The 71,007-nt window shown below is 43.4% G+C and overlaps 3 protein-coding genes across 3 annotated transcripts; 1 reads left to right on the plus strand and 2 right to left on the minus strand.

Moving 5' to 3' along the window:
- The first annotated feature begins 3,987 nt into the window (after window positions 1–3,987).
- Window positions 3,988–29,065, plus strand: ECI1 (enoyl-CoA delta isomerase 1). The gene is made up of 7 exons (XM_044657183.1): window positions 3,988–4,073; window positions 4,701–4,826; window positions 18,361–18,488; window positions 25,815–25,961; window positions 26,614–26,735; window positions 27,047–27,225; window positions 28,289–29,065. The coding sequence occupies exons 1-7, from the start codon at window positions 4,004–4,006 to the stop codon at window positions 28,453–28,455; spliced, it is 939 nt and encodes a 312-aa protein (XP_044513118.1). The 5' UTR covers window positions 3,988–4,003; the 3' UTR covers window positions 28,456–29,065.
- Window positions 29,066–33,371: 4,306 nt separating this feature from the next.
- DNASE1L2 (deoxyribonuclease 1 like 2) lies at window positions 33,372–37,646 on the minus strand. Its single transcript, XM_044657081.1, has 9 exons — window positions 37,624–37,646; window positions 37,224–37,422; window positions 36,990–37,078; window positions 36,345–36,428; window positions 35,578–35,678; window positions 35,379–35,491; window positions 34,527–34,681; window positions 34,267–34,363; window positions 33,372–33,425 (listed from the first exon to the last, which is right to left on the minus strand). The coding sequence occupies exons 1-9, from the start codon at window positions 37,644–37,646 to the stop codon at window positions 33,372–33,374; spliced, it is 915 nt and encodes a 304-aa protein (XP_044513016.1).
- Window positions 37,647–38,460: 814 nt separating this feature from the next.
- On the minus strand, window positions 38,461–58,431 carry E4F1 (E4F transcription factor 1). Its single transcript, XM_044657082.1, has 14 exons — window positions 58,275–58,431; window positions 52,591–52,736; window positions 52,090–52,189; window positions 44,164–44,372; window positions 43,779–43,899; window positions 43,327–43,479; window positions 42,667–42,833; window positions 41,295–41,510; window positions 41,083–41,188; window positions 40,560–40,777; window positions 40,041–40,239; window positions 39,740–39,876; window positions 39,485–39,547; window positions 38,461–39,251 (listed from the first exon to the last, which is right to left on the minus strand). Exons 1-14 carry the CDS (start codon window positions 58,429–58,431, stop codon window positions 38,895–38,897), a joined length of 2,349 nt encoding a protein of 782 aa, XP_044513017.1. The 3' UTR covers window positions 38,461–38,894.
- Window positions 58,432–71,007: the final 12,576 nt, after the last annotated feature.

Consider the following 71,007-nt stretch of genomic DNA (forward strand, 5'->3'; position numbering starts at 1 on the left):
AAGGCCATGTGAGTAGATTCTCCTGTCACTCACCTCACACCACTTCCACCAAACGGGATCACGGGAAGAGAAGGTGAGAGGCGGGGCTACACAAAATTTATATCCTGTCTACCTCAGCATGTAACAGGAGAAGGAGAGTGGGGTGCTGGGAATTGTAGTTCTGGAGTTCAGATTTCAATTACACAGTTTCAACATCAGTCAAGCATGAATTGCAGATTGATCAATCACCCATTCTGTGTACTAGATTTGTAATAATCTATACTGGGCATCAGCTTTGTGCCCAATCTGTTTTAATACTCTTAGAACTAAAAGATATGGTTAATTACCTATAGTGATCCTCCAGTGTACTGCAGCACCCACCATGTTCTCATTCTAGAAGGGCAGCAAGACCTCTTCTACAGCAAGACAAATGATGACAAGATAGACAATGGGGGAACATGGAACCTGTGCAATGGGGACTCTGGCATTCCAGAAGAATCTTCCAAACCTAACCAAGCTGCTCTTTATTCCCAATGGTCACAAACCCCAAAACATACCTCCACCTGAATTTGGAATGGGAGACTCCAATAAATATGCCAACCCTGATCCACAGAGTGTGGAAGTTGCCACTCTACACAGAGCTGCTACTTCATACCATTAGGCTCAGAGAGGCTACTCTACTAGTACCTGGGCTTATTCCTGACCAACCTCCCAGACTATTATATTACCATAAACTACTTCTTAAAATAAAATTATTTTCTTCTGGATTGAATGGAATTTGTCTCCCATTTTGGGGGTGAGACACTGCTACAAATGTGGGTGTGCTTCTCCCACATCATCTTCAAAACCACATGAAGTGGTAGTAGAGGGATCAGTGTCCTTGGTTTTACAAGCTAGGAAACTAAGGCACAAAGAAATGAAATAGCTTGCCCATGAACATAGTTAAATATGGCCAACTAGTTTAGGGACAGAATAGTCTAAGGCAGTGATAGGCAAACTACAGCCTGTGGGCCAGATTGGGGGGGGGGGGGGAAGGGCCTGAAATGTTCTATCCTGCCAGGCAACATTATTCCTAATCTGACAAATACAATGAGTAGGATACTATACAATGAAACTTTGAAAGAGTTGCCTTAGAAACAGACTGACAGATGAGCATTTCTTCTCCTTTGGCCCCCTTTTTAAAAAGTTTGCCCATCACTAGTCTAAGGTGATGATAAAGGTATAATGATGCTCTATAAAGTAACACTGGGCACTAGTACTTATTAGAGAACTAAGCTTTATGGTCTGATACCAATAAAACTGCCCTAAGCTTTAGTTTAGATAAGTCTGTTTTCAGTCTTTAGAATTTTCCCTCCTTCTTTCCCCAACTATCTCTCACCTCCTTAAAGATGTCTAAAGCTGGTCTTTTCAGGAGCTCCTAAAATCACAAAGGAGCAGCTGACTACCCTGCAAAGATGGTCTGGCAAAAAGGATATGCCATAGCGCTGGCCCAAGCAGCTACTTGGAGGGAAATTTAGACAAGCTAAGCTACTTTCAGGAGGAGCTAACAAGAAAGTGTTGCAGAAATATTTCTGGATTCAGTCCGGCAAACATTTATTTAATGAGTAATATTACAACCCTAGGGCAGCTAGATGGAGCAGAGGATGGAGCGGTGAGCCTGGAATCAAGAAGACTCATCTTCCTGAGCTCAAATCCAGCCTCAAACACTTACTGTGTGATCCTGGACAAGTCACTTAGCCCTGTTTGCCTCAATTTCCTCATCTGTAAAAAAAGCTGGAGAAGGAAATGGCAAACTACTTGAGAATCTTTATTAAGAAAACCTGAAATGGGCCGTGTAGGGTCGAACCCAATTGAACAATACATAAATTTCTTGACTGAATTTTTATTTCTATAAAGTGAGAAAGGCAGCAAGGTAGCTCAATGAATAAAGTACTGAATTTAAAGTCAGGAAGGTATGAATTCAATTCTTCCCTGAAAGCTGTGAGACTAGACAAATCACTTAAATTTCTCTTGACCTCACTTTCCTCATTTGTAAAATGAGGGAGACAGATTTAATGGCCTCTAAAGTCCCTTCCTATGATCTTATGAACAGAATGCATTTTATGATTGACACCATAGTCATATATAACATATATGTTATATATAACATATAGTAACAACATTTTATAATTTTACAAAAACACTTTACATGTTAAGTTATATGATCCTCAAACTGTAAGATAAGTGCTATATATCATTAGTCCTGACAACCTGGTTTTCTAAAACCCCAAATAGTCCCTTATCCCTAATAACCTGTCTTCAAGAAACCCCTAGACTGTCCCTTGTCCCAGACTGAAACCTTAAGCATGTCTTGGCCACCCTAGCAGGATTAGCAGATGCAATCAGACTTTCAGTACCTTTTGGTTTACTTAGTTTCTCCTGTTGTATGCAGGCTATTCCCAGGTACACTAGCCTCTGGCTAGATCTTCAGTTTTAAGATTGAGACAGTAGCTAATTCCTTCTTTCTCAAGCTTCAATAAACTCACATTTTTCCTCAGTCTCCTTAAAAGTATATTTAGGACCCTGAGTTTTATGGTTCACTTGAAATTCCCAGTAATGGCATCTTTCCTGGGACAGTGGTAGTTCCAGGGTGATCTCCCCGAATGGGGTCTTGGATTATTTGTCTTCAGCTCAGGTCTTCCCTGTTCCAGGCCCCAGGATCTGCTTACCTTGCTGCCTCACTGGCTAATGAAACAATACATTATCACAATTAAATGTTTAAACAGCCAAACACAAATACAGGCAAACATAGTTGAAGGAAACCTCAAGCTCCCCTGATCACCCTAGATAAGATGAGTAGGTTTTGTCCTAGATGGAACAATAAACATGAAGTGGCATCTATCACCTTCCTGTCTTCTAGATTTGAGAAACCTGTTGTATCCGGGCCTCTCCCAGGGATTCTAGCCTCTAGCTAGAATCCTCTTTCCCCAGCCAATCAGTTGTCCTTCCTTTCATGTGCTCCCAGAGTGCTGCCGTTCCGTGAAAAGTCGCATTCTTGGTGCTTGTCCCGGAGACTGTGTTCCCTGTGTGGCGGCGGGCCATCAGATCTCTGTCTCCGTGGTGCTGATGTTCTTTTGTAACTGCTTGGGTAGTTGTGTTTTTTTAATTTGACAATACATTTAGAGGGAAAGCTAACCAGATCACAGAAAGCCCACCGGAAGGCAAATGCCAGAGCAACAAGTTTAGACAGACCCTGGCCTGGGGAGGCTTACATTCTACTTGGACTTGGTGATAACTACAAAATTTGGAGAGCGCAATTTACACGTGTTAAGTCATCTGAAAGCCTGAAAACTAACCTATGTACATTGGGTGTTCCTAAGCCCCGCCGGCGCTCGCGCGGAGCTTGGGCACGAGAAGCCAGCCCGGGGCAGGCAGCCCCCTTCCACCCGGAGGAGTCGGCCGGCTATAAGGGAGACGCCAGCACGGCCACCGCTGTGTCCGGCCTAGGTGCAGACCGAGTGCGGACGAGACCATCTCTCTGAAGCGTTGGATGAAAGGGCTTCCCGCCGAAATGAGGCTTGCGATCCGGGAGAAAGGTGGCACGTGGTGGCCTGCCAGGCGGATCGGGAGGGAGACGGGACTGGCAGCGGCAAGCGCGCGGAGAAAGTGCCTGGGAAAGGGTTGGCTAAGGCCCTGAACGCCTGCGACGGACGCGAGACTCTAGCTGGAGGTCGGAAGGGAGCAACTGGACCGTCCCTCTCGGTTCGTGGCACAGGGAGGTTTCCCCCAGACAGAAAGTGGCCCTACGACCTACAGGACAGCGGGGAAAGAAAAAGCCCCTCGCGGTCAGCCGTTGGCCTGGGGATGCAGGGACTAACGGGGAGGGGGCGTGTCGGCAGCCGTTAGACCCGCCCCTCGCCTGCAGGGAGGTTCTGCGGCGGGGCAGGGGGTTGTCCCGGCCTGGGACAACCCCCGTCCTGCCTCCTCCCTCCCGCGTCCTGCCCTTCACCCGAGACTGGGGCTCTGCCCCCCATTCTGACCAAAGATGGCGCTGAGAGTTGTGTCCGTGCTGAAGCGAAGGCTCGGCGGCCCTGGCCAGGAGCTCCTTCGCTCAGGTCAGACTCTCCCCGCCCCCAGTCTCCTTTGGGGGCACCGCGCGGAGCTGGGGAAGCAGAGGGCTGGGGGCCCGGACGGACCGGAATGAACCATTCTTCGGCAGGGAGCACAGCTGGCCCCGGCCCGCTTGAGCCAGCCTGGAGCCCTGCTCCAGAGCCAGGCCGTACTATCGCTGATCCCTGGGGCAGGCTCGGGGGGCGGCATGGTAGGGTCTAGTTAGTATTGCGGGAACAAATGTCTGAGACAGATCTTGGCTTAGAGGGCCCCACCCTTGCCAGGTGTTCCCCTCCCCCTACCTCGGTCCCGTGGCGGGGTGCTCTTCCTCCCACATATACATACACCCAGGATTCTCCTTTCCCACCGAAAGTCCAATGAGGCGGTGTCAATCATTCTAATAGGACAAGAGGAAATAGAATTTTGTTTGTCCTATAAACAATTGGTTGTCATTTTTTCCCTTAAGTGCTATGGACCGTTGAAAAAGTCATAAAAGTGCAGGATGGGAGGGACCAAGACCTTTAGGGAGAGAGAATCTTAGCTTTCCCTGGCTGGATAGCAAGCTCTTCTCTTAGATGAGCTAACCAACCCTGCAGAAAGATAATGGGGAAAATGTGTTTCTGTATTTACAGGAAGCTTTCTTCTTTCTGCTACTCAACACCGATTGGAAAAAATGCCATGTTCTGTAGGCTGCCCAGTAACATCAAGAAGATCATTTAGTAAATCTGCACTTATTGTGGATGTGGATCATAACCTTGGTAATGCCATTAGGAACTGTGTTCTCCTAAATTAACTCTTTGTAGAGGTTTCAGTTTGTTCCCTTTTTTATTATTTTCCCCTTAGGCTTTCTTTTAGTCTTTTTTTTTTTTTCACCTTACCTAATTCAATCTGAAAGTCAACATTCAAAGAAAGATTTAATGTCAGGAAAACAGAATACCACTTTCTCATCCAGTAGTCTTCTACTGTTAAAAGTTGGAAAGGAGCTTAGTGAACTAGTCCAATGCTGTGTGACTCTGGGAAAGTCACTTAACTCCCATTGCCTAGCCCTAACTGCTCTTCTGCCTTAGAACCAATACACAGTATTGATTCTAAGATGGAAGGTAAGGGTTTAAAAAAAAAAAATAGAACTTGTTATATGCCAGGAGATACAAGTTCAGTGAATGAAACAAATACTACTCATAAAAGCTTACACTCTAAGGAGGGATGTACATGCAAAAATATATATAATATAAATGTAAAATGAATCAATGTACATTTATATGCCAGGTGGTTTGAGAGGATGGGCACTAGCAGCAAGGGAGATCTAGAAAGAGCCTTATGGGTACAGATTCACTCCTTGAGTAGTGTTTCAGAGGAAGAAGAGGGAGCTTCATGCCAGGTGAACATGTTGTCATCATCCTCTGAATACAAGCTCTTTTGTCCTATTCTTTTTTTTTTTTTTTAAACCCTTGTACTTCGGTGTATTGTCTCATAGGTGGAAGATTGGTAAGGGTAGGCAATGGGGGTCAAGTGACTTGCCCAGGGTCACACAGCTGGGAAGTGGCTGAGGCCGGGTTTGAACCTAGGACCTCCTGTCTCTAGGCCTGACTCTCACTCCACTGAGCTACCCAGCTGCCCCATCTCTTGTCCTATTCTTAAGTGTTCCTATTCTTAATCTGTTCTTGGCTAAATCCAAAAGTTGGCCATATAAAAAATGAACCAACTTTATGGCTTTGGAGCATGCTCTTTTTTTTTTTTTTTTTTTTTTTGGAGGCAGTGTGGTGAAGAGGAGATAGTGCTATGATTAGAATTAGAAAAGTCCTAGTTTGAATTTTACCCCAGACATACAATAGTTGTGTGACTGGGCAAGTCTTTTCACTTCCCTGAGCCTGAGCTTTCTTGTCTGTAAAATGAATACATGAATGAATAGAAAAGCATTCATTAAGTCCTTACTATATATCAAATACTGGGCTCAATGTTGTGGCTGTATAGAGAAAATCAAGGCCTTCTCTACTCTTAAGGAACTCACATTCTAGTATGAAGGGAGAATTTCAGAAAAGGAGTAGATTTATGGGTGAAAGGTGACAATTTTGGTTTGGATACGTAGAGTTTGAGATGCCAAAGGAATACCCAGTTGAGGCTATATAATAGGCATTGGCTGATTTAGGACTAAAGCTCAAGAAAGAAACCAGAGCTGGAGAATAGAGAGATCTGAAAGTCATCTGCTAGCATAGAAATGACAGTGGAATCAGTGGGAGTTGCCATGAGAGAGTATTGTTAGAGTTAAATTAAAAACTCCAGGTTCTTATTTTCCACAGAGTTTATTAATAATCACTTGAGATAGAGAAAGCAGATAGAGATTTAAGCCTAATCTAACCTAACTCTCATCACATGGTTCTCCACATGGCTGTCTCTCTCAGCCATGGTCCTCTTCTGCCTCCTCCAGTCATGCCCAGGATCACCTCTTTATCCTCCCTCTTGACCCAGAGCCTTTAGTCACAGGTCATGTTCCTAGGGCTCTTCACCTCTGACCTCTGTTTGGAGTGTTCGCCACGCAGCGAGGTGGGAGGAGCTGGGGATGGGGGGGTTCCCTTTACACAGTATCCAGAAAAGAGAGGACCCAGGTTAGAGCTTTGGAGACTTATGTAGAAAGAAGGTGTTGTAGAGATAAAGACCCAGCAAAGAATGTTGAGGGAAAGTAATTATCTGTCGACCTTTGACCTAGAACAGAGGAGTCAGGACTCCCAACGCAGAATAAATAAACCAGAGTGAAGGCTCTGTACTCAGACCACAGGTGTTGGGGTCTAATTATGGCAGATCCCTCTCTGGCTTGTGATTAGAGAATTGATTATTATTCATTATATTAATTAATATATAGCATACATAACATTATATATAATTACACATTAATTATATTAACTATTACTTAGCATAAATTAGAGTAGTCAAAGTCTATAAATTTCATCTTTAATCAGACAAGATAAGGGGATGTACACATCATGGCACAGCAAATACTCTCATACCAGAGTGCCAAATACCTCTTACAACATAAAGGCTTTTAAGCCAAAAACTAGAAAGGAAAGGTGAGAGAGGAGCACACTGAGCAAGCTAATTTTTTTTTTTTTACACAACCCATGTAAAATAGCCAGACAACCTCCTGCCTTTGTCTAGATTCCAAGAGCCTTTCAATCGCAAAAATTGGCCATATTCCTGGCTCTGACATTCTTTATTTTGGCAGGGCCCCTTCTGAGGAGAAAGGGACAGATGTTAAGTGTCTATTCTGTTGTAGATTTGAATCTATACAAAAACAAAACTGAGACTCAAAACTGTTACCTTTTTTTTAAATTTAAAGATAACTAACCCTTTTTGTTTGGGGACTGGAGTAGATGATTTGTGTTTATTTCTAACGCTACTTAGGTTTTGGCACCTTTTAGCATTGTAGCAGTTTTCTAAACTTATAACATTTTCTATTTGGCCTTTTACTTCTTTACCTTTTACCTCCTTACCTTTCACCTACTTCCTTTTTTTAGCTGAGAGATTCTATGCCAAGAAATGCTAATCCCCAGAAAAATGTATTTCCCCCCATGAGTTTTAAGCTTTTTTTAACTGGAAAAGCTTGGGGAGAAACTGGGTGGCTCAATGGATGGAGAGCCAGGCCTAGAGACGGGAGGTCCTGGGTTCAAATCAGGCCTCAGACTGTGTGACTCTGGGCAAGTCACTTAATCCCCAGTGCCTAGCCCTTACCACTCTTCTGCCTTTGAACCCATACATAGTATCAATTCTAAGATAAAAGGAAAAGGTTTAAAAAAAAAAAAAGAACAGGAAAGGCTTGCTACTTTGATCAATGGTGGTCCTCTTCTCCTGGTAGTCAGTTGTTGAAAGCAACATGTCTGTTCTCACAAATCCAAACCAACAGAAATATTTCAAACCTGAAGGAGTGTTTTGTTTTAAAACCCTTACCTTCTGTCTTGGAATCAAAACGGTGTGTTGGTTCCAAGGCAGAAGAGTGGTAAGGGCTAGGCAATGGGGGTTAAGTGACTTACCCAGGGTCACACATCTGGGAAGTGTCTGAGGACAGATTTGAACCAGGACCTCCTGTCTCTGGGCCTGGCTCTCAATCCACTGAGCCACCCAGTTGCCCTCAGGTACATTTTTTTAAGTTTATTTAATTTACTTAGAATATTTTTCTACGGTTACATGATTGATATTCTTTCCCTTCCCTGCTCCCCCCCCCCCATAGCCAATGAGCAATTCCACTGGGTTTTACGTGTATCATTGATCAAGACCTAATTCCACATTATTGACATTTGCACTACAGTGATCGTTTAGAGTCAATATCCCCAAACATATCCTCATCGAACCATGTGTTCAAGCAGTTGGTTTTCTTCTATGTTTCTACTCCCCCAGGTACATTTTTATAAGTAGGAAACTAAGGTTTTAAATTTTTTAGGTTTTTGTCCCCATTTATATTTATATCACATTAATTTGTAAAAATATTCCCCTGGCATATTTTTCCCAACTCTCTTCAGTGACCAAACTTCTTGATCATAATACTTACCCAGTGTTCAGTTGGGGGCTTTTTGTCCTGTTCCTGTCATTGTAGTCATTGCATTATTGTCCTGGTTCTGCTCATTCTATCAGTGCATATAAATCTTCTATAAGGCATAGGGACTAGATCTGGGATTGCGTTGGTGCAGGGAACTCCCTACAAGGAAACTCTCCATACAGGTCAGCAGCATCTTGTTTGCAACTTACAGTCTTAAAGATTCAATTCCTTTTTTTTTTAAACCCTTACCTTCTGTCTTAGAATCAATAACAGTGTATTGGTTCTAAGGCAGAAGAGTGGTAAGGGTAAGCAATGGAGGTCAAGTGACTTGCCCAGGGTCACCCAGCTGGGAAGTGTCTGAGACCAGATTGAACCCACGACTTCCCATCTCTAGGCCTGGCTCTCAATCCACTGAGCTACCCAGCTGCCCCATCCAGACTCAATTCCTAAAGCATCAAGAGGTTTAAGTGACTTCTGTGGGCCACAAAGCCATTCTTTGCCAGAGGTAGAATTTGATCCCAGGTCTTTCTGACTCTGCAGCCTGCCTTCTCTCTACCATGCCTCTCAGGTCTCATCTTGTTTCTTTGAATTCTTCATATTTATCAATTCTTCTGGAACAATAATATTCTTTTACATTCATATTCCACAGTTTGTTCTTCAGTTGTTCATCTACTTTGCTTCCAATTCTCTGCTACCACAGCAAGTGCTGTTCCGAATATTTTAGTGTATAAGGCATCCTTCTTTCTCTTTGGCCTTCCTGGGGTATATCCCTAGCAGCAGAATCCAGGTTAAAGGATGAGGACACCAGCAGTCTTTTAACTGCTAAATGTGATTTCCTTCTCTCAGTTTTCATCTTTATTGACCTCTCTACAAGTCCTTGTAACAACCTCCTAGATAGTGTCTCTGCTCTCATTTTCTCCCTCTTTCAATCCAACTTCCACACAGTGGCCAAAGTAATCTTCCTAAAACATAAGGCTGGCCATGGCACACTTCTTGATCAAGACCCTTCAGGGGCTTGCTAGTTTCTCTAGGATAAAAATACAGACTCTTGAGTTTGACCTTTAAAACCCTTTTCAATCTGACTTTAGCCTACTTCTCCAGGCATATTTCCCATCAGATTCTTCTTCATGGGTACTTAAAAAATTTTTTTTTTCCCATTTGCAGGCTAAAACAATTTTTAACATATATATTTTTTTATTTCAAGTTCTTAATTTTCTCCCTTTCTCCCTCAATGAGAGAACAAGCTAATGGATATGGTTTATTCATGTGTAGTCATACAAAACTTTTCTGTATTAATCACATTGTGAAAAAAAATACCATCTGTTGGCACACACCCCCCCAAAAAAGAAAAGAAAATTAAAAATTTTTAAATTATAATTTATTATAATTATAACTAGATATTTGTAATTTTAATTAATTTAATTTAATTAATTTAATCTGCATTCAGATTCTACCATTTCTTTCTCTGGAGGTAAATAGCATTTTTTATCATGAGTTCTTTGGAATTATCTTGGATCATTGTGTTGCTGAGAACAGCCAAGTCATTCATAATCAATCATTGAACAAAACTTCTGTTACTATATACAATGTCCTCTTGGTTCTGTTCACTTACTAGTCCTTGTAATCATAAACTACAGCTCATTTAGCCATTTCCTAATTGGTGGGCATCTCCTCAATTTCTAATTCTTTGACAACACAAAAAGAGCTGCTATAATTATTTTTGTGCATATGGGTCTTTTTCCTTTTCCTTTTTTTTTTTTTAAATCTCTTTAGAATACAGACCTAGTAATGGTATTGCTGGGTCATTGCAGTTTTATATCCCTTGGGCAGTTCCAAATTGCTTTCCAAAATAAACTATTATGGGTCAGTTCCAAACTCATCAGCAATCTGTTAGTGTCTTAATTTTCCCATATCTCCTCCAACATTTGCTATTTTCCTTTTATATCATATTAACCAATTTGATAGGTGTGAAGTAGTGCTAAAGAGTTGTTTTGTTTTGTTTTGAACCTTTACTTTCATCTTAGAATCAATACTATGTATTGGTTCCAAGGCAGAAGAGCAGTAAGGGCTAGACTCTTAGTAACTTGCTCAGGAAGTATCAGAGGTCAGATTTGAACCCAGAACCTCCCATCTTCAGACCTGACTATCCACTGGGCCACCTAGCTGCTCTCCTCAGGTTATTTTAATTTGCATCTTTCTAATTAGATGTAATGATTTAAATGAAGATGTAGAGCATTTTTTATGTGACTATAGATACCTTTGATTTCCTCTGAAAACTGCCTGTTCATATCCTTTGACCATTTCTTAATTGAGAATTGGCCTGTATTCTTATAAATCTGACTCCGTTCTTTATATATTTGAGAAATGGGGCCTTTATCAGAGAGACTTGCTGTAAAAAAAAAAAAGTTTTCCCCAGTTTTCTGCTTTCCTCCTAATCTTGGCTGTATTCGTTGTGTTTGTGCACTACTTTTCTAATTTAATAAAAGCAAAATTATCCATTTTACATACCATAATACTCTCTATCTCTTGTTAGGTCATAAATTCTTCCCATGTCCATAAATCTGACAGGTAAACTATTCTATGTTTCCTTAATTTGCCTATTGTATCACCCTTTATGTCTAAATCATTTACCCCTTTTACACACACTGCACTCTTCACTTAAACTGGAGTTCTTTTAGATTCTCCAACTTGACATTCTGTCGTTCCTACCCTTCGCCCCCTTTGCTTTGTGTAGATGGTGTTCTGGGCCTCTTTTTTTTTTTTGAAACCTTTACCTTCTGTCCAAGTCTGGATATTAAGAATTACTTGTAAGGCAGAGGAGCAGGAAGTGCTGGGCACTAGGGGTTAAGAGACTTGTCCGAGATCACACAGCTAGGAAGTATCTGAGGGCAGATTTGAATCCAGGACCTCCTGTGTCCAGGCCTGGGTCTATCCACGGGGCCACCTAACTTCCTGGGCCTCTGCCTCTTCCCCATCTCATGGGCCACTTCCTATAAAGAAGCTTTGCCTGATTCCAGATTATATTCGCTCTAACAGTGGGGTAAAATAGGACTAACTGCAGCCCACAGGGGAGTTTGGCATCCACCATACTTAGCTCCTGGCAAGTGTTTTCTAAATGCTTATGGAGTGATTGGCTGGCAGGTAGCCCCGAGTGAAGCGCATCCGTGTGTAGCAATTGAGCCTTTGCAGCTTCAGGGGTCCGGCTCCCACCGGCCCGGCCAGCCGAGACCCGAGCCAAAGAGCCTGGCCCCGTGCGATTCACAGCCCAGAGCCGGCCTTTTGTAAAGCCTTCGGGAGCCAGCTGACTTCTGAGACCCACGTCTGACGTGCACGCATGTTATACATAGACGAAGTGTGTTATGCTTATTCACAGGCACACACACACACACACACACACACAGACTTAAAAAAGAATTAACACTATTTACAAGTTCAGACCGGCAAATCTAAGAATTTAAAAGGAATTGAAGATTACCTACAAAAACATAAATTACTCAAATTACTAAGAAGGAAAAGTTTTAAATTAAATAAATGAACTTGAAGTAGAGATCTTAAATAATCCTTTTCCATAAATTAAAATTGAACTAGCCATGAAGTTCTCCCCCCCCCCAACAGGGGAGAAAACTTCTGATCAAGACAAATGTATTGATAAAAACATTTAAAGAACAACTTAAACCTATGCTACCCAAATTATTCTCAAAAATTGAAAAAGAAAGTGCTACCAAGCACCTTTTATGATGACATATATTCCTAATATCTAAATGGAGAAGGATAAAACAAAACGAAAACCCCAGAAGAATATCACTAAAGAATATTTGTGTAAAATTTTTAAATAAAATTCTAGCAAAAATGGCTTAAAAAATTATTCAACCTGATCGAATTGGATATTATGTTAAGGATGAACCAACAATAAGAAAGTAATTAGATTAATCCTTTTAAAACTAGAGTGTGCAAAAACCAAGGCAGAAGATGAGTAAGGGCTAAGCAATTGGGAGGTAAGTGACTTGCTTGGGGTCACACAGCTGGGAAGTATTTGAGATCAAATTTGAACCCAGGACCTCCTGTCTCCAGGCCTGGATCTCCATCCACTGAGCCACCTAGCTACTTTTTTTTTAAATGTGTATATATATATATATTTTTTTTTAAATTTATTTTAAAGTTTTTAAACCCTTACCTTCTGTCATAATATCAATGTGTTAAGGGATTGCCAATTGGAATAAAATGACTTGCTCAGGGTCATACAACTAGGAAGTATCTAAAGTCAGATTTGAACTCAGGTGTTCCTACCTCCAGGCCTAATACTCTATCCACTGTGCTACTTAGCTACCTACACATTTAGGCTAAAAAACAAATGTATAAGATTAAAATGTTCATTTTAATTTGTTAAGTACATATCTAAAACTAAGAGTAGCATTTCTTGCAATGGTTAATACTACTCTCTTCCAATAAATATAAAAATAAAGCAAGGACCACCTCTCTTCTCCCCATGTTATTTGATATAGTTCTAGGAATGTTAGCAATAAGTTAAAATTAAAAGTATAAAAATAGACAAAGAGGAGGCAAATTCATTTGCTGACTACCTGATGGTGTACTTAGAAGATTCTGGAGAATTGGCAAAAGTAATCAGGCCAATAACTTCAGTAAAATATTAGTATACAAATTTACAAAACAAAATTAAGGGAAGCCCCATTCAAAACAACTACATTAAAATACCTGGGAGTCAAATATGCCAAACAAAGTACAGGCAGGTCTTGCAATAGCTACATTATAATCACTCTTTAAAGAAATAAAGTATTACTTAAATAACTGAAGAGATATTCGTTGCTCATGATTGGGCTTTGCAATCAGAATTAATTTACAAATTTAGCACTATATCAATCAAACTACCAAAGGACTACTTTATGGAGTTGGACAAAATAATAACAAAATTCATTTGGGGGAACTAGAAACACAACAAAAATCATGAAAAAAAAATAGGAGTAACTAGATCATAGCTTATAAAGCAGTAATTAAAATGATCTGGTAGTGATTAAAAAATAGAAAAGATCAGCGCAACAAACTAGATAAAAAAGAATCAGACTCAATCAAATGCAATTGCTCAGTGTTCAGTACATATGAAAATGTCAATTATTTGGGGAATAACTCTCTGTTTAGCAAGAACTATTAGGAAAACTGGAAAGCAATTTGTTAGAAATTAGGTTTAGATCAACATCTTCCCCATATATCACAACTTTAAAATGGATGTGCGACCTGTGTGTTAAAAGTTAACACTATAAGAAATTGGAGGATGGGTTCAAGTATCTTCCACAGCTCTGTCAGGGAATAGAGGAAATAAAAAACAAGAGATTATTTCAATTACATGAAATTGTAGAGATTTTGCATGAATAAAATCGGTGTAACCAGGTTAGGAAAGGAAGCTCTCTATTGGGAAAATACCTCAGATTAATTTCTGATATCTGAGATATAAAAGGAATTTAAAATATATATAATGGGCAACTGGTCAGTGGGTATAAACAAACTATTCTCAAAAGAATTCAAAACTACTTATCACCAGGTTAAAAAAAGAATTAATGCAAATCAGAACAACTCTTGAGATTTTTCCTTAAACCCAACAGCTAGCACAGATGAAAAAATATGAGAACAGTTAATATTGGAGGGGCTACCAGGAGGCAGTCACACTAAGAAACTCTCTTGGAGGAATTGTGGCAGACTAGGGTTGATGGAGTTATGAATTGATCCTACCATCCTAGAAAGCAGTTTGGAATTTTTTCTAATAAAATGAAATGCCCACTTGTAGGAATATGCCCTAAGGAGGTCAAAAAATACAACAGTCCCTTATATATCAAAATATCCACAGCCTTTTTTTTTTTTTTTAACCCTTGTACTTCGGTGTATTTTCTCATAGGTGGAAGAGTGGTAAGGGTGGGCAATGGGGGTCAAGTGACTTGCCCAGGGTCACACAGCTGGGAAGTGGCTGAGGCCGGGTTTGAACCTAGGACCTCCTGTCTCTAGGCCTGACTCTCACTCCACTGAGCTACCCAGCTGCCCCCCACAGCCTTTTTTTATGTTAGCAGAAGATTGCAAATAAAGTAAACGCCCATAAAGTTGATAGATGACTAAACAAATTGTTATACCTGAATGTAATAATGGCATAAAACATGACTAAACCAAATGTTCAAAAGTTCTTACTTGAAATGAATAACTTTTTAATTAGACATAGGACAGGAACATTTTCTTACTGTCCTTTATGGCAATAGAGAAGAGAGTAAAAAGCATTCTGAAATACTCCGGGAAGGCTATTCACCTGAAACCCTTATTGTTCAGAGTTTCTCTAAGGTCTTTTCTTACAATGTAATTGGTTTGTTTTTGCTCCTGAACCACAGAAAACATTCTACTGAATGGTTTAAATTTATTTCAGATAAATCTTCTCCAAATATTAACTTAGTCACACTGTTTTAGAGCACAAGATATTATTAACTTATTTCACAATCAACAAATTCAGCTTGACATGAGTAATAATAAGGGCCTAATATATTTACCTTTGGAATACAACAACATCCCTCCCTCTGTGCCCTTGAGCAAATTTATCTAACACCCAGAGATGACAAAAGAGAAAAAGGATACTTGTTGGAAGGGATATGAGGAAAGTGGCACAGTGGCACATTCTTGAGGGAATTATGACTTTGTTTAACTCGGGAGAAATAACTTGGCACTGTATCCAAAAAGTCACTAGAATAAACTCGTTTAGTATGTTCTAAACCATACGTTCTCTTTTACTCAGTGACACTATTATTGGGCATGTAACCCAAGGTGGACTAGGACAAAGGAAAGAAGTCCATATATGCAAGAATATTTATATCAACAGCACCTTTTGTTGTAACAAAGAAATAGAAACAAAACTGATGTTCAGCAATTGCAGAATGACTAAACAAATTTTAGCTTATGAATAAGACGAGACTTTTGGCACATCATAAGAAACTAGGAAGATGACAGATTCAGAGAAATATAGAGAAAAGTATATACTAGTGCAGAGTGACAACAGAATCAGGAAAAGAATGTAAGCAGGGACCACAGCAGTAATATGAAAGGAAAAGCTCTGAAAGACCTCAGAATTCTGACCAAAGTATCAACCAGTTATAGAAACCAGGTTTCTAATGAAACATCTTTTCTTAGTAGAAAGGTGATATATAGAACCAAAAGATACTCTTATATGTGACCATTGTGTTACTGAATTTGCCTTGCTATAAATACTTGTTATAGTACAGAAATCAGAACCACCAGGCTTCAAGGAAGACAAAGGATGACTAGAGAAACTGGAAATCCAGTCTCATCCTTTTTTTTAAGTTAAGAAGCATGGGCCTTGAATGTGGAACCATCTACCCAGCAAAATTCGCATTTCTCAAACCAAGAAAATCTAGTTGCTAATTAAATGCAAGAACCCTTAGAGAACTCTTTATCAGCTAAATCACTATATATCTCAGAAATGAGGAGAAAAAAGAAAGATGCAAAACTCAGTAAGCATTTAAGCGCCTATTGGTCTGCAGGCACCACACTGAGTGCTGAGGATTCAAAGAAAGGCCAAAAAAAAAAATCTTTTGAGTAGCTAGAATAATCCCAAAGTTAAGTTCCTAATATTTATAAAAAATGGAAATCCAAGCTAAAGAAACCTATGTGGGTCTCATGCAAAATGACAGAGGTACCTTAGCTTCCATTTGGACCTTCCTTCACAGTGGTAGGCACTTTGTTTGGTGTAACATATGCCCTATGGATTGTGCCTTATCTGACAATAATCAAAGTACTATTGAACAGTTATCTCTGGGATTGCATTGATTACAAAGACTTCTTGGAGGAAATTTTGAAGGGACTTCATTTTATTCTACAAAGTCAGATGCTTCTGTATCAGCTAACGATAAGCACAATAGAATTTTTTTTTAAAACCCTTACCTTCTGCCTTAGAATGGATACTAAATCTCGGTCCCTAGGCAGAAGAATAGTAAAGGTTAGGCACTCTGGGGTGACATGCCCAGCCTCACACAGCTAGGAAGTCTATGAGGTCAGATTTGAACCCAGGATCTCCCATCTCTAGGCCACCTCTTCATTCCATTTCGGTGGATAGAGAACCAGGCCCGGAGACATGAGGTCTTAGATTCAAATCTGACCTCAGGACACTTCCTAGCTATGTGGTCAAGTCACTTAACCTCAACAGTTTAACTCTCTTCTGCTTTGGAACCGATACCAAGTATCAGTTGTAAGACAGAAGACAAAGGTTTGTTTTTTTTATGGTTATTGTGCATGATGAATTTTAGCAGAAAACAGTTCACATCTTACATAATACTTATTTCATCTGTAGAAGGGATGATGTTGCTTCTGCTGAGTTACATATTTTGTCGTTGGTAAAAGATCACAGTAACAAGGCTTCTTGATGCACAGGAAGACTGCAATAATTCAAGACCCAGAAGCTGGGAGCTGCTGTAGAAAATGCTTTGTTAAAATGAACTAATTGGGGCAGCTAAGGGGCACAAGAGATAGAGCACCAGGCTTGGAATCGGGAGGACCTGGGTTCAACTGTGGCCTCGGACACTTTCTAGCATGTAACCCTGGGCGAGTCATTTAACTCAGTGATGGGCAAACTTTTTAAAGAGGGGGCCAAAGGAAAGGCTCATCTAAGGCAACTCTTCGGAAGTTTCATTGTATTGTATCCTACTCACTGTATTCGTCAGATTAGGAATAATGTCGAGTGGCCGGACAGAACATTTCACCCCCACCATCTGGCCCATCACTGATTGAACCTCATTTGCCTAGCCCTTAACATTCTTCTGTCTTAGAATTATTACCAAAACAGAAGGTGAGGATTTAAAATTATAATCGTTTTTATTATGAAATTTTTAAAAATGAGGAAGGACCTGTTTGTACAAAACTATTCATAGCTGCAATTTTTGTGGTGGCAAAGAATTGGAAACTAAAGGGACGTTCCTCAGTTGGGGAATGACTGAACAAACTATGGTATATGATGGTGATGGAATACTATTGTGCTATAAGGAATGATGAACTGGATGATCTCAGAACAAGCCAGAAAGGCCTATATAAGCGATGCAGAGTGAAATGAGCAGAACCAGGAGAATATTGTACACAGTAAGAGCAATGACAAAAGTGATAGACTTTGCTACTAACAGCAGTACAATGATCCAAGACAATTCTGAGGGACTTATGAAAAAAGACTATCCAGCCCCAGAGAAGGAACTGTTGGAGTAGGAATGCAGATGAAAACAGCTGATTGATCGCTTGTTTATTTGGGTATATGATTTGGGGTTTGGGTCTTATAAGATTATTCACTTACAGGAATGAAAAATATGGAAATAGGTTTTGAGTGAAAATAAATGTATAACCCAGTGGAATTGCTTCTTAGCTCCAGGAAGGGGGGAGGGGAGATGGGAGGGAGACAATATGCATCATGTAACTTTGCAAAACTTATGTGTAAACTTGCTATTAGAATAAAGAAAAGATAAATTTTAAAAAAAGAAATAAAAAAAATATTTTGTAAAAGCTGACTCTTAAAAAATTAGATAACTAAATAACCTTCCCCCCCTCATCCATGTCAGAGCTTAGAAGTCAGCATCCTCTGGTCATTGTTTTGGATGATATTTTTGATGAGACTGTCTTAAGGGGTTCAGGTTTTACTCATACAGTAAAGAGTATTTTCATTTCTCATGCTTCTGTTGGTTAAGCAGACTTGTCTTTGACTCTTCCATTCTGCATTTGTGAACTAGGGATTGCTACAATGAAGATGAACAACCCCCCAGTGAACAGCTTAAGTCTGGAATTACTAACAAACTTTGTAATAGACTTGGAGAAGCTGGAGAATGAAAAACGTTGCAGAGGCTTAATCATAACATCCGTATGTATTGTATTTCATTTCCATTTACTATTGATTTCTCCTCCCCTCAAACTCTGTGTTCTTTGGGAAATGTACAAATATATCACTTGTTCAATATTCAAAATCCAAATTCTCCACACAAAAAGGGGGGTTATTATCATGATAATAATGAAATCCAGGAGAAAAAGTGATCCTGTTGAGGATTCTGGAAGATAAATGAAAAGAGTAAGTCCGGCATCCTCCTGTGGGCCCTGGAGGAGAGCAAGGAAGACAAGAGGTATGTCAAGTTTAACAGAATGAGAGGCATCCATTGTAGCAGAAGCTTTAGAGAGGTAAAGTCAATGAGAAGAGGGACATATTTGTGGAATTTAGCCTCAAAAGCTCCTGAAAAGACTTCTGGTTGAATCCCTAAATGGTAAATAGTGTCATTCCCCAAGACAAATATAATGACCTCGAGGTCAGAGACTTGACTCACTTCTTCCTCCATATCCCAGGGCTAAGCACAGCTCCTGCTACAGAGTGGTTAGTCAATTTGTATTGATTAATTTTTCTGGGCTGGATTACTTGTAGCAAAGATGTTTAGAAAAAATTTCATCAGGCCGTCAGTAGAGCACAAGATACAGTCAAGGCAGATCTAATTTATTCATCTAGCATGCATTGGGTGTATAGCAAGCACTCTATTCAATCTGCTGTAGGGAGCTGGAAAGAAAGTAGATTATTGTCTTTGATTCACTCATCATCTAATGGGCAAGACAGACAAAAAAGCACAGAAGTGAAAATACTTAAGGACATATACAAAGTTTCTTTTTTTAGAAGAAATCTGGGGGAGGAAGAGTTAAAAAGAGAACTGATACTGCTACTTGGCAGCCTGGTACAGGACTCTGTGATTAACATACTCTTCACCCAATTATATCCTCTTCTTTCTAGCCATCCTTTGTACAAATTCCTTCTTAAATCCTACACTGAGCCCTCCCTTATTCCTATACCTTCAAGCCAAACCCCGCTACCCCACCCCTCCAGTTTCCCACTCTAAAGCTACCCACCCTTTCCATTGTGCCTACTGGACACCTGTTGTGTAGATAACAAACTTGCTTTCAACTTAAACTTTTTCCTTTCTCACTACTTCTATCTTCTTGTTCTCACTGGCACGAGGCTCCCTCCTGGCCACCCTTTCCAACACTGGTTGCCCTTAACTTATATCCCCTAACTAGAAAGAAACCTTTCTCATGCCCCCTTCATGCTAGTGCCTTCCCACTGTGATTATCAACAGTCTGTCCTATGTAAATCTCGTTTGTAATCATTGTTTGCATGTTGTTTTCCTCATTAGACTGTGGGATCCTTCAAAACAGGGGCTCTGTTTTTTGTTTTTACTTTGTATCTCCAGCACTTAACCCTGGTGCATGATGAGCTTATTAATAAATGTTTATTGATCGAATCAGCCTTTGACACTGTAGGTCCATCTCTTCTCCTTAATATTCTCTTCTCTCATGGTTTTTATGATGCTGCTCTCTCGGGGTCCACCTCCTATCCTGCTGACCTCTCCTCAGTATCCTTTTCTGGATCTTTATCCATGTCATGCCCACTAACCATAGTTTTCCTCTAAAATGCCCTCTTAGGCCTTCGTCTCTTCTTCTGTAGTGCTTCTCCCCCCGCCACCACCCCCTTACCTTCTGCCTTAGAATGGAGACGAGAGGTGAGGGCTAGGCAATTGGGGTTAAGGGACTCACCCAGGCTCACACAGCTAGGATGTGTCTGAGGCCAGATTTGAACCCAGGATCTCCCATCCCCAGGCCTTGTTCTCGATCCACTGAGCCTCCTAACTATCCCTCCTCTATAGCATTTCACTTGGTGATCTCATGACCTCTTGTACATATGATTGTCGTCTACGGCCCTGATCTCTCTCATGACCTCCAGTCTTTCCTCTCTAACTACTGGACATCTAAAGCTGGATCTTAAACCCACATGTCCAACACTGAACTTAGTGCCTTCCTGCCCTGCCGACATCTCGCCTCCGCTTCCTGTCCCTTACTGTTGAGGGCAGCCAGGCTCGCCATCGCTCTATCAGCCCCGCAGCCAATTGTCTGCTAGATCCTAGAGTTTCTAGCTTCACAATGTCTCTGGTATCGCACCCTGTTATCTCTTCTGCCGCTTCTCCCCATGGTACAGGGCCTTGTCATCGACCCCTGAACTACAATAGCTTTCTGTTGAGCTCGTCTCAAATCTTTCCCCATTCCAATCCACCCACCCCTCAGCAATCAAACTGCTCCTCCTGCAGCTCCAGTCTAGACCCAGGCACCTCTCCTGAGTCATAAACTCCTGTGGCTCCCTATTACCTCCAGGATCAAACATAACAGTCTCTGTTTGGCTTTTAAAGCCCTTTATAAGCTGGCCTCTTCCTGCCGTCCCCGCCTTTCTTCTCACTCCCCTCCATCTCCTCTGCAGTCCGGTGACACGGACCTCCTTGCTGTTCCTCAAGCCGGATGATCCATCTCCGGACTTTATGCATCTCACCGGCTGTCCCCGTTTCTCCCCCCCCCCCCCTTCCGTATCTGGAACTCCTTCCCTCCTCTTTCCCTCCTGGCTGCCTTCAGGTCTCATCTAGAAGCCTCCCAATTATCCCTGTCCTTATCTCCAGTTCGTCATGCATCCCCCACTTGTACATGGTGGTTTGCATGTTGTCTCCTTCATTAGGCTGGGAGCTCCTTGAGGGGAAGGACTGCGTTTCTGTGGGAGGGGGGTCGTCTCTAGTTGTATCATTAGCACTTTGCACAGTGCTTGGTGTGTTGCTATTTTTCACTCATTTCAGACTTCCTGACTCCTCATGACCCCATTTGGGTTTTTCTTGGCAGAGATACTAGAGGGGTTTGCCATTTCCTTCTCTGGCTCATTTTCCAGATGAGGAAACTGAGGCAAACAGGGTGAAGTGACTTGTCCAGGATCACACAGCTAGTAAGTGACAGAAGCTGGATTTGAACTCATATCTTCCTAACTCCAGGCGCAGCACTGCTTGTCAGCTAACAGTTGCCAGACTGATGAATAAAACCGCAGCCACGTTCCATTTACAGTGACAAATGGAACTGCGGAATGGAGCACCTGTTCAAGTCAGCCATCACACATCACCCTTTGGAGTCAGACTCTTTCAGAAAGCCAATAGAAGGCTTCTTTCTGTGTGGCTAGAAGAGATTGGGTGGCCCCACAGACCTGGCTGAGAGGAGTGTGATTATCTTTGCCTAATCCCATTAGAAACGTAGGAGGGGAGGGGCGGCTAGGTGGCTGGACACCTAGAAAGCCACCCGGAGATCTCAGGTTCAAATCCGACACTTCCTGGCCCTGGGGCCCTGGGCAAGTCCCTGCGCCCCCATTGCCTGGCCCTTAGCACTCCTCTCCTGTCTCGGACCCACACTTAGTGTTGATTCTCAGGCAGAAAGTAAAGGTCTAAAAACCCAGAACGGTGTGGCCGTGGCCGTGGGCCTGACGCACCAAACGAGAAGGGCGGGCCAGGGAGGTCCGAGCTCTCCTTCCCTCCTTCTGCATCTCGGGAAGAGCCTCCGCTGAACCAAGAGTTTCTTACCTGCCCTTGAAGAAAAGAAGCCGGCGCGAGTAGTCGCCGCCACTCCTGGGTGAGGGATAGGAAGACGCGGATGTCCCAACAAGCTGGCTGCAGTCTTAAGCTCAGGTCGCTTAAATAGCTTCTGTTAGGGTTCGTAGCTTCCGATTGCACTCGGACTTGGGGCTCCGGCTGCCGCCCCAGGGGCTGCCGCCCGCCCCTCACTGTGCCCGGCTGCCCTTTTTTCATTCACTCTGAGTGAGCTCCTCTGCACCATCGCACATTAAAAAGACAGACGTTGATGTATGTTTGAGTTGATCATTTTTAAAACGCAAGAACTCTGCTTCTCCGAAGTTCCCTGTGGTTTCAGTGAGGTTTAGCTCTACTAGGGTAAGACTTGATTAAAATGAATTTAAAATGTAACTGCAGAGAAGCTATTCCTCAAGATGGCCTTGAGTAGGACATTTATAGAACTTATTTTACATTTAATCCTTTTAGTTTGTGTCTTCCTTAAGGGGTTTGTGGAGATAACCTTAATCTTATCACTATCCTGTTTACAGATTCAGAGAAAGTTATTGCTACAGCTAACTCATTTTATCCATTTTTGTTGATTTTTGGCTTCAGTTTCAAAGGGCAACTTTTTCTAGGCATCTGGACTTTGTTTGGTGCTTGTAATACAAAAGCACATGACACGATGTCAGAGGCACCATTGGGCTTTCTGGGTACTAACTGTAGCACCCAGACCCAATCCCAATCCTCCAGATAATTCTAACCAATGCTGACGACCTCTCTTGTTCTGGACACTGGATCTTTCTTTCTTGTTTTTTTTTTCTTCTATTTTTCAGGCAAACAGGGTGAAGTGATGCACCCAGTCACACAGCTAATAAGTGTCTGAGGTCAGATTTGAATGCAGGAAAGTGAGTCTTCCTGATTCTGGGCCTGGCACTTATCCACTGTGCCACTTAGCTCCAATAAGACTTCTTTGCAGCCGTGTCACAACACGTTGTTGACTCGTATCCAATTTATACTCAGCTAAAACTCAGGGCTCTTCCTCCTATGTTGCTTTTAAGCTAAGTTTTTCCTTTACTGTACATAAGTTTGTAATTTGTTTTTTAACTTAACCATATGACTTTATACTTATCTCTATCGTATTCTGTTTTATCACCATTGGTCTACACATTCATTGTACTGAATCATTGTGTCATCTAACATATCCGCTGGCCCTCCAAGCTTTGTGTATAACTTTTAAAAATAGTATTATTAAAAGAGAAATAGTTTCACATTTCTTTTCATCTATAATGAATATCAGTTCATCGTCTTCATTATTCTCAAATCCATTTGTTATTATACTTATAAATTCCTCAAAGATAAACTGTATAATAGTGAACTTAGGAAGTTGTGATAAGAAAAGATCTATCACTACTGAAGCACTGACTCCATACCCACAAATAAAATCCCACTCTTAATGAAAAGAGAAGCTATGTGACCCTGGGCAAGTCACTTAACCTTCATTTGACCCCCAAAGACTTTTCTTGGGGAAAGGGTAGAATTGGAAGGATTTTAAGTGGGGATAGACTAGGCACCCTTCTAGCTCCTTTCCAGTTTCTAAGGATCTGTGTATCTGAGTCATCCACAGATTGCAAGGCCTTCCATGCTAGGTGCCAAATTATTTAAGCCATTGATATAAGATATCAAACAAGATAGGTCCAATTAGAGAGCTATACAGCAAGCTTGTAATTTAGTAGACAATCTTTGAGAGTCTGTGGCTAAAAAATTCATCACCATATCACTAAACTAGTGATAATCCCCTCTCTACTTAGTAAAGCTGTCCTCTGACAAAAGAAATAGGTTCAGGTCACCATCAATGCATTGGATCTGATTGTTCAACCAGCTAGGAATCAGATTGTCTTGTTATCATATAATCACCCTTCTTGTTTTACAGTAGTGGAAGTTCTAGCTTCCAGCCTACAGTGAATGCTTGAGGAAAAGGCAGTGAGGAGGACAGAGGAGAAAGAGGGAAAAGATCTTGGATAATTCACAAACTCTTGTCCACAAGGTTATTAGGCTTTGTCCAGTGCCTTGCTGACATCTTGATCTACCAAATCTATAGCATTTTCTTAGATAGTTAAGCACCTCCACTGTAATCCTGCTTGAGATTTCATGACATATTCATGTGGCTTTTGTTTCTAGAAAGTTCTGCTAAAAGAGTACCAGCTCCAGCATGACAAATCACACTAGGAAAGCTTCAAGGGTGGACCTATTGATGGCTTGTATTTCTTTTGTCTGACCCTTACTAAGTATAAAGAGGCTTGTCACCAGCTTTGTAGTATGGGGATGAATTTTTTTAGCCATAGAATCTCTCAGAGATTGTCAACTAAATTATAGAAAACTTATTATCTGAAATGTCGAATGGATTGTCTACACCAGCAAAATTCCAGGTCCTTCAAGTTCTGAAGTACTTAGTAGTCAAGCAACTTTCACAAAAGAACAGAGGTTAGTTTGGCCTGATCCTACGATGATTCCCAGTTATTATTTCCCTTTTTCTGTGCTCATATCCATCCCCTCAATAATCCTTTTTTAGAGTTTTCCAGAATGTCAGCAAGTGATTTCCAGAACCCAGTTGTCCCAATATTCAACAAAAAGAAAAACATTTGTCCATGTCTAATCTTCCACTCCTCCTACACCCTTGCCATTCCTTGGAGATCACTGACAGAAATTAAGCAATCATATGAAAGTTTGGGGGAGTTTCTTCAGTAACTTGGGACATTTGAACATCACCATGAAGCAACTACTTTCATCCCAGTCTAAGAGACTTGAAATAATTTTTTAAAGACGGGTGAAAGCTCAGAAGTAAAAGCATATAGATTTGCTCACCTCTTAACCATGTTTATTCTCTCCTTCATAGCACAAGAATTAGTCTCTAAGTTGGAAAAGTTAGCAAATATGGAAATGATGAACTGAGTCTAATGAAATTAATTAAATGAAAATAATTTTTTACCAAATTACTAGTTTTAATTCTGAGTGAGAATAAATCATAATTGATTAAATACTTTTAAGTGACAGAATTTACATGGTTACCTTGAAAAAAGAAAAAATAAGAGCTATTATTGCCTTTTTATGATTGAAAAAAAGGTATTTAGAGTGACTGGTTCTTGGTAAATATTGATGGTTCTTAGTACTATTGCCAATCTGTTGCCAAGTCTGTAGTTCTTCTACTCTGTTACGTCTCTCCAATCCAGCTCCTCCAGTTCATTTACACGACCACCAGACCTTTATCCTCTCTCCCCTGTATTACCGAAAGTGCTCTCCTTTTTCGAATCCTCTTCCACACATATGCCATTTGATATTCCTTAAGACAGATCTGATCATGCCCTCCTGCTCGGTGAGCTCCCGTTATCTCTAACGTCAAATCTGCTTCCTTTGTTTGACATCGAAGCCTTTTGGGTCTAACCTGGTCTGACATACATTTCTAAGATTATTGCACCTTCTGTCCCCTTCACATACTCCGTGGTCTATCTCGTCACTTCTCAGCAACTTTGCATAGACTGTCCCCATGCCTAGAATGCCTTCCTTCCTCCCCTCTGCCCCCTTTGCATTCCTCGCTTCACCTCCTACACCTGATCCAGCTCTCCCCCTCTCACTCCAGATTCCTTTGTTTATTCTCACATGCACACGTCATCTTCCCCCACGGACAGAGAGAGCAGGGACCGTTTCCTTTTTGTCGTATCCCCAGTGCTGTGTACATATAGTAGCCGATGCTTATTAAATGCCTGTTAACTGGTTGTTTCTTTTTACTTTAGGCTAGCCCCAAAATCTTTTCTGCCGGCCTGGATATTACTGAGATGTATGGGAAGAGTTTAGCCCACTATGCCGAGTACTGGAAAGCAGTGCAAGAGCTGTGGCTGAAGCTGTACATGTCTAACATGGTGGTGATAGCAGCAATCAATGCAAGTTGCCTTTTTTGTCTGACTTCAAAGGAAACTGGCTTGTAAATTGCCTTTTTTTTAAGCAGCTAGCTAAAAATGATTCATGGAAGTTCAGAATCACTCCCTGGACTTAAGTTTTAAAGAGAAATACGTTCTTGCTTGTCCTGTCATGCTCTGTAGCTAAAGTTTGGTCTGTCCCTGCATTGGTCCCCTCAGAGTTCAGGGATCACAGAATTTAGATCCCAAAGGAACCTTAGCCTTTGTCTAGCCCATCCCCCTCATTTTAAAGTTGAGGAAACGGAGGCCCAGAGGCAGGAAGAGATTTACCCAAACCCACCTAAGTTAAAACAGCAAGGCTCAGGCTTGAGATCTAAAGATCTTGCTGTGATGCCACTGTGTCATGGCAGCCAATAACAAATGACTGCGTCAATCAGTTATGAAGGATGTTCACAGGTCCCTCTGGGGCTTCCTTCCTAGGACCCAGAGAAACGTTCCCAGCACATTCCACACCCTCTTGTCTGCCAGGAACACGTCTCTGGGTCTTCTTTTCCGTGACAAGTGGCAGCAGATCTTCTAGCACTGAATCTCGAGCCTCATGATCTCTGCCTTCGACTTGAGTGTCTCGATGCTACAGCTCCAACTGCCCAAAGTCAACGTTTGGTTTTGCTTCTAGGGATCCAGCCCTGCAGGAGGCTGCCTGATTTCCTTATCTGGTGACTACCGAATCATGGCGGACAATCCCAAGTACACCATTGGGCTGAATGAAACATTGCTGGGCATTGTGGCGCCCTTCTGGTAAGGCCGAACCCATCACAACCTCGCTCGGGCAGTCTCATTGCTTTTGCCCTTTGAGGCACATCATCAAAGGGGAAGCTTTTGCTTTCCTTTTTTTGAGTAACTTTAGGTAGAAATCAGAACTGTGCCTGGGAGGTCATCAGGGTTATCCTAGAAAGTGGGCTTCCATTCACAGCTGGGTTGGGGTGGGAGCTAAGCTGGTCCTCTCAGTGTCAGACGAGCTACATCTGTTCTTTAAAGTGCCCACTGATTGTCTCTGCCCATTTCTTCCACACAAGAGTTAACTGAGGTGTGTGTATTTTTAATTCTAGGTTTAAGGATACTCTGGTAAACACGATTGGGAACAGAGCTTCAGAGTATGCCCTTCAACTGGGATTGCTCTTCCCTCCTGCGGAGGCCCTCCGAGTGGGCATTGTGGATCAGGTGGTGCCAGAAGATAAGGTGCAGGATACAGCCCTCGGTGTGATGTCTAAGTGGCTTTCGATTCCAGGTGAGAAGACACCTCCCTGCTAGAACTAAATTAAAAGGGGGAACTGCAGAGCCCTATGGTCTGTTCCAGCCGGTGAATTGTTTTTTCTCCTTTTATTAAAAATGATCTATCGGGCAGCTGGGTAGCTCAGTGGATTGAGAGTCCTAGGTTCAAATCCGGCCTCAGACACTTCCCAGCTGTGTGACCCTGGGCAAGTCACTTGACCCCCATTGCCCACCCTTACCACTCTTCCACCCAGGAGCCAATATACAGAAGTTAAGGGTTTAAAAAAAAAAGATCTATCATAGATGAATCTAGGTGACACAGTACTTAGAGTTCCAGGCCTGGAGTTAGGACCTAGATTCAAACCTGTCCTCAGACACTTTCTAGCTGTGTGACCCTGGGCAAGTCACTTAACCCCAATTGCCTAGCCTTCACTATTCGTCTGCCTTGGAATTGATAATTAGTATGACTAATTTTAAGACAGAAAGTATGGGTTATAAAAAACACCTATCACAAGAGAGGAAATTGATACAAGGAGAAAGCATTGGATTATAGTGCTACATTTGAAACTTTGAGTTCCCACAGAGAAGTACATATTTCACTCTCCCTTATAGCTAATCAAACATTGTTGGGTTTTCCCAGAAATACACATTAAAGGAAATGATATCATGAGAGAAGTTCCACAGAAACAGCTAATTGGAAGTGGAGGGAGATAAGAACCACTGAATTGGTGTAGGCAAGGGAGTTACCTGGAAGGAATCAGACTGGGAGTCTAAACTTTCCAGTAAAGCTCAAACCTGAAATATGACATTTGGTAGAAGTCAGGATCATGCCTGGGAAGTCCTCAGAGTTATTCTGGAAAGTGGGCTTCCAAGCAGGTCATCTCCTGGTGTCGAGGAATGGGGCAGGACTTTGTGGTGGCATATAGCAGCGGCTTATCACTGGTATAAAATTCAGTTGGCTAAAGCATCATAAGGCAGGATCTATGGGTAGGAATGCACTTCTGGGAATCCAGGCTGCGATTTCTTTGGTTTGACTCTTGGTGGCCTAGAAATTAATAACACGTTAACCTTGTCTTTAGACCATGCTCGACAGCTTACCAAAACCATGATGAGAAAACCTACCACGGACCGACTGCTAAAACAGCGAGAGGCAGATATTAAGAACTTTGTCAGCTTTATATCCAGAGACTCCATCCAGAAGTCTCTTCACATGTATATGAAGCATCTTAAAGAACGAAAAGGGTAAAAGTTTAGGCTCCTGGCACAGGATGTAGAGCTGGGGACACTCTAGTAAAACCATATGCACTCTACAAGCCATTTTGGGGTAACTATAAATTTTTAAAATAGAGTATTTTTCAAGATAAAAATAACTTTCATTATTCATTCTTGGTTTGTTGATCTTATCAGAAGATCCTGTCCCCTTTTTCCTGATCTCCAAAAGATATCCCTCCTCTGTCCCCATCAGTACATCAGCTCAATTCCCCCCCCCCCCCCATTCCCCACACACACACACAGAAGGTACTTGGGTAGGTTCTGAAGAAACTTGACTGATGATGTGGAAAGGAAGTCTTGTGTTCCTGAGCAACCCTTTACCTGGGAATCATGAGTAGTGGGCTTATTGGAACTTTGAAATAGAACTCCTCTGCTAAGGGCCCACCTTTGCTCAAAGAGAATTGTGAATAAAAGTCCTGAAAATTTTTTGTTCCCCTGCCTCAGGCTGCCTATTTGCTAGTGGTGAGATGCAGTTCCACAGGGAACGAGTGAGCTGCAAAGAGCACATTCCCACTCGCCCATGTTCATGGTGGAAATGTGTTTTTCATACCGAAAAGACTTTTCAAATAAACAACTTTTCTGGATCCTTGTTTGCTCATTTATCACTGGAATTGGGTGTTGCAGAGATTGGGAACGGTAAAGAGTGGAGGCTGATGGTATCTTCACAATTCTCATTCCTTGCAAGGTTTACAAATGTTTCTGTTAAGGCATTCTTAAAGATCCTTGCTGTAGTCTTCAGTCATTTCCAGAACAAGATCCAAACTTTCAGCAAGGGGCCTATTAATTGTGTAGAAAATTCCTGGCCCACCGTCAGTGGAACTAACTGTGAACCAATCCACTCATTTGGGAGAGCAATCTAGGATTCTCTCCAGAGCATTACAAAACTGTGTGTGTCTTTGGACCCAAGCAGTACCACCTTAGGGTCTGTTTCCCAAGGAGATCAGGGAAAAAGGAAAAGAGCCTACATGATCTAAAATATCTAAAGCTACTTTCTCTGTGGTGGCAAAGAACAGGAAGTTGAGGGGATGCCCATCATTTGGGGAATGGGGAAAGTTGAGGTATATGACTGGGATGGAATGCTACTGTGCCGTAAGAAGCAATGAGCAGGTTGATTTCCAAAAAACATGGAAAGACCAACATGAAATTATGAAAAGCAAATGAGAGAACCGAGAGAACATTAGATACTGCTACAGAATTAATGTTTGCAAAATAATTCCAAAGAAAGAACTGATAAACACAAAAGACATGCTTTGTATATACATATATTTTGTTAAATGATGCCTTCTCTAGTGTGGGGAGGGGAGGGAGAGAAGGAAAGACCCCGGAACTTTATTGTAACCAACTATCAATAAATTAAACAAATGTTTTAAAAGAAAGAAAAAAAGATATCCCCTCCTAACCCTAGAGCATCTTAGTCTAAACCAGTGATTCCCAAAGTGGGCGCCACCGCCCCCTGGTGAGTGCTGCAGTGATCCACGGAGGCAGTGATAGCCACAGGTGCATTTATCTTTCCTATTAATTGCTATTAAAATAAAAATAATTAATTTCCAGGGGCTCTAAGTAATATTTTTTCTGGAAAGGGGGCGGTAGGCCAAAAAAGTTTGGGAACCACTGGTCTAGACCAAAAAACATAAAATTGTCATTCTAATCCTTTGGGTTACTTAATGAAGTTCCTGAATGGAACCTAATTTTGTAGGGTTGAGAAGGAAGGAGCCTAACCTGTGTGAACACTTCCTCTACCTGACCTGCAAAGGGCCCAGGGGGCAGCTAGGTGGCTCTGAGGATTGAGAGCCAGGCCTAGAGACAGGAAGTCCTGGATTGAAATTTGATCTCAGATTTTTTTTCATTATTTCCCATGATATTCTTGATCTTTTGTTCTTCCAAATGAACTTTGTTATAGTTTTTTCTAATTCAATAAAAAAGTTTTTTGGTAGTTTGATAGGTATGGCACTAAATAAATAGATTAATTTGGGTAGGATGGTCATTTTTATTATGTTAGCTCGTCCTACTCATGAGCAATTGCTAAAATGACAGCAGGGGAGAATAATGAATGTTGGAGGGGATGTGGCAAAATTGGGACATTAATGCATTGCTGGTAGAGTTGTGAATTGATACAACCATTCTGGATGGAAATTTGGAACTATGCCCAAAGGACTTTAAAAGACTGTCTGCCCTTTGATCCAGTCATACCACTGCTGGGTTTATACCCCAGAGAGATCATAAGGAAAAAGACTTGTACAAAAATATTTATAGCCATGCTCTTTGTGGTAGCAAAAAATTGGAAAATAAGGGGATGCCCTTCAATTGGGGAATGGCTGAACAAATTGTGGTATCTGCTGGTGATGGAATACTATTGTGTTCAAAGGAATAATGAACCGGAGGAATTCCATGTGAAGTGGAAAGACCTCCAGGAATTGATGCAGAGTGAAAAAAGCAGAAACAGGAGAATATTATGCACAGAGATGGATACACTGTGGTGAAATCAAATGTAATGGAGTTCTAGCAGCAATGCAATGATTCAGGACAACACTGAGGGACCTATGAGAAAGAATTCTATCCATATTCAGAGGAAGAACTATAGAAGTGGAAACAAAGAAGAAAAACAACTGCCTGATCACATGGGTCAATGGGGATATAATTAGGGATATTTTTCAAAATGAGCACCCTAGTGCAAATATCAATAATATGGAAATAGGTCTTAATCAACAACACATGTAAAACCCAGTGGAATTGTGCGTCGACTATGGGAGGGGTTGGGAGGAGGGGAGGGAAAGAACATAAATCCTGTAACCATGGAAAAATGTTCTAAATTAATTAATTAAAAGTATTTGAAAAATAAATAAAAAATAAAGTAGGTAGCAATAATATTTCACATTACAAAAAAATCTTTGTACTACCCAAATTTTCACCTTTCAATCAGCTGTTTTGAAACATGTGGAACTTTTGACCATATCCTGTAGAAACCATTAGTCTCTCAACCTTTGGAAATCCAAGATCCTTGAATTATCTGTCACCCACTTCTGATTTCTTTGCCCTCAATAAAATCTTAAAAGAAAAAAAATTGACCTCAGATGCTTCCTAGCTCTGTGATCTGGGGCAAATCACTTAAGTCCCATCACCTAGCTCTTGCTGCTCTTCTGTCTTGGATCCAACAAACATATTTCTAAGAAGGTGAGATCTTTTTTAAAGGCTTGGAGCCCTTAGAGGTTAAATAGCCCACCCAAAACTATTTAGTCACTGTATGTCACTTGAGAGCTTGACTCTTCTAGACTGCTTCTTGGGGACATAGTCGCAGTTGATTGGAGAAGTTCATCAGAAAAGGTTTGCTTTTGGAAAACTGAGGGATGGCTGGGTAGCACAGTGATTAGCCAACAGGCCTGGAGTTCAGAAGACCTTGGTTCAAATGTGGCCTCAGATCCTAGCACTGTGACCTTGAACAAGTCACTTGCCTTGCCTTGTCTTCTGTCTTAGAGCTGATACTAAGACAGAAGGTAAGAATCTTAAAAGGAAAAGAAAACTAATGAAGTCAGAAATGGAAGGAAAAAGAAGGGCTATATGAATACAAGGCACAATTGTTTGGGAGTGAGCCCCTTCACTTCTGGATCTTGGTTTCCTTATCTGTCAAAATGAAAGAATGGGGGCGCAGCTGGGTAGCTCAATGGATTGAGAGCCAGGCCTAGAGACAGGAGGTCCTGGGTTCAAATCTGGCCTCAGACACTTCCCGGTTGTATGACCCTGGGCAAGTCACTTGACCCCCATTGCCTACCCTTACCACTCTTCTGCCTTGTAGCCAATACTCAGTATTGACTCCAAGATGGAAGGTAAGGGTTCTAAAAAAACAAAAACAAAAACAAAAAAAACAAAAAAAAAAAGAATGATCCTTCTACTACATATTCACCCAGCTTTTGTGACAAGGAAAATCATGGATATGAAAAGCAGCAAAAAACAATGATTTTTAATTTATTTTTTATTTAATTTAAAATTTTTTAATATTTAAAAACTGAACTAAGAGTGATGATCATGGAAAACGCAGCTTCTCAGGTCTTTTCTGGCTCAGAAGTCCAATTTTAGGAACTTCTGTGAACAGCATTTTTGGGACAGAACAGCAGTTAAAAGTGACATCTTCCTGTTTTGTTTTTAAGTAGGTTGGGGGCAAATCCAAAACTCCCTTTTGTAGGCATGAGGATGAATCTGAAATGAGTGGTTGGAAAGTTGTTTTCTCCAGAGTGGACTTTCAGCAAACACTGAGAATAAAGGCTCTTTCCAGGACTAACCCCAGCCTGTGTCAAAAGGCAAAAGAGGGCATGTAGCAGCAGCGAATTCTCCCATTCTGGCTGAGGAAGGCTACGAAGAGCTGTTGCAGATTACAAAGTCCAGGGAATCTAAAACTAGGAAATGAATTCATTCTGTTAATGCATCCAAAATCAGAGTTGTTGACCTTGTCGTTTTTTTTAAGTGTGACTCTATCTGTACTTGGCCATTCTAATTTAATTATCTTGTCCATAGTTATTGCTAGCTGCCATGATCCATAGAAACCTGAATGATTTTGTGCTTGAAACCTAGACTAAACACCTCTGTTAGGCCGAGTGAAAGTTCCCCAGAAAACATTTGGTGGTGTCAGGTAAAGGAAAGGGGATTCGCCCATCCTTGGGTTTGAAAATAGGTGCTTCAAGGCCTCTAGAACTGTTTCAGGACTCCAGGACTCGGGGCCTGAACCAGTAAAGTGGTAAGTCCTGAAAATCTTCAGTCTTGAAAAAGGAAAACTTCTGTAGCAGCTGCCCACCTCCTCCGAGTCCAGGAGTGCCGTCCCACCTTAGTGTCCTGTGGGGCTGTATGTTGGATGTGACAAGAAGCTGAAGGAAGAGCATCCTAGGCAGTCCTGAGGAAGCTTCAATGAGTTTTCAGTGTCACTTCTACAGGGAAATGGTCACTAATGGCTAAAGCCTAGAAGAAGGTAAGAAGACAGTCAATCTTTTATCTTCCTTTTTTTTTAATCTTTACAAATTTCAGTTATCCACTTGGATGATTGGTTGTCCAACCAGGGTTGAACAAGGTTAAGTGACTTGCCTTTAACCAATTGTTTCTCACCTCCTTCCCAATATTCTCCAAACAAGATAATAATAGGATCAATGTTCCCCATGAGAGGGAGGAGTTCTCACTCCTTGAGAGCACTTGGTGTGATTTTTCTCCCCTAGTACAATTATTGATGAATGAAAATTGCCTCCATCTATATCCCTCTGATCTTCCCTGTGAACATTTGCAAGAGGAATGCTGAAACAGTGGTTTGGTGAGGACGCAGGCCTCGATGTTGGTCCAAGTCAAGGAGATTAGTATGTGGCCAGGAAACGGAATTTTTCAACTTATTATGACCCAACAGGCTTTTTGGATCAGGCCTAGAATATAATGCATTTAATTTCTTATTTCCAAGGAGGCCAGAGCTACAGAGGAAGGCTGGGGGTTAGGATGTTCATCACCCCCACTACCACCACCAAGCACAGGCAGTGGAGAAACCTACTTGAGAGAGGAAGCTGAGAAGGAAGCAGGATGAACTAGTGACCATTTAGGTGTTGACCAACTCCATTAATACTAATGGAATTTGGCTAGAAACCAAATGGGGAGGTTTTGAGGAAAATTCTGTTCGGATGGCCCAAGTCCTCGGACACTTGACAAAATTACGCTGATTATATGAAAAAGTATCTTGGGCCAGTGGATGGGAGCCCTCCCACACACACACCCCTCTTAAAAGTGAGTAGTAATGGGAAAAAAGCTTCCTTCTTGCACTTACTGCAGTCTGGTCCAGGTTGAAGGACTTCTGAAAGTTGTTCACCTTAGCTGAGTTGGGTGCGATGCATTTTCTCAGGTGAGAGCCACAGACCACAATCCTGTATGCAGGTGAGACAGTGCCAATCCACTCCACCTCCCCAGAGGCCCTCCTCTCTCTTCGGCCCGGGGAAGAGCACTGAAGGAGAAGGGATCCTTCCCCAGGTAGTGCCTGCCTGCCTGCTCACCCATCTCACATTCTCCCAGGGGAATGACTCCTCTTACCTGTCATAAGCACAGTCAGAATTCCCCACAGTGGTGTCGGTGCCATCTGGTATGAGCCATTTAAAAATCTCGCTAGTTCGAAGCCTGATTTTGGCCCAGTCATGTGGCCTGACATATTTACAGTCTGCATTGAAGTCACCTAGGAAAAGGATGTCCTGCAAAAAGAGATCAGCAAAGGGGCAGCTGATCTGGAATCAGGAAGATCTGGATTCAAATCTGGCTTCAGACACTTCCTAGCTGGGTGATCCGGGCAAATTACTTAGCTCCAATTGTCTAGCCCCCAACACTCTTCGAAGATAGAAGGTAATGATTTAAAAAATGAAAGAGAGAAAGAAAAGAGAGGAGGGAGGAAAGGAAGGAAAGAGAGGAAGGGAAAAGTGAGGGGGAGAGAGGGAGAGAGAGAGAAGGAAGGAGAGAAGGAGGGAGGGGGAAAGAGACAGAGAGGAAGAGTGAGGGGAAAGAGGGAAGTAAAGAGAGAGAGAGAGAAAGAGAGGAAGGGGAGGGAAGTAAAGAGAGAGAAAGGAGGGGAGAGAGAGAAAAGAGGGAGGGAGGGAGAGAAAAAGAGGAGGAAGGAAGAGAGAGAGAGAGAGAGAGAATTGATCAGCAGTAATAGAGGGTGTGTGGGTGGTTCTGGCTCTGGTTCAGAAAACACTTCCTCTGGTCCCAATATATAAACAGATCTCAGAACTCCTTACTTCCTTCTCACCTCCCTGGGACCTTGACCCCTTTTCAGCATACTCTCTTATGAGAATATAGTCGAGAAGGAAGTTAAGTAGATGAAGGAGACTCCAGAATTAAGTAGGTGAGAATTGAGGAGGGAATGGGGAGCAACAAGGAGGGGAGCAGCCTTACGTCGGTCCCCCACTTATCAATCACATGCAAGTAGACATCATAGAGGGCATCAATCTCTGCCACAGCATTGTGTGGGGCCGAATGCAGGGGCACTAGGACAAATTCCTTCATGGCTGTAGGGGCAGGACAGAGAGAGGCAGGAGTTAATGCAGAGGGATGACACAGGGCAGAATGGGATTCGAGTCAGACTGGCCCCCACCTGTGTTGGGAGATGAAAACTTTACAATGAAAGGTTCTCTGCTGAAAACATCTTCAGGGTCTGGGTAACAGTAGCTATCCAACACAGAAATCGTCTCGGTCCTGCAGGAAGTGGAGAAGGAGAACCTCGGACACCAGGGGAGCTCTCCTCTTTCTTAGCTCTTATTCCTCCAGTCTTCTTACACCTCACTTCCTCTGACTCCCACCCACATCCTTTGAAATCCAGAGATCCTAGTCTTCTGGCTGTTCCTAGAACTAGGTACCCCATCTCCAGACTCCTGGCATTTTCATTGGCTGACCCCCAAGCCTGGTGTACTCTGGTCCTCCTCTCCACCTCCTGGCTTCCTTATAGTCCCAGCTATAATTCCCTCTTCTCTAAGAAAAAGCCTTTCCCAATCCCCCTTAAATGCTAGTGCCTTTCCTCTGAGATTATCTTCCATCTATTCCATAGACCTCTGAAGGTTTCTTCAGAGTTGTTTGTCATGCTATCTCCCCCATTAGGCTGTGAGAAAGTCGGGACTGCCTTTTGCCTTCTTGGATCCCCAGAGTTCAGGAGTGTCCCAAGTACCTGAATAAATCCTGTTGACTGACTGAACCCCTCGGCTGAAGTCCCTTCCCTGGTCCTGAAGTGGCTCTCTGAACTAGTCCTCCAATCGCAACCTCAACCCACCCCCTGCCCAGGCCCTGGCCCTTTCCTTAGACAGCAGTCTAAGGGCTCCTCCCGGAGTGCCCTCGTGCCCCAAATTCCATCCCTTAGTGCCCTCGCACCTGTAGACAAACAGATACATCTCTTTGTAGTTGTCGCGTCCCAGGGGCTCGCTGGCCAAGTAGCTGTAGGTGTACTCGGATATTCTGAGGACAGGCGAGAAAGCGAAGAGGGTGGGGTCACACCCTCACACCCTGGTGGGAAGTAAAGGCTCTGAGGCTCCAGGAGTCTCCCTCATCCAACGCCCCGGCCTCATCCCGGGCCAAGGGAGTGTGCTAGTGAACCCCCTCGGCCCCGGGCCATCATGTAATGCCTCTGCCCCCCGCCTCTAGAGTCCCCTTCCCTTGAGCAACCAAGCAACCTTTTCTAGTTCGACTGGAAGCCCCAGCCCCGACCTCCGCCCCCGTGGCACCAAGCTCCATTTCCAACCCAATGACTCATCGCGCCCAGGAATGGGGATGGAAGTAGGGGGCAGTGGGGGCGTGCTCCTGGCTCCGGCCCAGAGGGATCCCCGAGAGACTGAGTCAACATCAGGGCTGATGTTCCGAATGAGGGCCCGACTCGTTCAGTACCGTGGAGAGCTCGCGACTCCTGGACTCTGTGTGTGTGGTGTGTCTCCTACCTCTCTCCCTCCATCCCGTCCCCCCCCCCCCCTTTCGTTCGGGGTATGGGCTGTATCCCTTCCTGTCCGTGTCCCTGGAAGGCACCTGTTGATCTCCTCCAGGAGCGCAGACACGGCGCTCAGGTCCGGATCTCTGACCTCTTGAACCAGGGTCACGTCATACTCGGCCAGGATCTTAGGGTGAGGGGTAAGTGGGTCACCCAGACCGAACAGCCCAGGGTTCCAGACTCCAGCCCCGCTCCCAGGGAACCCCTAGTCTCCCGGGTCCGCCACCCCCTCCTCCCGTCCCCGCTCCCGGGTCCCGCCCCCGTCCTGTCACCTGGGCTATGTAGCTGCCACAGGCAGGATCGGCCACTTTGCTGTCCCCGAAACTGCGGATGTTGAAGGCGCCCACGCGGACTTTGGCAGTGCGGGAGGCAGCAGCTGCCGGGTCCGGGCTCAGGAGGCCATGCAGGAGCAGCAGCGCGGCCAGCAGCGCTGGGGGAGAGCCCATAGTCCGCGCACTAAGCCGCCTGCGGCTGCGGGATCCCGAAAGAATGCGCGTGAGTGCGCTAACCCCTCGCACAGACACTCCTACCATGTTTATACACGCAGTCAGGCACAAGCCGCTCTGGGGTGCAGGGATCTCCGTCCGGCCCCGACTTTCTCACCCTATCCACAGCCTGGGCGAGGAGCCTGTGGCTTCCCCTCCTCCTCCTGAGCTGTCCCCCGGTCCGGGCCGGGAGCAGGGACTGCTCTGCATAGGAGACCAGAGCTGCTGCTTCTGGTTCGCGTCCGCGCTGGGCTTCACAAGTCGTTCAGGTCAGGTTCTGAGAGCCTCAGAGGGGCGCAGGCGCTTGGGGCGGCCTGGGACCGGAGCAGACGCGATGGGCTCCGGGCCGGGAGTCCAGGCTTGGGCGTCAGACTGGGACAAGGAGACTTCTGTCCCGTGCGGGAGGTATTTGAGCATCAGCTCTCGGGGATGGCCTTCACTCAACCCCGACGGATCGGCCCCGCCCAGTGGGGCAGGGCCGGACCCAGGAGGTATAGAGGGTGGTGCTGGACACGCACCAAATTTGCGGCTCTCATGTTGCCCCTTTACACCCGCAACCCACTGAGACGGGAGGGAGCGGGGAGAAACTGATCCGAGGCTAAGGACTCCATCCCTTCCTTCCTACCAGCCAGGGCACAGTGGGGCCAGGAGCGGGCCTCGGACCCAAGGAGGGCCACTAACCACGCACTGGGCCTGGCCCCACGTGCCGTGCTCCTGAGGTCTAATCCCGTCCTCCCCCTCACGGGAGGGCCAGGGCACACCCAAAGAAGGAAGCACATTCCACCCCATGCCCAGAGTGAGGAATGAACCCTATGGACAGGGGAGGGGGTGGCCCTGGCTCAGACCTGGCAGTGCCCTCCCCATCCTCCCCAGACACGGAGGGACCCGGGGCGGCCACCCACACCTGTAAAGAGCAGCCAACTGGTCACCAGCCGCACAGCCCTGAGGCTCTGGGGAGGTGTGGCAGGAGAGCCAGGGCCGGAGGGGGCAGAAGGCCCGGTCTTAAAGAAGGCTTTCATGGCTTTAATATTTTATTGTAAACAAAGGAAAAATCATTTTATTCCCGGCCCCAAATCCATAATTTGGGATCCATTTGTCTTAAATCGCTTTGTGGTTTGTAATGTACAATATGGCTTTCTTGCCTCCCTGGCTTGCTCAGGAAGGGTCCTGGCAGTGCTCTGGGCCAGCAGGCCGGCTCCGACTACCCAGAATTCTCGGCTGGGAAGCTCCAGATCCCATCACTCCCCCATCTTCCGGCACTCAGGACACTTTTGCTCCCAAAGGCCACCTCCGTCTGTCCATCCTCTGCATGATTCACGGCAGCCTTTCCACTATCTTCCTTCCCTTTTGTCAGAATTTTCTTCATGGGCTCAGATCCTCGCTGGGCTCCCCCCAGGCTTGGAGACCGCACGGTGCCGCCGATGAACACACATCTGCTCCTTCTAGGCCAGGCAGCTCCTACACAATGACTGTCTGTACCTCCAGTTCCCCCTCTTGGGAGGAGATCACAAACTCCCCCGCGTGCTCCAGGATCTCGATGTCCTCAGAGGCCACCATAGTGACTGTGGCCTGGTCAGCCTCAATTCCTGCCCGAGTCGTCAACACAGCCCCCTCTCCTATGGCTGAGGCGAGGGTCATGGCCACTTGCTCGGTAAGGCTCTCAGGGGTGGCGATGGTGATGGTGTCAGAAGCAGCTGCCGTGCTGGCCCCCATTCCCTCATCTTCATCCACGGTGACGTTCTGGACGATGATTTGGTGCCCGGAACCTGCCTGGTGCACAATCTGCTGCACTACCTTCATGATGTGGCTGTCCACCTGGGGGAGGGCAGAAGAGGAGGCTCAACTCTAGGACCAAGACCAGGAGGGTCCATGAGGAGAAGGTGGGGATCTGGGTTCCTTCACTCCCATTTCAGGACACATCCTGGCCCCTCAGGATCTGGCCAGCCTTTGTTCTCTGTCCCTGGGTTCTAGGGTGGCCTTACGACCCCACAATCCCATACCAGGCTTCACCCCCTGAACTGTCCTCAAGCCCCCCACTTCTACCCCACCTCAGCCTGTGTGCCCTCAATGATCTCCGTAGCTTCACTGGTCTCTGTGTCTTCTGTGGTGGCCTTGGAAAGGAAAAAGCAGACAGGGAGCTCTTAGCACACCTGGAAGGCCAGGACGGCTTATCCAGTAGGAGCCCTCCTCCCCCACCCCCAAACCCCACCCTTGTTCTAGCCCTCCCCAGCCCACCCAACTCAGTCTCCTCCATCCCTCACCTAGCCCAGCCCAGCCCAGCCCAGCCCAGCCCAGCCCAGCACCTCAATGATGTACTCCTGAGTATCAGCCACCACGGAGGAGAACTCCACCAGCACCGTGTGGGCATCCTCAGATATCGTCGGGGTGGCTGGGCTAGCCCTGGACATCACCACTTCTTCTACCTCCAGCAGGCAGCCTCCTGTAGACACGTGGTCAGAGCCTGGGCTAGCCCATGGGAAAACCAGCCCCTCACCCTGCTCCCACAGAGACCACCCACCCCAAACCCACATCAGAGAGCCAAAGCACCCCTCAGCCAGTCACCTCCCCAGCTCCCATCAGAAGGCCCCAGTGCAGCGCGCTAACCTTTGGTCCGCAGGTGCCGGTTGAGTGTGCCATGCTCGGCAAAGCCACGGCCACACTTATAGCACTTGAAGGGCTTCTCCCCAGTGTGATGCCGGACGTGCCGCACCAGAGAGCCCTTCTCCCGGAAGCCCCGGCTGCAGAACTGGCACACATGCGGTTTTTCCTCCAGGTGTATCCGGAAGTGCACCTGCTGGGCATTCTGTGAGACAAAGGGGGGGTCAGTATGAAGCCCCCACCCAGGAGAATTGGCATAGCTTCTTTCTCTCCCCTTTCAAGACACTCCTCTCAAACCTGCCATAGCCAGCTGGTGGAGGCTCCTGTGGAGGTCTCAGGTCAAGGGAGGCCCGGGGCAGGCAGGAGCCTGTTTAGGTAGGCCGAACCCCAAAGCCCCAGCAAATGACAAGATGGAGCAAGAAGGAAGGGCCAGCAACAGCCATCTCCCATGTCTGGCTCCCGGGGCATTTCCCTTCTCTGCCTATATCCTGGTTTCCTCTCTGATGAAGGGGAGAAACACCCCACCTTGGTCTTATAACGTTTCCCGCACTTGGGGCAGGCGTACGGACGCTCATCTGAGTGTACACGGCGGTGCCCCTTCACATGGGCAATGGTCTTATAGAGCTTCCCACACTCGCCACAGCGGAAGCGCCGCTCTCTAACGTGCACTTCCTGGTGCTTCTTCAGCAGGTAGGCCTTGGGAAACTCCTTTCCACACTGCTCACACCTGAACAGCTGTTGTCCTGCAGACGAAGGGAGACCAGCCCCCAGGGCACACACTGAACTTATCCCCAAGCATTCCCTGTCCCCAACATACATGGACCCGTACAGAGAGGTGGAGAGGGGCACCAAGGCAGACCCACACACCCAGCGGCACACCATGGGCCCCTCTGGGGTGGGCCGGGACCAAGAGTCAACCCCTCTCCTGTAGCACTGGTAGAGAAGTCTCCTCTGCAACCTCACATCTCCCCTCTTCCCTGCTCCACCCTCCCATTCTCCAGCCCAGATAGTCGGCCAAGGCCTCCAGAAAAGCTGAGCCCACACCTACCAACATGGACCTTGGCATGCATCTCCAGGGCCGGGGCCGATTTGAAGACCTCTACACAGTGAGGGCAGGAGTACTGTGTATATCCACTCTGGGATGAGGGGTCAGCCTGTGGGGATGGACAATTACCTCCTAAGTCTGTGCCCCCCACAGCACAGAGATTAACCCCAAGTTAATCTCAAAGCTAGAGAACAGCCCGCCGTGTGGGCACCTACTGTCTGTACTTCTTCCACAGCTACAAAGTGCTGTTCTCCTGTCCTCACCCCCTCAGGCCCTGGTTCTTGGGCAGTGCCGACACAAGGTGCAGCTGGTATGGGTCCCTCTTCTACTGCAACTCTCTTGATCACAAGGCCCGAGTTCTGCATGGCTTGTCTCAGCAAATTCTCACTGCTCACCTCCCCTTCAGATGGCACTTTTTCAGAGATGGAGGTCTACAGAGAATAGGGGGTTGTTGTTAATGCTACTTGGCACCTACATTGACATTCTTCAAAGAAGAGTCACATAAAAAAGGTTTCCCAGGGGCAGCTGGGTAGCTCAGCTGAAATGAGAGCCAGGCCTAGAGACGGGAGGTCCTAGGTTCAAACCTGGCCTCAGGCACTTCCTAGCTGTGTGACCCTGGGCAAGTCACTTGACCCCCATTGCCCACCCTTACCACTCTTCCACCTAGGAGCCAATACACAGAAGTTAAGGGTTTAAAAAAAAAAAAAAGGTTTCCCAACATTCTGACTACTCTGTTAGAGGGATCATGAGTACTGGTCCAGAATAGCCCACACAGATATATTTTACCTGAGAAGAGCTTTTTTTGGGGAGGCGTTAGGAGGAATGGAGGTGAGGGAAGCTGACCCCTCACAGAGACTATGCCTCTCTATAGCCCTCAATAAGATAGATAATATCTTCCACCAGCTCCAAAATTCATCCACTGTGGCCAAAAAGGAGCTCAGTCCTGTTCACTTTGATGAGGAAGCCCATCCTGACACTCCCCACATGGGAACTAAGTTTTTCAAAAGTTTGCCTACACACCACAAACATTAAAAAAAAAAACAGGACTCTTCTAAAGGTTGAGTTTACAAAGTTTGTACTAAGACAAAGGATGGAGCTTTTCCTGGTACTGGGATTCTTCATAGCCCTGCAGCCCTTAAGGAGAGCCAAGAATGGAAAGGAAGAGAACAGACCAGCTAGCTCTGTATTGGCACACATGCCAGAGGGAGCTGCTCACTTTCCCCTCTCCACACGCATATGAAGACATTTCCTTCATCACCTGCCCCTCTGTCCAGTGGGAGTACTTCCTCCCTCCCCTGTCTAGGGTAAGGTGGGGGGCTCACATCCAGCATGAGGGTGCTGTTTGGGCCCTTGGTTTCTAAAAGGTTCACCATCACTGAACCAGCTGTTCACCACCAGAACTCAATGGGTGGCAAATGTGTCCAGAACACAAAGACCAGAGAAACACGAGGGAAATTTCCCCAGTTGGTTATCTGCAAAGGGCTTATACCAGGGAACATCTCTAGAATAAGACCATTTATTTTCCTCCTGGTAGTCTGGCCAATCTAGTACCTAGTCTTTTCAAGTCCAGTCATGAGCTCCACTTACCTCCTGGGCTATGGTTTTCATGTCCACAGGAAGCTCCTGCATCTGGACATGTACCTCATGGATGACAGTGCCCTTGTCATCAGTGACAAGGTGAATCACTGGTGGTGTTGTCTCAATGGATTCACTTGTGATGGCTGTGACTGTTTCAGTGTTTGAATCACTGGATCCTGAAAGTAAAGAAGAAAACTACCATCTTTGCTCCCCAGATGCTCACAGAGCAACTTCCCTGGAAAGAAAATGGCATCTAAAGGAAAGGGGTGAGGGGTGGGGGAATCTCCTAACCTGTACCTCAGTCATCCTGTGGTCAGTGTTTCAGTCCTGTCTTCTCTGATGATGCCTAGCAATATCATCCCCCATTTTATATTTGGGAAGAAAAAGGCCCCAAGATTGAGTGACATATGTGGGGTTAAGTGCTTCTGAGTGCCTTCCCATTTCCAGGAACAACCCACGAATGACAGGACCAGAAACAATAACAAATCTGTGCATCCTATGATCTCATATGACCAAGGCATGTTTCCTTGTTTCCTAAGAGGGTGTAGAAGTCACCTGCTATGAAGAGACAGTCACTCTTTGTCCCTGAACAAGCATATACCCATAATTAGCCCCTTTGTGAATGACAGGCCAATAAGCTACTAGCTAGAAGGACCGCTATTTACATACCTGTGGGAACATCTTCTTTGCTAACAACTATTTCTTTGTTCATGTTGAATCGGATTTTTTCTGTACATGGGGTTAAAGATTTCAGATGTCGGGTCAGAGCTCCAGACTCCCTAAAGCTCTTCCCACAGTTCTTGCATTTGTAAGGGCGCTCATCTGGTGAGAGAACAGAGTCAACAGTTTTACAGATGACGAAGAGTTAAAAACAAACCCTAAGAGAAAAAAATTTCTTTCCCAGTTAACAGACATCCAGGATCTACTCATTCAGCCACACAGTCAGCTTTTCCCACCTAGAATCTGGTTACCTCAGGCCCATTCAATGCTATCCTAAAGTAGAACAAGACTATGATCCCAATTCTGCCCAGTCTCCTCTCTGGTGTCCACACATACAGAAGGCTGAACCAGTGATGCAGCTCCTACAGTCCCCAACCCACACCAACAACTCTAAATCTTACCTGTGTGCCGCCGGTGATGGCGGATGAGAGAACCCTTGGTCCTAAAGGAAGTTCCACATAACTTACACTCATAGTCCTTCTTGCTGCTATGTGTGATCATGTGAGCTTTGAGAATGCTGGCCTGGGAGAAGGAAATAATAGCATTCATGAGTTGTCTGGAAAATGGAAACTCTCTTTAAAACATTTAAGTCTCTCTCAGAAATAAGGGTGAAATGCCTCAGGGGATGAAGACAGGATGACTGGAGTCAAGAAAGTGAGCAGCAAATGTGACCATTGTCAGAGAGACCTTGCTCAGGAGAAGCCACAGCCCACCCTGCCTGGCGTGCATCCAAAGTGCAGGAGAACTCCACTGTCAATGAGGCCAGCCCAGCCCCATCTGGCTCACCGTCTTAAACGTCTTATGGCACAGCTCACACACGTAGCGCCCTTCTGTGTTGACCAGAAGCTTCACCTTCAGTAGCTCAGTGGAAACCTCTTGTTCAGTGTCTTCAGGACTAGCAGGACCTTCTCCAGCCTCATTGTCCCCAGACCCACTGGGGTTCTCAAAGACATGGTCTGTTGCTGCAACAATGACTTCTTTGATATGCCCATTGCCTGGGGAGAGAAGCAATGGCATCACATTCAGCTCTTGCAACCACAAAAAATTCCTGACAGCAGGAAAGTAGGGAACTGTTAGGGAACATGGTGCTAGTCCAATTTCACCTGGATAGCTTAGCCTTTGGCATTTCAGATGTTCCTGGCCCTTTATGGAGAATCACAGGAACTAGCATTCAACCCAGAGATTTACTACCAACAGATGCCTTAGAAAAGAAGTAGAATAGCTTTCCAGATGTCAGCTTGAAGGATGGGGTTAAGTCAATCTTGGATTTTCCCAGAAGCTCCTGGTTTTCTCTTTCTGAAACTGCTAACTGTCAAAGATTTCCTAAATCATGACAAAGCTTCGTTCAAGGAAAACTAAAACAACAAGGCCATGACTGGTCCTAAAGTGGCCCAATTTCTCCCAGGACAGGACACACAGACATGGCCAGAAGCAATTTGATCTATCTGGATCCACTGTCTTTCCTGTAGAGGTATGGATTCCTTGAAGTAATTCTGATTTTTTTTTTTTTGTTTTAAGAATATCAGGGACAATACTTTGACATTTCATCCAGAAAGGACCAGAAGGGAAAGTGGGTCACAGAAGAACCTGAATTTGTTAAATTTTCCCAGTCAGACTAGGAAGGGAAGCCAAAGCTTCATACTATGTCAAAAATCTGACAATAGCAAAAATTAAGCTCCTAAAACAATGTAAAATTCACGAGGCCAGTTCTAAGAGATAATCAACTGATAATCTGCTGACATCTGATTGGAACAAATGAATTTTCCCTACTCTAGAATCAGACTCTTAGGAGTGTATCCCTCCAGAACTTACATGAATGAATCAGGCAAGAAGAGATGATCAAACCCTAAAAAGTCACACACATTGTCCTTCCTCTCCACCACCATGTCCTTCCCTTTTTTCTTTTAAACCCTTACTTTCTGTCTTAGAATCTATCTTAGAAACTGTGTATTGGTTCCAAGGCAGAAGAGTAGTAAGGACTAGGCATTGGGGGTTAAGTTACTTTTCCAAGGACACATAGGTAGGAAGTATATGAGGCTAGATTTGAACCCAGGACCTCCTATGTCTCTAAGCCTCAAACCACTGAGCCACCTAGCTGCTCCCCACGTCCTTTCACCAGTAACACTAGTTGCTAAGCCCAGAAAAGAACACATAATGGAGAGCCCCATGTAATCTGTGCCTCAAAACACCAGAGCAGAACCAAGCTGGTGGTCTCATTCTATATATACAATGATTACTTGCCTGACCCTTTCATATGCTATCTCACTGCCATATATCCTGCCTTACTACATTTTTTAAAAAACCCTTACCTTCTGTCTTGGAGTCAATACTGTGTATTGGCTCCAAGGCAGAAGAATGGTAAGGGCAAGGCAATAGGGGTTAAGTGACTTGCCCAGGGTCACACAGCTAGGAAGTGTCTGAGGCCAGATTTGACCCTAGGACCTCCCATCTCTAGGCCTGGCTCTCAATCCACTGAGCTACCCAGCTGACCCCGTGCCTTACTACTCCAGTGACCAAATTTCCCCATTTCTCTTTCTTTATATAAAAACTTTGCAGAAGAGAAAAATGAATAATTAAACCCTTTATTTTTTCCCTTTACTTTCTGTCTTAGTAACAACTCTAGGACAGAAAGGTGAGGCAACCACTGGGGTTAAGTGACTTGCCCAGGGTCACACAACTAGGAAAAGCCTCAGGCCAGGTTTGAATCAAGGTTCTCTTGACTCCAAGCCCAGTGCTCTATCCCTGAGCCATCTAGCTACCCCAATAATTAAACTCTTTAACAATTTAACATGCTTCCAACTGACCTTCTACATGCTAGTACCATAAAGATGTCAGCAAAAAGATGAGGTGGAAAGAGAGCTGGATGTGAATCCAAAGAAATGGGTTCAAATTCTACTTCTAACATTTGTAAGACATTTGATCTTGGGTGAAGTAATTTCACTACATCTCAGTCTCCTTATTCACTAATCAGGGGAAATAATTCTTATAGTCATAAAGAGTTTCTACAAAGAGCTATAGAAATATCTATTTATTGCTGTTAAGAAAAATTTATTTTGACCAGTCCTGCATGCAGTCTGCAGAATGGGGCATTCCAGACAGGAAATTTCTGCCAATGTAAACTGGCTCCTTCTCTATAACTTAAAATCTTAGAGGTTGCTGAACTTGTTTGCATTTTTTAGTATTTTGACAACTACATTTGAATATAATTGATCTCATTTGTAATCCTATTTTATTTTACACATTTAAAAACACCATCCTGAAAAAATACATGTACAAAGATATTTATAGACACGCTCTTTGTGGTGGCACAAAATTGGAAAATGAGGGGATGCCCTTCAATTGGGGAATGGCTGAACAAATTGTGGTATCTGTTGGTGATGGAATACTATTGTGCTCAAAGGAATAATGAACTGGAGGAATTCCAAGTGAACTGGAATGACCTCCAGGAATTGATGCAGAGTGAAAAAAGCAGAAACAGGAGAATATTATGCACAGAGATGGATACACTGTGGTTCTTGATGTGGATAGTGTTCTTCCTCATAAGTCCCTCAGAATTTTCAATTTTACCACAGTGTATCAATCTCTGTGAATAATGTTCTTCTGGTTCTGCTCCTTTCACTCTGCAACAATCCAGGAAAATTCTGAGGGACTTATGAGGAAGAACACTATCCACATCAAGAACTGTGGGAGTAGAAACACAGAAGAAAAACATTTCCTTGATCACATGGATTGATGGGGATATGACTGGGGATGTAGACTCTAAATGATCACTCTATTGCAAATATTAATAATATGGAAGTGGGTTTTAAACAATGATACATGTAAAACCCAGTGGAATTGCTCATCATCTCTAGGAGGGGAGGAAAAGAACATGAATCATGAATCATGTAACCACGGAAAAACACCCTAAATTAATTAATTAAACAAATAAGCTTTTTTTTTTAAAGAAAAAAATTATGATGAGAAAACTGAAAAATAAAAAAATATTACCCTGAGGTTCACAGGTTATAAAAGGGGTCTAGGATACAAAAAGCTGAAGAATCCCTGCCTCAGAGATATGCCCAAGAACTGAGAGAAGACAGGTCCCTGAGCCAGTTGTGTCAGTAGTATGAAACAATGCCTTCCAGATTCTTAAAGGAGCTCTTTAGCTCTACGCTGCTTCTCATTGAGAAATATGGCCCCATTATTAAGAAATATGTTTGTACATCAACTGCACCTATTTCTGAGACAGCGTTTTCTGATGTGATGTTAACTGGGTCACAGCCCTGGACTCATTACTGGTGAGCTTTAACCAGCTGAGCCTGTTGGGCCAGCCTAGAAAGTTGGAAGGAGGGGCAGGGCCAAGAGAGACACAGATGCATTCTAGGATCTGTAGAAGGAGAAAAGGAAAAGAAGAGGAGAGCAAAGTAAAGAGAGAGGAGAGAGATGCAAGAAAAACTAGGGAATACAATGGGAAACTAGAAAGAAGGAAATGGCAGTAGAGGAGTGGGGTCTGGTTGCCAAAGAGGTGGCATTCGACCTAAAGAGAGGCAGAAGTGGGAGCCTGTGCCTTGTGTACCTAATTACATGGCTGGCACCAGTGCAATCCACATAATAACTACCAGGATCAAAGTACAACTGGGTGCCTACCCACAGATCTTCAAGAACAAAGTGGGCGTCTGACTTTGGGCCAAAGAGAACTGGTTTTCCAAATGATATCTTCCCTGAAACAGGAATTCCAAATGAAAATCCAATTATTACCTTACATTCTGCATAGTAAGGAGCTGCTGCCTATGGATTTCATCTTCCTCTTCCTCTCCCCCTTCACTCTGATTGGATTAAAAGGTTGCTGTCCATACCAGTTTCTTTCAAGGCCTTGCATTTTATATCATACTCTCTCATAGACTTGTAATGTACTTTTTGGCTTTAGCTCTTGGCAGAGACCCCTTATAGCCATTTTCTGCCTTCAATTTGTGTGTACTCAGCCTCTTAGCCAAGAAAAGATCTTCCTCTTCCCATCTGAGAAGTCATTTACATTTCTGTCATTCAAAAATGCATCGAGCACCACTAGCATTCTCCAGGAAGATTTCTTTGATAAAGAAGAGAATAATCCCAACTTACAACAAACTCCCTTTCAGTAACTAGCTCCAAGCTCCCCATGGTACAATATATTTGACCAGTTCCTTTAACTTTCAAAGTATTTTGACATTAACTCATTTGCTCATAATGACACTCACTCCTCTGAGGCAGGACAGAGATTATTATCTCCATTTAACAGAAAAAAAAAAACTGAGGCTGAGAGATATGAAGCAAGTTGTTTAAAAGTACATAGAGGGGGCAGCTGGGTGGCTCAGTGGATTGAGAGCCAGGCCTAGAGACAGGAGGTCCTGGGTTCAAATTTGGCTTCAGACACTTCCCAGCTGTGTGACTCTGGGCAAGTCACTTAACCCCCATTACCTAGCCCTTACCACTCTTCTGCCTTAGAGCCAATACACAGTATTGATTCTAAGACAGAAGATAAGGGTTTAAAAAAAAAGCATATAGAATTCCCACCATTGCCATGTTATCTCCATGACTATTCCACATATATGGACCTGGGTAGCTAATTAACGAACATCTATCCTGTTTCTGCTGTTATAAAGAAGAGGTAATTAGAGTAAGACAGATGAAGGTTTGCAAAGGACAGATGCATGAGACTGGAAGATGGAAAGATTCTGGAATGCTGGAAGGAAAGGTTAAGCTGGGACTGAAGGGCTGTGGTTGCTTTCTCTGGATGTGAATCTTGAGGGAGTGGCTGCCAAGTCCTGAGGTTTCCTGATCCTGCCCTTGCTGCTATCCTTGTTGCTGTATTGGAGAGGAAGGTCCTATGAACCTGTGCCTAGCTTAACCAGCACCCAACTATCTGCACTGTCAGTAAGCAGAGGTCTGGGTCCAGTTGGACCTACCCTTGGGTCCCTATCTGAACCTGTCACAGACCATCACTTCTATTAACAATCAAGAGAGATTTAGATAGTGCAGGGTAGTTAGAACAGGGTCTGGGTTACAGGTTAGAAAGGTAAGGGTGATTAAGTGTAGACCATCAAATCTCTGAAGGCCCTTCATGAGAAGGTTTAGAATCTGGGGTGATTAGCTAGTGAACTAGTGATAGGGATTCCCTTTACCCCTCCAAACCTCTCTGTGAAAATAAACTATACTTTCCACTGACTTTACCCAGCTCTGTGACTAAGTGATCTGTGTGCTGGATCCAGATCTGCTCTGATTTGGTCAGGGCTACCTACTGGGCCCTTCAACCCAAAGTGTGAAAACCCTGGTACTGGCCCAAAATAATCAGTTGGTCATCATCTGACCATATCTCCCAATACCCATAAAAAACTGCTCAGACTAAGTCTTAGCAATTTCTAAACAATATAGGTCCCAGAGGCCCTGAAAAACAAATGCCTGCTGAGGTAGGGGCAGGACTGGGTTGAGAAGGAAAAAAGAGAAATAAGAGAAAAAACTGAGCAGGGGGTGGGAGTGAGGGGTTTTCAGAAGAGAAAACAGAGGATAAAGAAGAGAGAAAAATCTAAGGTATATTCAGCAGTTATCACAGTCTGCAGGGACACCAAACTGTGAAGGGAGCAAAAGGGCCTTCACCAACAGTATTTCTAGTACTCCATGGTCCAGCCCCCCTACTTTACAACCTCCTCACCACCACCTCCAACCTGTTCCTCCTCAATGCCTCAATATGAGATATTCTCTCTTTTGAAATCTATTTTCAGAACGGTTTCTGGTATCTATCCTAGAGACATTGAAAGACAGCAGCAGTCATAGAATCTTAAACATAGTAGGTAATAGACTAGTATGACCTTCCTGCCCCTCATTCTTGACAGTCCAACTCCTGTTTCAATGCTATCCTCCCTTACCTGTGTCTCTCAGGACTCCTAGTTTCTTTTAAGAGGGAGGAAGGGAAGGAAGAGAGGGAGGAAGGGAAGAAGAGAGGGAGGAAGAGAGGAAGGGAGGAAGGGAGGGAAGGAGGGGAGGAAGGAAGGAAGGCAGGAAGGAAGGAACGAAGGAAGGAAGGAAGACTCAGCTCAAGTACCAACTTCTTTTTTTAAAAAACCCTCACCTTCTGTCTTAGTATCAATTCTAGGACAGAAGAGCAGTAAGAGCTAGTAGGCAATCAGGGCTAAGTGACTTGTCCACAGTCATGAAACTAGGAAGTCTCTGAGGCCAAATTTGAACCCAGGTCATTCAGATTCCAGGCCTGGCCCTCTATCCACTGTGTTATTTAGCTGTCCTTTAAGTACCAACTTCTACATGAGGCCCTTCCTGATCCCCTAAGATGCTAGTGCTATTTGCCACCTCCAACAAAAATCTTGTAATGACTTTGTCTATATTTAACAATTACCTATGTATGTACATCTATTTCCCCAGTAATATAAGCTCTCTGTGAAGGAAGTTCTTGAGGGGACTTTGATTACAAGGATAGAATGGAAACTCTGGTGCCCTCTGAAGTCAGCAGAGAAAGCCACAATTGAGGTAGGGGAAAATAAGGCAGGTGGTCCCCTGGGTGCGTAGGCAAAAGAGGAAGGGCAATAGTTGGCTTATCAGTTATAATATTATACAATATTATTATATAATATGACAATATTATATAATAATATATCAGTTATAATAGTTGGCTTACACATGACTTTGTGAATGTCAGTGGGCAGAGATAAAGTTAGATAAACTAAGGCTGGACCAGATTTCAGGCTTGTCTGCTTCCATGTTGGGGCTGACTGAGGACTGATGGCACTACTGTGGTAGAATATAGGCCGAAAGCCAGTTAAATGGAGGCTATATAGTAATTCTTTCTTCAGGAATGATTAATTTCCTTGCTCTTCTCTCATTCTTTCCTTTCTAATTATTAAAATATTAAAATCTACAGCCAATCTCCCCATTTTTTATCTTTACAGCTCCTTGCAGTCAGACATTGATTTTGCTTTTGCCTATGTAACTACAGTGCCTAGCAGAGTACCTGGCATCTATGAGTCCCTTAAAAAATGCTTGTTGGGAGGCAGCTGGGTGGTTCAGTGGATTGAGAGCCAGGCCCAGAGATAGGAGGTCCTGGGTTCAAATTTGACCTCAGACACTTCCTAGCTGTGTGACCCTGGGCAAGTCACTTAACCCCCATTGCCTAGCCCTTACCATTCTTCTGCCTTGAAATCAATATACTGATTCCAAAATAGAAGGTAAGGGTTTAAAAAAAAAATAATGCTTGTTGATTGACCAACTTTTGTCCTCCAGGGAAACTTAAATTTATACTCTAAACTCTCTTTGGAATCAAAGGTTTTATCTCTTGTTAAAGGAATTCTAGATATCTGCTAGCAAGTGAGATTTTGAGGGTAAAGGGCCTTATGCTGGTCCTAGAATATAGAGTCCCAGGGCAGGGATGAATATAAAACTGTGGGATTGTAGAAGTCAGGACTGGCAAAGATTCCAAAAAGCATCACTTCAATCCCACCTTTTCAGCTGAAGAACCTGAGGTCCAGAGATGTTCAGTGACTTGCTCATATACCTTACAGAGTTAACAGAGAGTACTCAAGAGGATTAGCACTCAAACCTGGGTTCTCTAACCTCAAATCCAGCATCCTTCACACTGCCCCTGGCAAACCCAATAGCCCTTAAATCAAGACCATTAAAGTGCATCATCCTTAGCATCTCCTCCTGGAGGCAGCAATCCAATGCCCTGGAAGCCAGAGACCCACTTACCAATGATGTCTGGAGCACTGCTGACATCCTCTGAAAGAGTAGATGCTTCCACAACAATATGAGCCACTGTGATGGACTCCTCCCCAGATGGGACCACCTGCTGTAATACAAGATGGATTGCAAGAAGGAGAAACATCAGAAAACATACGACTCAGAGAAAGACTGTTTGTTTCTTCTGTTTTTGATAGCAATTACTCTCCTTTAAAAGGAAAGCTGAGGGAAGCATTATTCAGAAAGAGATCTCTTAAAACAGGATGAATTCTTCCATCTCTCTGTTGTGGACTGACTTCCCCCTCCCAACCACCAATTGTATCTGTTTCACCAAGCTGCAAGTAGGTGGACACTATGTGATATGCAAAACATCTGAGGATTGGGAAGGGGATTCACCCCAAGAGGAAAAAAGGCAAGTAAAGAGCCTTTGCATCCCAAACTACATAGATGGGAACCAGTCACAGGTTAAGTCAGTTCTCCAGTACAGGGACTAGCCCACATCATCTTTACCTCCTGGCCAAGCAGAGCTGCTGCTGTGGCTGTCGTAGCCTCCTGGGGTGTACGTTGACATGCCTTCTGTATTTTGTGTTGCACAAAGTCTTCCAGGGTAGTGAACTCAGACTGGCAACGGCCACACTTGTGCACATCATCTTCATCTGGAAATGAAGATGCAATAGCATGTAATATGTAAACAGCTGCTCCCATAATCTCTAAGCTGGAAGAGCTTTCAGGAATCTAATCCAACATTTACCTGAAGGAAGAATCTTGGCTACCATATCTCTGACACTATCCAGCCTCTGTTTAAATACCCCAAGATCATTTAATAACTCTCAGTTAATTCATTCCATTGTTCACTCAATCAAGTGATAAACATTTATGTGCCAGGCACTGTGCTAGAGGACAAAGACAAAAATAAAACATTTGCTGCCCTAAAGCTTATATTCTATTGAGGAAGACAACATATAAGTGTATAAGTATATACAAAATAAATAAATACAAGATAATTGAGGGAGTAAGAACTAGCAGTTGGGGAATGAAAAAGACTTCATTCTTGAAAGCAGAAAATAGATCCTGAACTCAGTTGTGAAAGAAACCAGAGAGGAGAAAGGAGGGCATTCCAGACCTACATGTGGCTATTGCCAAGGCACAGAGAATAGAAATAGTGTCTTGTATGAGAAATGGAAGAAGGCCAGTTTAGCTAGTACTGAGGCAGGAGGAAGACATAATAAGCCTAGAAAAGTAAAGACCAGGTTGTGAAGGGCTTTATAAGATTTGACTACAGGGAACTGCTAGTGTTTACTGAGTGGGGGAAAGATATGCTCAGACCTGTACTGTAGGAAAATCACTTTGGCAGCTATATGGAATATGGACTCGGGAGAGAAAGGCAGGGGACTGGCTACTACTATAGTCCAGAGATGAGACGGCTAATTGAAAATAACCTGTCACAGGTCTACCCTTAGAAACCTCATCCCTTAAATGGTCAAAGGATATGAATGGGCAGTTTTCAGAGGAAGAAATCAAAGTGATCTATAATCATATGAAAAAATGCTCTAAATTGCTATTAAATAAAAAATTAAAATAACTCTTACACCTATCAGATTGGCTAATTGGCAAAAAAGGAAAATGATAAATGTTAGAGGGGATGTGGGAAAATTGGGTCAATAAAGGATTGTTGGTGGAATTGTGAACTGATTCAACCATTCTGGAGAGCAATTTGGAACTGTGCTCAAAGGGCTACAAAATTGGGCATATTCTTTGATCTAGCAATACCACTACTAGGTCTGTATCCCAAAGAGATTTGTTAAAAGGAGGGAGAGAAAAGGAACTATGTGTAAAAAATATGTATAACAACTCTTTTTGTGGTGGCAAAGAATTGGAAATTGAGGGGACGTCCATCTTATAGTACAACAGAAATACACCAATCTGATCCAGCAAGCATTAAATAAGTGCTTACTATATGTATCCCAGGAATTGAGGCCCAAAGGCACAAGGTAAAGCAATCCTTGCTTTGGAGGAGCTCACAGCCTACTAGGGAGATACAACATGTAAACAGAGAAGGGAGCCAAAGTTCAACTACTCAGATCATTTGAAGAGAGAGAATACACTAACAACTAAAAAGAACAAGAACGGCTTCTTGTAGGACAAGAGTTCTTAACCTGGTGTCTGTGAACTTTTTTTTTTTTTAGTATTTTGATAACTGCATTAATATAATTGGTTTCCTTTGTAATCTTATACATTTTAATTTGTTTTGTCATTTTTCAATCATGTCTGACTCAGCGACTCCATTTGGGGTTTTCTTAGCAGAGATACTGGAGTGTTTTACCATTTCCTTCTCTAGTTCATTTTATAGATGAGAAAACTGAGGCAAATAGAATTAAGTGACTTGACCAGGGTCACATAGCCAAGAAATGTCTGCAGTCAGATTTGAATCCAGGAAGAGGAGTCTTCCTGATTCCTGGTCCATCACTGGATCTACTATCCATTTGCATTTATAAAACATTTTTTTTTAAACCCTTGTACTTCGGTATATTGTCTCATAGGTGGAAGAGTAGTAAGGGTGGGCAATGGGGGTCAAGTGACTTGCCCAGGGTCACACAGCTGGGAAGTGGCTGAGGCCGGGTTTGAACCTAGGACCTCCTGTCTCTAGGCCTGACTCTCACTCCACTGAGCTACCCAGCTGCCTCTATAAAACATTATTTTGAGAGGGGTTCCATAGACTTCAATAGATTGCCTAAGAGGTCCAGAAGACAAAATGAGGAGAAATCCTGTTGCAGGAGATGGCTTATGAGCTTCAATCTGAAAAAAGCTAGACTCTTGGAGCAGAGGGAGAAGAGAGGACATTCCAGACATAGAGGACAGATTGTCATGGAGGCAGGAGAATCACTGAGTTGGGGGAAACAGCAAGTAGACCAATCTGACTAGACAGTAGAACTTATGAAGGGGAAAAATGTACCAAAATACTAGAAGAATTACATCATATTGTAATTATTTAAAATGCTAAGCTGGAGAGTTGGTGTTTTATCCTAGAAACAACAGAGCCACTGAAGGTTCTCATAGTCAGACTTGTACATGAAGGTATTTTGGCAGCTGTGTGAAGATAAGGTGAGAAAAGGGAAGCCAGAAGTACAAATAGGAGATGGTTATATGTAATACTCCAGGCAAGAGGTGAATGAGCCCGAGTAGGTGTTAAAGAAGATGGAACAAGACAAGGTGAAAGGAGATTCAAAAGAACTTAGCAAGTCATTAGATATGAAGTATGAGAGAGAAGGAAAAGTTGAGGTTGACTTAAATGTTGTAAATCATTTGACTAGAAAATGGTAGTGTCCTTAGCAGAACTAAGTAAGATGAGAAGAGGGATGGATTTAGGGGGGAACGATAATGAGTTCTATTTGGGACTTAACTAAATTTGAGATATGTATGAGACATGAAGTTGGAAACATCCAGTAGAGGACCAGAGCTCAAGAAAGAGAGCAAAGTTGGAAATATTGTTATCGGAGTCATTTACATAGAAATTGCAAGTGAATCCAGGGAAGCAAAGGAGATCACCAAGAGAGAAAGAATATGGGGATGTCAATTCTAAGCAATCACTCTATTGTAAATATTAATAATACAGAAATAGGACTTGATCAATGATACATGTAAAGCCCAGTGGAATTGCTCACTGGCTATGGGAGGGGGGAGGGAAAAGGCAAGGGAAATAACATGAATCATGTAACCATGGAAAAATACTCTAAGTTAATTAATTAAATAAATTTTTTTTAAAAAAGAGAGAAAGAATAGGGAGAGAGAAGGTGGTGGCTCAGTACAGTTTTAGGGGATTTGCCCATAGTTAGATAACATAGAGAAGGAGGAAGATCTAGCAAAAGAGACTGACTTAGAAGGAAAGGTCAGAAAAATAAAAGCAATATCACGGAAACTCGGGATAGACAAGAACTAGGAACAAGTCAAAGGATTTAGCAATTAAGAGATCACTAGCAACCTTGAAGAGAGTGGTTTAGGTAGCCAAAGAAGTCAGAAGTCAGAATGCAAGGGTGAATGAAGTAAATAGGAGAAGAGGAAATAGAGGTAATTTCCCCCACATCTTTAGACTTTTGAAATCCATTTCTTCTGAAAACTATCAATTGGGGGGAATATTTTTTTGCATTAAACAGCTTTGAAAAAGATCTGATATCCCAGATATAAAAAACAAACACAAGCATATTAAACCCAAGAACTAGTTCCCATAAGATAAAGAATACAGTTCTCAAGAGAACTGCAAACTATAAACAACCATATGAGCAATTGCTCCAAATTGCTAATGTGATAAGTGTATTATAAAGACATTTTATTTTACCAATTATGTGTAATAACAAATTTCCACATAAATTTTCTGAAGTTACATGATTCAAATTGTCTCTCTCCCTCTTCCCAGAGCTGGCAAGCAATTCAATTTGTGTTATATATATGTATTATCATTAGAAACATATTTCCATACAATATGAGAAATATAAATCAAAACAATTCTGAGAATTCACTTAACATCCAGTAATTTGGCAAAAAAGACAAGAGTTAACCAATCAACATTCCAGAGAAACTAAGGAAAGCCATAGGTATAGAACTCAGTTGAAAAGTATAATATGGAACAAAGGGTTGAGCACAAACTGCAACCTGACTAGGTTAAAACATATAATACTAGGAGTTACTCATAAGGGGTCTAGGGTAGGCTTCATTCCTGACTCACAACTTCTCAAAGGCAGGAGCTCAGTCATGGCGGGAGGACGCCAGACTTGCCCTCTAGTTGGCCTGTGCATACATAAGGCAAGACTACATCAGAAAAACCACAGGAAATTAGTTCCTTGCATCATCAGCAATTGGAGCTCTAACATTCTTCTACAACCAGATCCTTCATACAGACAACACAGCACTTCCAGAATGCCTATTTCATAAAAGGTAATTTTCAGTCTCTTCTCCCTTCCCCCCAGTCCCATATCCCCTTCTTTACCTGGCTGCAGAGAGGTTTACTCACCCTCTCCCTGATCTCTGCTTCACAAGGACCAAAATGGTGATTCTATAAAAATGACAGCTAGCATTTCTCTAACAATTACCATGTGCTAGGCACTGCACTATGCAATTTACAATTATTGTCATTTGATTCTCACAACAGCCCTGGGAGGTAGGTGCTATTATTGTCACCATATTACAAATGAAGAAATTGCAGCAGGTAAGTTAAGTAAGTCATATGAGCCCAGGGTCAGTCACACAGCTAGCTGCTTTCTAGGACAAGAAAATGTTGAGAGACAGAAAAACTACAAAATGCTCTGAGACTGCAGAGGCCCTTCTTCAGTAGGCATGTGGTATCCCTTGGCAGCTGACCCATTTCAGATCTGCAGAAAGTCAAAAGCTGGAAGGAACTTCAGAGTTCTAGTAAACCCCTCATTTTACAGATGAGACAGCTGGGTCAGGAAGACAAACTCCAATCTGGCCTTGGACACTTAATTGTGTGACCCTGGGCAGGTCATTTCCCTTGTTTGCCTCAGTGTTCCTCATTTCTAAAATAGAGATCATAATAGCACCTCTCTCCCAGGATTATTGTGAAGATCAAATGATATAATAAAGAATGCTTGGCACATAGTAAGCATTATATAAATAGCTATTAGTTATTATTTTGAGAAAATGGAGGTCTAGAGAAACTGACTATTCAATGATTACAAAGCAAAACTGTGAAAGACCTAGATCTAACACACTCTTACAGACCGCTGACTCTGAACTCTTTGCTAGATCACAGTACCCCGACAGTCCTCCAGACCTGGCAGCAACACCAGCTAAGGTGGATGCAGGGTTGGTAGGGAAGGAGACAGAGAGCCCAGGCTAGGGGGGGGGGGGGTCAGAGTGAGGGGCGTGGTGGTCTACAAAAAAGCGGCCTAAACAACTCCAGCCCCGCCTCCCTCCACCTACCCCTCCCCTGGTCGGGCCCCAGCTGGGGTCAGTGAGTGCGGGGTACGGGTGGATATGCTGGGAAGGGAACACGAGGGTAAGGGCCTTTGCCCCAGAACAGAAGCAGAGACTCGAGCTGGAAGGAAAATGCGGGGTGCCAGCATGGGGGAGGAGCAAAGGAGGGGGGGAGGGGCACCCATGAGGTCACGTCAGTCCCGGGGTCAGGGGTCAGATGGAGACCGGAGCCTCCTGGCCTGCCGGCCTCAGCCTCCCCTCTTTACCTTCTTCGCTGAATGGCGTTGCGAGACCCAGAAACCCGCCGGGAGCTGAGGCCGCCGCCGCCGCTGCGCCCCCAGGATCGCCCCGCTCCCCCCCGGCCCCAGCCCCGGCTCCTGCCGTATGAGCTGCCGCCACCCGCACGGCCATTGCGCCCTCCATGTCGCAACGCGCCGCAGGAAGATGGCGGATTTACGACCGTGTCGTCATAACAACGGGCCGGGCCGGGAGGGAGGAAGAGAGGGGCAGTGCGGGGGCGGGGCGAGACACCGGGCGGGGCCCGAGCGATGAATGGGCGGGGCCGGGTGGAGGCGGAGCATGGGCGGAGCAGGGAGGGAGGGAGGAGCTGTCGGGTTGGGGCGGGGCAGGCTCCTGCCAGCCGGAACCTTCCCTCTCCGAACCGGTCAGTTTCGTGGGGCTGCGGCTGGGGCTGACCTCCCTCTGGGCTAGCTACAAGCTGGGCTCTGGGCAGACACCCCTCTGGCCCCGTCCCTTCTGGCAGGCCTCCTTTCCTTCTCTTGCCCTTGGGGGGCGTTGGGCCTGAAGTCGGGAAGTCTCGAATTCAAGTTCCTACTCAGACCTGGCTAGGACAAATCACTGAACTTCTATTTGCCTCCATTTCCCTCGCTACGAGAATCAAATCTGATATTTGTCCAGCCCTTAGCACAGTGGCTGGCTGCCCTGGCAGTGCTCTTCTCTTGAATCTCTACACATATGCTATCTTTTTCATAAAACCTAGATGGCTGGCACTGTGCCATGCATCCTTCTCTCCCTTTTCCCTGACTCTCACTGACCATACAGGCTGGGGACTTGGAGCACAAGATATCACCCCTGCCATTGTGGCTTTGTGAGCTATACACAAGGCTCTGGTTCTGAGGTTAGGGGCCTCAAAGAATCTTGGGAGAAGGGCTTTAGGGTACTCCCCAAACCTCCAGGGTCTCATCTCCCCCCACTAGCTCTCTGGAAAAGAACTGATGGTCAGTTTACCACCATTGGCAATGACAGGTTCAAATACTCTTTTCCAACCATCTTTCTTAGGTAAGGAAACCTGTGACACTGCCAATGGCACTCAATAATGAGGTACGATTTTGACATGTCTATGTCAATACCATATTGCCTGTTAGCACAACCATGTGCCCAGCTATTGCTGATTAAATGTAGATTACCACCCTTGCTCTCAGTATGATGAAAATCAAGATCGTTGTTCCACCTGGGGCACAAATCTCCATCTTGACCTCCCTGGTCTCCTTCTGTTGTGGGGTTACAACCAGATGTTGTGGAGTATAATAGTGAACCCCTGGATTCGGGAAAGATAACTTTTGCAAGAATGCAAGACTCTGAAACTTAGCTTAAAAAAAAAAGAGAAATGTATTAATTTGGAAAGTAATGTTGAGAATGGCCAGGAGGATAGGAAGGTGGAACAGCAAGATGGGGAGCTGCTCCTTGGGAGGACAGCATGGATGGAAAAGCTGTTCATACCATCAATTCTGGAGATTTTATACTCTTCACAACAGTGAAAGTGTGACCCTGTGCAATGGTGAAGACACGACTATAGTGTGGTAAACACTCAGGCATTCGGTGGGGGGGTTTGGTCATCTGACCCAGTCTTCCTGAAGACATAGGGGGTGACCCTTATAATTTAGGGGACAGATGGATGTCTGAGATACAACTTGATGATATCAAGGAGGTGTATCTCTCCGTCCATCTAAAGGACAATCCAAGGAGGATAATCCTCTCAGGGTCTTATAGGAGTTATCAGATGTTTTGGGTTAGGAGTCACAAGTATGTAAGGGAGCAAAAGAATTTCCCTGCTTACAGTTTGCCTGAAACACTTCTTTGGTTTTGGGGGTACAACGCCCATACTACTTCCAACAGATGTATGAAGAATCTCTGCCCTTCTTTGTACATAGCAAATGCTTCTAAATGGACTGGTTTTTAAATTTGTTTTTGTCTTTTGTCAAAGGGTGTGATATGATAATTGCTCAAAAAAAAAAAAAAGACGACTTTGGCATGGCTTTGTTTAGTTTTGTTTTGGGCATTTGACTTGGTATTTAAAAACTGGATCAGTGAAGTGATGAGCAAGCTAAGTAAGATAAACATTCCCAAAGTTTTGTTTTTGTTTTTAGTAGTCATTCCAAATATTGTATAATACATTGTTATAGAGCGTTACTTATTTCTGTGAAGGCTGCCTTGCCCTAAAAAAGAAGCTAATTAAATAAATTCAAAGTAGAGTGAAGTGGAGGGAGTTAAATAGTATCACTATGTAAATTGTGTATTTTTTAAAATTCTTTTTGTATCTTCTGCCTAAATATGTTTTTTGTCCAAACCTAAATGTCTCTCTCCCCTTTTCTAAAGAGATTTTAATTAAGGCTTCTTAAGCTATACTGAGGAGTTTCTGTGAGATTAGTCAAAGTACTTGGGCTGGGTCAGAGGAGGAGCTTTATTTGTGCACTAATTTAAGACTAGAAGCAAAGAAAGAGAGAGAGGAAGAGAAGGAAAAAAAGTAAAAAAAGTGAAGAAAGGGAGAAAGAAAGAAGAAAATCATGATTGGCATCATGAACCACCTAAGGATTTGTCCTATTTTGCATTTAAGGTTAAGATACTGATCCCAGAAAGGAACTCTTCAATCTTTAATTAGAATGATCCAGGAAGAAACTAAGTGGTGCCTTCTGGAATGTTAACCCCAAACTGTTATTTTAATATTATCTTCTTTTTAAGATTCCAATAAGCATTATCTCAATTTGTCTTTCAGCAGTCACACTGGGGCATGGAGGGCTATGCTGGTTTATGCATCTTACTCTTCAAGCTCAAAATAGTTTGGATATAGAGTGTTAAATTCAATAAAATGATTTATGGCAGACAAGTTTATATTTCAGAGTACATTATTAGCATTAGGGTTTGTTTGTTTTTTTTATATCAGCCTCCAGTCTTTTCATTTCCCAATTCATTCTCCATAAAAAAGTTGCCCAGTTGATACTCCTAGCTAAATGTGGGCTGACTATGTCACTCCCCTGCTCAGGAAGCTCAAGCAGCTCCTTATTTCCTCTAGGTTCAAATACAAACCAGTCTGGTTGGCATTTAAATCTGTTTGTATTGTGACTCCAGTCTACAGTCTCAGGCTTCTTATTATCCTGTACACATTCTACATGAGAGACAAATAGTCTATTTGCTATTATCAGTACATGACATTCCAGTCCTCTTTGCCTAGGATATTTCTGATACCTGGAAAGCAATGCCTTCTCACCCCCATCTCTCAAAATCCCCTGCTACCACCTGAGTTCAAGTGCCATCTTCTATACAGGACAGAGCTTCTAGTTGCTAGGGCCCTTCCCACATCCCTAGAAATTATTTTGTATTTACTTAATAGGGTTCATATTTTTTCCCTTTTTGTAAGTTTCTTAAAGGCAAAGACCATATGATTTTCTGTCTTTATATCCCTAGTACCATTATACTGTAGGAGCTTAATAAATGTTTATTGAAACCACAGAAGAGTACCCAGGAAGAAGAAATGAATGAATGGTGATAGAATTAATCCAATATAGCCATTCATTCATTCAACAGGATTCACTAGGCACTGTGCTTAATGCTAGAAATATGAAGGTAGAAAGAGTTCTGCCCTCAGAAGCTCACATTCTGATGGGGGAAACAACCCACACACAACTATGTACAGACAAGCTGTATACAGACTAAATATGAAATAATTAACAAAGGGAAAGCAGTGGAAGTAAGAGAGAATGGGAATGGCTTCTTGTAGTTGGGTTCAAGTTGGGACTTGGAAAGAAGCAAGGGAAGAGATGAGGATTATTGTTTGTCCTGAAGATCCAGTGCTCCCTATCTCTAAGATCCAGGGAGGCCTGATACCAGGAAATGGAAGGCAGTCCACAAGCCCAGGGGCCTCATAGCAAGACCAAACAGGTATGACCACTATAACTAAAATCCTGGCATAAAGCTCCAGTTCAGGAACTATTGTAGAAGAGATAAATTCTTCAAAGAAAACTGACGAATGTCAAAAATTATTATAGTTCTATAGATCATCCTAGAAATTCAGCAGATCATTCTATAACAGTTTCAAGTAATGATTCAAAAGGGGAAAAAAATATATCTTCCACAAAGACCAAATAATTACCTAAAAGAAAAGAAGAGATAAAAGGTTGTCGACATGGAATCTAGAGTCCCCAAACTTGTAGCTTAGTGAGGTATGAGGAACCCCAAGTTTAGAAATAGTTTGTAGGTTGAAGACCCCCAAAGCTTGTGCTTATTCCCTGTTCCCCTGGGAATCCACCCTGAAGGGAATCTCAGGCTAGCAGTTGCAGACTGAATAATGGACCCCAGGGTAAATGCTAAATACCCTTTTGTCCTAGGTAGTCTTCCCCATTGTATCTGAGACCCTTACCCAGGAGGACACACCTGGGCAGGGACCATCCTTTAGTATCCATTGTGTAAGCAGCCCCTTTCCCCTACACCCTAGCCTCTAGCTATGATCCCTTTCTCTAGCTAGATTGTATCCTGTCAGTATAATGTCAATCATCTCTCCCAGCCCCTGGATCTTCCCAAAGGGTATATAAGTTCCCCAATTTCCTTTGTCCCTAGTAGTGGTCTTCTAGCGCGGTGTCACTCCCAGGGGGATCAGGGAGCAGAGCGAAGAAGCAGTGTTCCTTTAGACTCTGCATAAGGCGCATCTCTGCATAAGAGGCCAAGTAGACCTCATCCCCCTTTCCCTTGATTAAAGAGTGGTTTTATGACTCTTTTCTAAGTTAACTAGGTGAAATGAAAATTCTGGAGAAGGGACAGCTAGGGGGCTGGGTGGATTGAGAGCCAGGTCCAGAGATGGAAGATCCTGGGTTCAAATATGACTTCACATACTTCCTAAGCTGTGTGACCCTTGGCAAATTGCTTAGCCCCCATTGCCTAGCCCTTACCACTCTTCTGCCTTATGAAGAATACACAGTATTGATTCTAAGATGGAAGGTAAAAGTTAAAAAAAAATTTATGGAGAAAAGAACTGGAAAAAGAATAATATAAGATAAAGTGGTAAAATCTACTCAAGTAATAAAAAAGGACAAACAAATCAATGACTCCATGAAATAGCAAACAATATTAGGACAAAAATCAAAGGACTAAAAAAATAAAAGTACTATCTTATATGAAAAACAATTTGACCTGGAAAATAGGTCAGAGAAAGATCATTTAAAGAATCATTGGACTCTCTGAAATCTATGTTTTTTTTTAAGAGCTTGGACATAACATTTTTAAGAAATCATAAATAAAAACCAGATTAGAACCTGAGGGAAAAGTGAAAATATAATCTACCAATCACCTACTGAAAGTCATCCTAAAAGGAAAAGTCCTAAGAACATCAGAGACAAAATCCAGGACTCTCATGTCAAAGAAAAAATCTTACCAGCATCCAAAAAATAGTCTAAGTACCAGGCAATTGCATTCAGGATTTTATAAGACTTGGTGACTTCTATTATAAATGATGTATCACTTGGAATTTTAATCAATAAATAAAATTAAGCCATTTCTTTGAGTATATATCATTTACTATTGGGGGCATGGAATCTATTAATAAGGGAAGAGTCAATCATGTGTAGCTCTGTGCAGAATGACTACATGAGGCCTGACACTTTTATACTGAAATATGTCTTCTTTCTGACTGGCCTGACAATAAAGCATTTGGATCTCCCCTGGCAGCTTGATTGGTAGATATTTTAAAATAGGAAGTAGATTTAGAAATCTCAAGTCCTTCCCTATTACCAGGACTATTTGGCAGGTCAGTAGATCCCCAGACAGCTTCACTAAGCTGGGAAAATTGAACCTGCCCACCCTTCTCTAGTACTTCAAGAAATGGAGGGCCATCTAGTTTATGAAACCCAGCTTCCTCTAGCAATCTTTGGCTAGAAAAATATAAGTTGTCTCAATCATGTTTCCATTGGCGCTTTCTCTTATTGTAGACCTTGTCACCCTAAATCTAGATGAGATATCTAGCAAGGACAAAAAGGGCATATACTTCAAATGCCTTCTTGTTTATAGAAAAAGAGCAAAGGGTATCAGTCCTGCTTTTAACAAAGACAAGGCCCATTTAGATGCCTTGAGACCTGGAAGTAATTACTTTACCTTGAGAACTAATCTGCCTGACCTTCAGTGGTTGGGGTTTTAGAAAATGAATGGATTCAGGTAAAAATATTGCTAATAAATAATATAATAATTCAATATTAATTTTCTTCAATGAGAAGAGATTTTGGGATACAATATTCCAAGAGACAAAAGGAGATTGAGGCCAGCAAGGTGTCTCATTGGGATGAGAGCCAGGCCTAGAGACAAGAGATCTTATGTTCAAATCTGACCTCAGATACTTCCTAGTTATGTGACCCTGGGCAAGTCACTTTCCCTGGCTCAGTGTGCCCTTTTTGGCACATGTGCCATAGGTGCACCATCATTGGCTTAGTCTTTACTACTCTTCTGCCTTGGAACCAATACACAATGTTCTAAGAAAGTAAGGCTTAAAAAAAATTAATCCTTATTTTTATTTACAACTAGGAATAACTTACTCTGCAAAGATAAGTATAATCCTATAGGGGTGACAACCTTCAGGTGAAATCCTAAAGCACCCACTGATCACTCTAGATAGGATTAGTAGATTTGTCTCAGAGGGAATAATAAATCCTCAGATAACCACTGATCATCCTAGATAGGATGTGCTGAATATAATCAAAATCTTAAGTACCCTTTTTGTCTTCTTAATTTCTCTTATTATGTCTTGGTCACTCCCAGATATTCTAGCCTCTGGCACTATCCTCTTTCCCTAACTCCTAGGTAACCAATCAGCTGTCCTTTCTTGTACTTCCCAAAAGTATTTGTAAGAACCTGAGCTCTATACTGGTGTAGAAATTCCCATTATTGGTGCCTTTCTCTAAGACAGAGTTCCCAGAGTTTCCAGAGTGGTGGCTTTGTGTGGTGGCCATTTGAGCATTGTTTCCCTTATCCTGATTAAAGACGTTTTCTACTGTGATTGCTTTGGTGGTTCTGTGCTTTTTTTCAGGTTGACAGGGAAAAATGAATATATAACAACAAATATATATATATATAACTACATGTGTATGTATGTGTGTGTGTGTTGACAATCTTGCTTTATGAAACCCCTAATTTACCTTTGTCCCATGGGAAATTGCCTTCAAGGAATTCCCAAACTGACCCTTGTCCCAGACTGAACAATAACCTATCAAGAAGCCATTAAACACCTGATAGGAATGATAGAGATACCAAGTCTAAAGTATCCCTTCCTGTTTCTTGCTTTTGCTTTTTGTATTTGGACCTCTCCCTGACATCCTAGCCTCAGGCTATAAAACCTTGTTCCTGAGCCCCTATGTAACTGGCCAGTTGTCTGTATTTTCCTCTACTTCCCAAAGTATATATGACTCCAAGTTCTTTTGTTCGATGGAAATTCCCATGAGGAAAATTCCCATTTTGGGGTGCATTTTCCCAGAGACATTGTTCCTAAAGTCTTAGCACCTAGTTTGATGTGGTGGTATTGTTGTTGTGTGTGTGGTAGCTATAAGAATTCTGTCTCCCTTGTCCTGATTAAAGGCTTGTTCTTTTGTAACCACTTTGCTGGTTCTGTATTTTTCCATGTTGACATTTGGAAGCCCCAGCGCCATTCAAAGTTGCTGCTGCTAGAATGATTCTAGATGTGTGATATCCACAGGAACCCATTGAGTTCGTCTGGACTCAACTTGGCAGGTTATGGGGTGAGTGGACTTGTGTATTTGGGAGACTGAACCACTCTTTAGTCAGGAGTTTGTTGAACAATGGGCAATCACAGATCTGTGCATGCCCCAGCAAGTCCTCCAGAGGGGGCTGTAGCTGCATATATGTCCACAAATTCTGGAACAGGTACCTGTAGGTGTTTAGTCTATACATGCTGTGATAATTAGCAAAAGTTACCTAAATCTGACCATTGTAAGAGGGGAAACTAGATATGGTCACCAGGAATCGGATCAACTTGATTCCAAATTAAAATAGACCCAAGTCAGGATGGCTTTTAATGGAAGTTTATTTACAATTAGGAAGGTTGAAGGTAGGGAAATAGAGAGAGAGGGACTCTGGCCCGGACCAGAGGTCCAGACCAGATAAGAATTTAGAGGAGCACAGAGGTTAATTAAACAAGGCTACTAGCCACAAGGCCTTTTACAATTAGAGAGGCAAGAAAGGCCTCCTTGAGGGAATAGACTCCAGAAATGCCAAGGGAGGAGAAAGGAAGTCAGCCTAATTTACCCACGTGACAATTCAGAGGGAAGCCATCTGAGGTCTCCCCAGAGATCCTTCTACACCAAGTTCAAAGCGCCAACTGCCTCCACAGGAAGTTACCATCATATTTAAAAAGGTAGCAGCTTTCATCACTTCCTGCATTCACCTTCAATTTCAGGTGGACAAATGGCAGCCTCAACACTGTTTTGGAATGCCCAAAGGGCAGTCCCTTGTTCTTGATTTGTTACTTACTGTCACATGTGGGTAACTCATCTTCCTTTCCCCACTAAGTTGGGTGGGGTGATATTATTTCTGATGACGAGAGCCTAACAATGAATGAGGATGAGCTAATTCCATTTATACACCATATGCACTTTTTTTTTTTTGGGCCAAAATGGGGTTCAGTTCAGCCTTGAGTTCCTTCATATTCATGTATGTATGTGAGTGAAGCAAGGCAGCTGTGCATCTCTTACCACCCTTAACTGTACAGGAAGTAGGAGAGGAGATGGTGTGGTATAGCTGAGAGATGTGAAAGAATCTGTTTGGATGTTTGGCTGAAAGCTTTGAATAGAAGTCTATTGGAGTCTAGATTATTAAATGCAGTGTGTTTGGTAACTGCTTTGGACCAGTTGAAATGGAGGAAAGTTTCTCAGGGCATGAAATGCTATCACTTAAGGTTTTTTGATAATGGTTGTAAAAAAATTTTTTTAAGCTTCTCATAGAAGCTTGAGAACTTAAGTTCCAGTTTTTGTCTATATTGTATTTCTAATTGTGTGAAGTGGAAGTCTGAATCAATTTTTGATGGAATGGAGAACCTTGGGGAGGATCTCTCTTAGCAGCATTTTCACCACAAATGCAGCATTATTCTATTTTGCTGGGTACACCTCCGGCCATCTCGTCAGATGATCAATGATGACGAGTGCATACTTGAACCCTCTGCATTTTGGCATGGCTATGTAATCAATCTGCAAACATTCAAACGGGGTGTGGGCCAGCAGTCTCCCATCAAGACCTTTAATTCTGGTTGTACCCTGATTGAACTGCAAGCAGATTTCACACTTTTGGCATACTCTTATGGCATAAATTGAAATGCCTCTCGCTGTCCAGCTTCAGTGTATACTGTCAATCAAGGCTTGAGTTCCATAGTGCCCTTTCTCATGGATTGCATTGCACAGGAGGTAGAATAGTGCTTCTGGCAGAATGGGTTTGCCTGAACCTGAGAACCAGATGCCTTTCACTAGCTTGGCCCCTAGATGTTTCTTCCAGCTTTCCACTTCTCTTGGGGAGTAGGCTTGTTTAAATCTGCTTCATCCATGAAGGATAAATTTAAAACACAGATGGGACCAAACCTAGCTCCAAATTTGACTGTAATATTGGCCCTGTGGTTCCCTAATGTTACAGTATCTTCCCCCACATTAATGGCTTCTGCAATGTGTCACAGCAACCTCTCTGGGCAATTGGAAAGCTTCCAGGAGTTGGCTTATGATGTCACTGTAAGCAATTTGCTTCCCACCAGAAGTAATGAAGTTTCAATGCTTCCAGATTTGGCCTGTTGCATGCTCCACATTGAAAGCATATTTTCAATCAGTATATACATTGATTCTTTTATCTTTGCCTATCTGGAGTGCTCTGGTGAGGCTCAGGATCTCAGCTCCTTGTGCACTCTTGACTTCGTAGGGCTATGTACCAAAGTGTCATGACCTGAGTCACAACAGCTGCACCCATGTATCTTTCCCCATCTACCACATAGGAAGAACCATGGTAAATAGAGTCAAGTCTGTTTCCATCAGGGGGATGTCTTTTAGATCCTCCCTAGTCTTTTGCACTATCTCCAGAGGGTCATTGCAGTTAGGAATGGGTTCTCTTTGCAGTGGTAGATCAGGCATGATGGTTGCTGGATGGATCTCTTTGCAACAATGAAAGGTTATATTCTCATTGCCTAGCAACACAATCTCATACTGGGATAATCGCTGAGATGTAGAAGCTTGCAGGTTACTGTTTCTCAGGATGGATTCTATCTGGTGTGGGGAATATACCATGAGCCTGCATTCCAGGACCAGATTAGATGATTTTCTGATCATCAGGGCAGCAACTGCAATTCCTCTCAAGCACGGTGACATGCCTCTGGTGACAACATCTAAGTCAGAACTATAATATGCAATGCATCTAAATTGATCTCCCAGAGTTTGCATTAATACTGCAGAATCAATTCCCTTGTCTTCGTGCACAGATGGAATGGTTTTGCATGGTTGGGAATTCCAAGGTCTGGAGCTGTTAGTATGGCTGGCTTTAGTTTTTCAATTGTACGCTTGTGCTCCTGTGTGAGTTTCAAGAGTTCTGAGACTGTGTTCTTGGTTAAGTCTGTCAGTGGTTTAGATATCAGACTAAAACCAGGGATCCACTGTCTGCAATACCCTGTCACTCCTAAGATTTCACGGAGCTACTTCTTGGTCTTGGGCATGCACACCTTCTGTATATCTGCTACCCACTTCTGGGAAATCTTTCTCGTGCCCTTTTCTAATATAAAGTCTAGATATTCTACTTTTTGCATTACCCACTGCAGTTTTGCTTTTTATACCTTGTGCCCTCTCTTGCAAAGTTCTTGTAACAGGATTTTACTGTCTTTCTGACATATGTGGGCATTCGGTGACATAAGCAAAATCATCAACATAGTGCACCATCTTGCTTTCAGCAAAGGTGATGGATTCAAGGTCTCTCTTCAGGATTTGGCAAAATATGTTTGCAGATTCTGAGAACCCTTGGGGCAAATGAAGCCTGGGATCTGGTTTCCTTCCCAAGTGAATGCAAAGATCTTCTGGCTGTCCTCATGCAGTAGCATGCTGAAATATGTGCTGTAGAGGTTGATCACCATAAACCATGCTGCATTATTGGGGATCTCTGCAATCTGCTGCACCTGGACTTGGCACTTCTACATGACATTTCTTGACAAAGTTGTTAACTGCCCTCAAATCCTGAACAAATTGCCACTGTATGGTGCCATTTGCATTTCTCTTGGGCTTTTTGATAAACATTATGGGTGTATTATATTCAGAAAAAAGTGTGTACCAGAATTCCTTGCTCTAATAGACTTTTTATTATAGATCTGATACCCTCTGTGCCTTCTTTGCTTAATCTGTATTGAGGGATCTTAGGTGGAGTGCCCTCTTTCACTTCAATCCTGACAGGTGTTGCTGATTTCAGAATTCCTATATCTGTTGAGTGTTTTGCCTAGACTTTATCAGGAATATCTGTAGGGATTTCAAAGATAGTTCCCTCCTGATGTTCTTTTTCATCATCCTCCAATTGCCCCAGGAAAAGGAATGGATGATGCTTGAAAAACTGCTTAGGCAGATGTAGAAAGATTTGGCCTGATTGGTTGCATTGTGTTGTAGCCCCAAGTTTACACAAAACATCGCACTCCAAAAGATTTGATGGACATTGGGGTGCAAGCAGGAATGTGTGGTCCAAAGTGAGTGGTCCAGTCTTCACCATCTTTGATTTTAGCTTTGGCACTGCTTCTATTTGTCCTATATCCCCTTTTACTTTTACAGACCCCATTATGGTGCAGATCTCTGGTGCTGATTTCAGCGCATTTAGTGGCCCCCAAGTCAATCAGAGTTGGGTAAATCTGATCTCCAATCTATACCATGACCAGTGGATATTTGTCTTTAGCAGGTTGATTGACAGGTATGAGGGGAGCTTCAGTTTCAATGCAGCCCAAGTCTCACTCATGATCTTCATAGGGCCTCTATCTGATCTGGCCTAGGACCTTCTGATTACAATGGATTGTGCTCTTGAAATGCAAATGTGTCCCCTACATAATTGGATGTTACTTGGTTTTGCTGTGTTTTTGTCTTTGCTTTGTAGCTTGGTGCAGTGAAGCTGCTTATGGACTTGTTGTTATTTGTATCTCATGTGCTGAAGACCATGAGCAAGATAAAGTGCTATGAGCTTTCCTGAACATACTTTGCTTGATGTTTGCAAGGCTAGATTCAGGATAAGCTTGCATTAGAGGAAATCCCTTGTCTGCATTGGGAATGTACAGCTGTTTATTGATTACATCCCATTTCTGTTAGTCCATGCCTGTTCTTTGTGCATGACTTATAGACCTCATGTCAGTAGGAGGAAACACGATGCCATCTGCATCCTGCTTAGGTAACAGAGTTGTTGTGCTGAGCTTGTGTTCTGTTCCTATTTCTGTTATTGTGTTTCCCTCCCTTGCACTGACTATCTGCTTTATTTTGGATTCCCCTATATGCTTGTCCTTTAAGCTTTCTCCAGGTAGTTGTTTCCCTGAAGTAACACAAGTTTGGAGATGTGACAGCCTTTGACTTAAATCTCCCTGTAAAGTTGGTTTTGGTAGGAACTCTTTGGCTGTTGGATCTAGCTTCAGAGTCCCTATCCTCTCACAATAGCTTGTCTGTTTACTTTCCCTTTCATCATCTGATGCTGCAGGAGAGTAGCCTGTGTTTTCTTCCAAGGTCTTTGCTC

Source organism: Gracilinanus agilis, chromosome 1 (assembly GCF_016433145.1).
Source record: "Gracilinanus agilis isolate LMUSP501 chromosome 1, AgileGrace, whole genome shotgun sequence".
NCBI lineage: Eukaryota > Metazoa > Chordata > Mammalia > Didelphimorphia > Didelphidae > Gracilinanus > Gracilinanus agilis.

What these genes read in the sequence shown, in the direction of transcription:
- ECI1 (XM_044657183.1), top strand. Translation starts at nt 4,004, where the DNA reads ATGGCGCTGAGAGTTGTGTCCGTGCTGAAGCGAAGGCTCGGCGGCCCT. An exon ending in GAGGCTTAATCATAACATCC is followed by an intron (nt 18,489 to 25,814) that starts GTATGTATTGTA and finishes TTTTTACTTTAG; the next exon opens with GCTAGCCCCAAAATCTTTTC. An exon ending in TGGTGATAGCAGCAATCAAT is followed by an intron (nt 25,962 to 26,613) that starts GCAAGTTGCCTT and finishes TTTTGCTTCTAG; the next exon opens with GGATCCAGCCCTGCAGGAGG.
- DNASE1L2 (XM_044657081.1), bottom strand. Translation starts at nt 37,646, where the DNA reads ATGCAGAGCAGTCCCTGCTCCCG. An exon ending in GTGGCAGCTACATAGCCCAG is followed by an intron (nt 37,079 to 37,223) that starts GTGACAGGACGG and finishes CCTCACCCTAAG; the next exon opens with ATCCTGGCCGAGTATGACGT. An exon ending in GTTTTCATCTCCCAACACAG is followed by an intron (nt 35,492 to 35,577) that starts GTGGGGGCCAGT and finishes CTGCCCCTACAG; the next exon opens with CCATGAAGGAATTTGTCCTA.
- E4F1 (XM_044657082.1), bottom strand. Translation starts at nt 58,431, where the DNA reads ATGGAGGGCGCAATGGCCGTGCGGGTGGCGGCAGCTCATACGGCAGGA. An exon ending in CAGCTCTGCTTGGCCAGGAG is followed by an intron (nt 52,190 to 52,590) that starts GTAAAGATGATG and finishes CTTGTATTACAG; the next exon opens with CAGGTGGTCCCATCTGGGGA. An exon ending in GCATGCCAAGGTCCATGTTG is followed by an intron (nt 40,778 to 41,082) that starts GTAGGTGTGGGC and finishes CTTCGTCTGCAG; the next exon opens with GACAACAGCTGTTCAGGTGT.